General features: G+C 38.2%; 4 protein-coding genes across 4 annotated transcripts in view; 1 reads left to right on the forward strand and 3 right to left on the reverse strand.

Moving 5' to 3' along the window:
- Positions 1-12,823: 12,823 nt before the first annotated feature.
- LOC140236287 (uncharacterized) lies at positions 12,824-23,836 on the reverse strand. Its single transcript, XM_072316242.1, has 9 exons — positions 23,293-23,836; positions 22,659-22,785; positions 21,543-21,707; positions 20,886-21,008; positions 18,247-18,461; positions 16,957-17,518; positions 15,217-15,367; positions 14,528-14,616; positions 12,824-12,857 (listed from the first exon to the last, which is right to left on the reverse strand). Exons 1-9 carry the CDS (start codon positions 23,834-23,836, stop codon positions 12,824-12,826), a joined length of 2,010 nt encoding a protein of 669 aa, XP_072172343.1.
- A 10,392-nt stretch (positions 23,837-34,228) lies between these two features.
- LOC140236288 (BLOC-2 complex member HPS5-like) lies at positions 34,229-46,013 on the reverse strand. Its single transcript, XM_072316243.1, has 11 exons — positions 46,008-46,013; positions 43,301-43,359; positions 39,469-39,652; positions 38,701-38,831; positions 38,130-38,162; positions 37,296-37,386; positions 36,679-36,761; positions 35,519-35,596; positions 35,057-35,148; positions 34,396-34,525; positions 34,229-34,301 (listed from the first exon to the last, which is right to left on the reverse strand). The coding sequence occupies exons 1-11, from the start codon at positions 46,011-46,013 to the stop codon at positions 34,229-34,231; spliced, it is 960 nt and encodes a 319-aa protein (XP_072172344.1).
- An 8,674-nt stretch (positions 46,014-54,687) lies between these two features.
- Positions 54,688-64,015, forward strand: LOC140235609 (small ribosomal subunit protein uS9). Its single transcript, XM_072315616.1, has 6 exons — positions 54,688-54,742; positions 54,884-54,941; positions 57,075-57,176; positions 60,091-60,187; positions 61,682-61,729; positions 63,722-64,015. Exons 2-6 carry the CDS (start codon positions 54,888-54,890, stop codon positions 63,865-63,867), a joined length of 447 nt encoding a protein of 148 aa, XP_072171717.1. The 5' UTR covers positions 54,688-54,742; positions 54,884-54,887; the 3' UTR covers positions 63,868-64,015.
- A 3,957-nt stretch (positions 64,016-67,972) lies between these two features.
- Positions 67,973-72,089, reverse strand: part of LOC140236181 (uncharacterized) — a 9,036-nt gene continuing 4,919 nt past the window's right edge. The window contains exon 6 of the mRNA XM_072316147.1: positions 67,973-68,192. Coding sequence (XP_072172248.1) covers positions 68,104-68,192 — 89 coding nt within the window. The 3' untranslated portion in view covers positions 67,973-68,103. The remainder of the gene's footprint in view (positions 68,193-72,089) is intronic.

Genomic DNA, 72,089 nt, shown 5'->3' on the forward strand with positions numbered 1-72,089 from the left:
ACACAATTTATTTATGCCATAGAAAACCCAGGGAGGTGAGACGAAAAGTTTGTCCCACCTCACTGGAAAGACGAAAATGCGTTTCTTTTCTATGTCCCTCTCTATAAGCATCCCTTTCTATAGGGCAGGTACGTGTCATGGGAACAAGTTTAAATGCAGAGAACAGGGCAGGTGCTATGGGAACAAGTGAAGAGTTTGTTTGCAAAACCCGATAAGTCCATATTTGTCAAATGGAGATATTTGCGATTAAAGTCAAGAAAAATAAAGAGAATAATAAGAAATTTTTTGCTTCTTTTGACCATAACTTCAAAAATGTACCTTTATATGTGGTGACCAATATATCATTTTAAAGGTATTATTTTATATTTTTTGATAGAGACCCTACTTCAAAATCTTCAAAAATGGACTTATCGGTTTTTGCAAACAAGCTCTTCAAGTTTAAAATATAACAGCGTTTCAAATTCTACTTCTGCGAATTTTACTCTCTATATACTTTACTCGTATATAAATAGGTTTTTGAGACTAACAATATTTACACATTATTCATTGAGCGGTTCAAGATTTGTGAGCACTGTACCTTTCAGTCGATAACTGTTTTCCATCATATTTACTTTAAGGTCAACCCTGAAAACTACGCATTTCTTCTCTATCATAGTGCATTTGCACATATTATTATCTTTGATATACTTAATCATTCACTTACACTCAAATACTATTTTGTGTGTGTGTGTGTGTGTGTGTGTGTGTATAACATGGATAAAACAATTGTGATTAGTGAATACATGCTTTGTATGATGTTTTCTTTTTTTACTGGATGGAAATGAATTATGATCAAATTGAATTTAAAAAAAAAACACGAAACAAACTGGTACCGTGATGGTCACATAATGTCCTCTATTTTCACCTGCTTTTCATCATGTTTTTGTTTACATATGTCTGTCTGTCCGTCTGTTTGTATACAAGATAAATCAAGGACCAATAGACGAATTTAAAACAAATGCAGTGTTCTAATGAGGTAACATTGAAACAATCAAATTTTAAGGTCGGGAGGTCATAGGCCAAAGTTCATAGGGGTCATAAAGGACATAAAATGAGCTTAATCTTCTATGACTCAAGAACAGATGACTGGATTTTCACCAAACTTGCAGGGTTTGATTATAATGAAGCTATAGAAAGAAACGATTGAATCTGAGGGCACTGAGGGCAAAGAACAAAGGTCACAAGGGTTTTAAAGGACATAAAATGTAAAAGGATAAATGAAAATGCACATGAAAATCAAGAAACCGTGAGTTACAATGAATTTTTTTAGACCAATTGGTTTGTTCTAAACATTATCATCTAAGTTAGTATGTATAGTTAATAATAATAACAGTAAGGTCTTATAACATTCACCTAGGGTAGCCTCTTCAGTGCTAAAACTGCTCTACTATAAGAGGGCCTTGACATTATTATTAGCCTAGCGTTACCAGGTACCCATTTATACACTTGGGGGAGAGGGACATGGTGGGTGAAAATATATTGTCCAAGGACGTAAGCACTGGGCGGGATTCGAACTTGGGTCCTCCGATCGGGAGTCGGGAGTCTTATAACCCGCATGCCACAGCGCCCCCAAGGCCTTCAAAACACATAGGCCTACATTTGCACTTCATAAATCATCAGTTATACGTTACCTAGAGGAGCACTCTGAGAGAGCAGACCCCCGCAAAGCGGTTACAGCTCGTTATTCCGAAGGTTCGTTATTCCGAAGGCTCTTCAGTCCGACGACTCGTTATTCCGAAGGTTCGTTATTCGGAATTTCATTTTTGGATTAACGAATCTCCGGAATAACGAACCTTCGGAATAATGCCACAAATGTTCGGATTAACGAACCCTTTTTCATTTTCGGATTAATGAACCTCTAGGTATAAGGAATTTGCGTGTTTCGGATTAACGAACCTTCGGAATAGCGAACCTTCGGAATAACGAACAGCACCCCCGCAAAGCAGCTATGATTGAATTATCGTCATTTCGTAGGCAGTATCTTCAAAACAAACATACCCAGAGGTAATAGGAACATCTATACACAATACATTTGTTAAAAAGCTGATCATTCAATGTCGAGTTATTGGGAGATTAAGCTAATTTTGTACTTCATGACCCCTGTGACCTTTGACCTCATGAACCCCCCCCCCCCAAAAAAAAAAAGAAATATATATATATATAAATAAAATTAGTTTCTACTTCATTATGAACACACCCTACGAGTTTGGTGAAAAGTGGATCATCCGTTCTTGATTTCAAAATGTGAACAATTGGTATAACAAAATCCTTTCTAGAATAAATCGTCTCCAGTTATGCGTGGTTACTGAGCAAAACAATGATATATCTACCTTTGTTTCAGGCATTATATAAAACTCATGTTGAGAAATTATATATGTTACAACAAAAGCGTGCGATAAGATTGATTTCTAAGAACAATTCTCGCAGTTCAAGTTTACCAATCTTTGTCAAGATAAAAATTCTACCCATTCATGAACTTGTTCGATTTAATGTATTAGTGTTTATGTTTAATTATCATATAGGTATTTTCCCAATTTTGTTTTATGATATGTTTACATGTAATTTGTGTTTTCATGATTTTTCTATTGGGGAAAGATATTGCCTGAGAATGCCATTAGCCCGTTTAACAGTTAGAACTCATTCAATTCGTTTTACTGGTGTAAATGAATGGAATTCAATTAGTCCAGATCTCAAGTCCAGCACTACACTTTCTCGCTTCAGAACATTATTCAAACAACATACTTTTAAGAAACTGTGACCCCGTTTACAGTGCGGGGCCGAGCCCCGCAATTTTGTCCGTTTACACTGCCGGGCTCGGCCGCGCTTTTAATTCAAACCTTTCAATATTTTGTCGTAGTGGCGCTCTGCTTGTACGCAAACCAGTGCCGTATATTAATATACGGCACTGACACAAACGCAATTTGGTATAGTCTGGTTTGCCAACTGGATTCCGTGGCGACGAATCCGCCGTTCGGGCAAAAGCTTTTGCCGAAGGAAAATCCTTTGCAGGACAAAACCACCTTAAACTGTATAGTTTTCGACGTTGAGGGGGTTAATATCCTGAATAGCGAAATACGAATGTAGTACGGGCAGAGGGTTTGCCGCGCATTTGGCCCAATTTGCGTTTACAATGAGAAAAGGCCAGGCTCGGCCGCGGCTCGGCCGCGACCGAGACCACGTCCAGAGCGTGGCCAAATGCGCGGCCAATTTTGGCCCCGCATTAATTGGCCTTTTGCGCGTTTACACTGAAATGAAGGCGGGCTCGGCCGCGGCCGAGCCGCGGCCGAGCCCCGCATTGTAAACGGGGTCTGTTATCCATGTCTGAGTAGACTGCTTGCGACCAAATTTCTTCTACTCTTCACTTCTTTGATCCCGACATTGCTACTGAATGAGTGTGTTGGGTGTGCGTTGTGTGTGTGATAAGAATGTGGTGTGTGTGCATAGTATAGGTATGATAAGTTTTTTTTTTTGTGTGTATTTTTTTTTTCATTTTCATTTTTGCACAATATGCTATTTAACAACTGTATCTTGTATAATCCTGTTTTGGGCCCCAACAACAAGCACCAGATGCTTTAAAGGGGTCCCGGCATTAATTTCCATATGTGTATCACGGTATGTTTATACACATTGCTTTTGTTTTTATTGTGTACATAATGTACTTTTGATTTATTTTGTGCCGAATAAATTGAATTGAATTGCGAAATGTTTATATGGTCGTAGGTTTGTTTTGTTTTGTTTTTGTTTTTGTTTTTGTTTTTTGTTTTTGCGACACAACCGACCTACGCATATGCATCAACTGTGATAACTCGAACATTTTTCTTTAAGTCACTGCTTCAATGGCAAACAGTACCTTTAAAAGGGATAATCCCTATTTCCACAAGTTCTGATTAAGGTGTTATGTTGTAGCGGCATAAAGGGGCATTCCAGACGATTATCATAATTTGACATCTTGTAGTACATATTAAATCGACAGATCCATGTATAGGTTTGTGTACTTTATTGTGGTCCTTGAGGAGAGAAACCAATACTCCAAGTCTTAAACAAATTACACTGAACAGTGTTAATGACATAGCAGCCTCACATATTTTAGAAATGTAACGTTGTAATTCCATTACAATACTGCTTGCTTAACAAGTTCACCAGTGTAGAGTCTATGCATGCCTTCTCCTTTTGTTCTGCTTCCTTGAGCCCCAACTCATGTATTCTTATGGTGAGGCTGCCATGTCATCATTCTTGTTCATTGCAATTTGTCATAAATTTTGAAAACATTCTTATTCCTCATCCCAATCACTACAAATTCTGAAACTCTGTACTCAAAATCATCCTGAGGTCTCGTTTAACCATCAAATCTTCCTGTGCCACGGGCTTACAAGAGAGTTTGTGCAATGCCTTGGCGTTTTCTATCAATCAGCAGAGTGCAAATGGGCATAATCGGCATTGATTGTTTGTTGTGGATAATCAGTGACTGTATTGATATGAAAGTCTGTTTTTTTTTTTTAAAGATATTTTGGAAAGAAATCTGAAAGAACTGAAGAACTTGAATTTGTGCCATGTTGGTAATCAAATTTCTGTTTATATCCTATCGTGTGTCACAGCGTGTGTTTGTGTGTGTGTGTGTGTGTGTGTGTGTGTGTGCGCGCGCGCGCGTGTGTGTAGGCACATTTGGACTAGCTTGATTAGGTAGATCAAGATAGCTTTTTCTGAGAGTTACGCAGAATTTCATGTCATTTCTCTTATAAATATCGTATAATTTGGAGAAAAACCCCCCAAATATATTGTACTGTATGTTGGAAAAATGATTCAGCAGCACAAGAAAGAAGAATACAGCTACTTTTTTGTTGTTGGTAATATTAATCTTATCGTCAATATGGATTTGATATTGAATGAAACTCAAATAGTAAAGAATATCATAAAACAAAAAAAAAAAATAGTCAGGGGGGGGGAGACAGAGAGAGAGAGAAAGAGAGGGAGGGAGAGAGGTTGAGAATTGTGGATTGAGAGAAAGCAAAATACAATTTGGATAATTTGGATTGAGATATACATACTTGTATGTAGCTCATTTTTCTTACCATTGTATACAGAAATAACACAGATTATCATGTAAAATGTAACTTCGAGAAAAAAGTTGCAAAACACCCCAAACACATCCATTCATCAGGCAAGCCCACATTTAAATCTCCCATTTGCAATGAAAAAAAAAAATCAAACTAAAGCAATATGAAAAGAGAGAGAGAGAGAGGGGAGAGAGAGTTTTCTTTCTATTGGAGATGAATCTGTGTAATGTTTTGTTGGAAGAAAAATGAGAATGAAAATACATGTAAATGAATTGAATTGAATTGAATCTACACACAAATGAGTGGCACATTTCACACATAAGTGTACTTTGGATGTTCCAATTTAATTGCAATGCTATGAAAATAGAATATCTTCTAAATCATACGGTGCATAATGGCCTATTCGTTTTACAGAAATAAGCCTTTTTCGTTAGAATATTACATATTGAAGATCAATTAACCAATCAGAAGGTGCATGTAGTACATCGTAATCCAAAGAAACTCCTTTTTTTTTTAAATTCTTTGAGAATTAAAACTGTCTTTCATAAAATATCATATGAGTGAGGAAGAAAAACAGATCAACTGCTCAATCATCGCCAATTAGCCTATCCAGGAACATTAATAAATCTAAACATTTACATTGATACAAAAAACTTTCGGACATATATATCTTTGACTACGAAAGCAACCTACTAGATAGTTAAACATTCTGATAATCACTGTCAGTTTATTTGTCATTTAAAAGGTAGTTTTCACGTCTAAGATGGATTTCATTTTATCCTTTTTTTTTTTAAAGAATATACTGGCTACTTATCCATAAAATCTCTTAACAAAATACAATCACTAAGTACATCATGTTCTAACAACATTTGCTGTTAGCTAAGCTTTCTGGTCCATGAAAATTAAACTTTAAAATATTTTAACAGATAATGTACTCAACAAAATAGCAAGAGAGACAAAATTATTTTGAAACATTTCAAATGATGGCTCTTACTTTCTCTCTACTTATACTATTGTCCAAGCTGGGATGCAATATGATTTTACATCACACTGAAAAAAATGCACTGAAATGTTATAACTTTGTTGAAACACATATTCTTCATAAATACAACACCTTGCTATAATCAGGAATTCATCATTGATATCTAACTCCAGTAAAAAAGCTAGAATTTAGGCAGAGGGCACTGGCAGTGAATGGAGATATTGCACATTATCTTGTAGCTATGTTTGTGTAATGTACAACAGTTGTCAATCTCTCATCACCTATGACAAATTTCTGTTGAGTTGCTTGTGATTTGCACAGAATGAACACAGTGAAAAACTGAATATTTAGATATGATTCTACTTATAACTAATTAGTATACTACAATGTGTGAGAGTCTATTAATTTCTGTGGAATGTAGCATCAAGTATTAGTGTCATTCATTCATTCCAGCCTATGGCACAATGTGCCTGGTTGATACTCTTTGCTGACTATTGATATAGCCACCTTGGGCAAACCGGGGAGGTGTTTCATAAAGCTGTTCGTAAAGTTATTTACGAGTTACGAGCGACTGGTGATCAGTTCTTGAGCTGAATTATGGAAATTGTGAGAAGTGTAGCACATCAGAACTGATCACCAGTCGTTCGTAAGTTGTTCGTAACTTTACGAACAGCTTTATGAAACACCCCCCGAGCACATAAAGAAGGACTTCAAAGTATCACACATCCGACTTGTTGGGAAATCTAGCTGTTGGCCAAAAAAAAAAAAAAAAAAAAAAAAAATATATATATATATATATATATATATATATATATATATATTAGGGAGCTTTAGATTTGCGGCGCGGACGTTTGAGATGACGAATGCGTTGGACGTAACTCCCTGCGTCGTGTTGAAAAGTAGTAGACGCAACGTACATTGTATAAAAAATAAAATTGCGCCCCTATGTGATCGGTGCATCAAGTAGCTCTCCACGTCATGAATTGAACGGACGTAAAAATAAAAATAGCACAGTAACGCATAGTAAAAACTCAGGCGACACGAGCTATAGATAGATGAACTTTGATAAGTGATTCTGCGCATGACAAGGTTTTTTTTTTCCCCTGAACGTACCCGTTACACAAATCTACAGCTCCTTATTCATTCATGATCACACACAGATTTCATGTCTCAATGCTAAACAATGTACTGAACAACTTGAAATGCTACTGAAAGCATTAAGTTGAATTGCATCACTGAAAGCAATTGAAGCACTGATTTAAATGGCACAAAGTGGTGGCAAAGAAAAAACAACAACTAAACAAAATAAAGACACATTGGGCAGCCTGCTGGGATAGGGACAGTGAGCATGGTCACAATCTACAACAGTACAAGGCTACTTTAGATAAAATTTTTGGGCATTTCAGTACTACATTCCATCACATACTTTTTTTTTCTGATCGTGAACTCTCACATCGTGGTCTCTCATAAGAAGACATTTTAGCAGGCAGAACCTCTTCCATACAGGAACCTGGTGACCTGGCGTATTAAGGCTATGGACATTTCAGAATTCGGTATGGAACGACTTAAGTGACAAAACCTTGGTATAGGTGACTCCCGCTAGAGCAAAGTCCTTGGACCAGCAGTTTTCTGTTGTCCCATCAAAATTTCACTATAGCCATATAGAGATACTGTATATAGACATTAAGTTTGGGATCTGAATACAGTGCACTCCCATTATCACGAACACGGTTAAATAACGAAATTCCGGTTACAATGAAGCAAAGATTTAGGCTCCAACATTACCAGCTCTATGTTCTTTCTTGATTATTTGTTCAGTTATAACAAAATTTCGATACAATGAAAGAAAACTGCCGGTCCCGAGGACTTCGTTGTAACATGAGTCCACTGTGTTAAATTTGTTGTCACAGAATTTCATTGAAACCATGTTTATTATGACAGAAGTGCATCACAGACAGTTTTATTTCCTGGCAATAAAATGAAAGGATGTTTTATCGTTGATCTGGTGGACGCCACTTTATGGAACACTTCCTCCCATACAAACATAAATGTGTGGAACTGTTACAACAATTTTTGAGGATATGCAAGGGACTCATTTTTTTTTAAATAAATTTTTCTTCACAATCAAAAGAAAAATATTTATATGTATATAAATCTACTTGGCACACTCTTTGCATGGTGCAGTTGTCTCTCATTACTCCAAAATTCATAAGGCTAGTTAGTTGTCTGTTGTATCAGATTTTTGCTACATCATGGTTTGCAATGCTTACTAAATAGACATTTTAAACTTTGGGGTGAGAAAAAATCCTTTGTGATAATGGGAGTCTGTTTAATCACTTATTTCTTTTTTAAAATCAAGAGTCTAATGTATATTCTTTCATATTATAATGAAAACCTTATGGCGGTCTCATAAAGCTCACCATCATTAGGGACCAATTAAAACGAAGTCCTCTGGACCAACCGTTTTCTAAACTTGTTTATGGCTGAACAAAAATGTATAAAAACAAATCTAGATAATAAATTTCTGACATGAATATAATTTGTCCCCAAGAAATTTGACCATGTTTGTTATAACAGAAGTGCACTGTATTGACCTTGCAACAAACAAACAAACAAACAAAGCAGGGGGTGAATAAGTTGGGAATTCTTACACAAGAATGCCTCCTGACACCTTCAAAATTATTCCACTTTCACCCCTGCCTAGTACATGAAAACATTGGAAGGCAATATCTGTTGATTCAGTTTTGCATAACTTTGCATTAAAAATGTGCACTGCCACAACTCCTTGCAACCAACACTTTCTAGTATGGTACACTGAACTTGTTTTGTAACTAGGTCAACTTATAAACTGTGACATTTACAGGCATTATTGCAGAGACTCCAACCCAAAGCACCTTCTGATCTGGAAATTCTCCCGCCCGAAACCCCTTGCAAACGGGAGACTCCAAGTTGATGTGTGCGAAGTTCCTAGGATCCTAGATGCTCTCTGGTGCTATCTAAGGCTGATTTTTTCAATATACGACTGCAATAAGTAAGAAATCCTTTCCAACGGCAGACACAGAGCCAGGGCGGGAGAAATTAAATCATAAGTGGGAGAAAGGGAGATTTTGCAAAAATGGGTTTTCGGCGGGAGATCTCCCGTCGAAAACGGGAGAGTTGGAGTCTCTGTTATTGCATACATTATTAATGCCACTGCAGTACTTACAAACAAGACTTCATGAACACAGTTATACACATATATCGATGAATACTTTGAAATACATTCGTACAGATACCCAGATTATAGTCAAACTGATGTGCACTCTATTGCTATATAAAAATATCTTGAATATCTGTCTCTGAGAAATAGAACTATATAATATAACTATGTCTGAGGAATATATATGATTCAATCTATGTACAGCTTAAGAAAATACAATATGATAGGTTTCTTATTATTACTGTTATCTTTTCATCCACTATGGGATAGGTACAAACACATAAAATAATGCCACATATCTTTGCTGAAAAGAAATTTATATCATAACATTACTTTCTATCTCGGTCAGCACACTTTTTGAATCAATGCTTTGAAAAATATTGCATAAGACTTCATCATCAAAATATGCAAAAGAAACACAAGATGTCCCCAAATTAGGGCAACCTATCTGTTTGAGACACTTCTGTCTTTATGTACTAGACAAGTATAGGTACAATGCTGAATGATAAAGCTCTTGACATACTTGGTAATCAAATTTATCAAATTGCTAGTTTATACACACACATGGCAACATTTTCGGATGATGTTAAGTGGGTGAACAAAAAATAACTGAAGACAAAACTAATATGTAAGTACTGGTTACACTTTAGAATCATTTAACTCACAAAATATACAAATGTACAAATATAAATGAACATACACACACAAGATGTCTCTCATATCTCTTTCTGATTATAGTAAAACTATGCACTTTACGATGGAGGTTTGATCATTTGACAAATTTGAGCCATCATTGCACTTCTTCCAACCTGTTAACAAACAATGAATTACATAACATCCTTTTTCAGTCCCTCATGCAAGTTTGTTTGTGTATTAGTATTCTTTCAATATACACAGACAAAAGAATGTCCAAAGATGCTGAAACATCACATTGAAAATGAACAGTCAGATTATAGCTGACCAAAGTTCTACATCGTAAGTACGACCAAGCTGTTAAGCTTATTATCCTCACGACATTCTTTCTCACTCTGGCCATGTAGCAGTGTGTACTTGTCAGTGAAAGAACTTTTTCTTCCTTTCCACTGTGACTAACAATAAGCACACTAGAACAAGATGCATATTGCAGTAATGACTGTAACAAAGAGTCTGACCATGCTTTTACACGTACCATGGGTGTTTAATTTGAATGCTGAATTACAAACACCATTGCGCTTACGATTCAAATCATCATTTGTTCACACAACCGAGGAAGGCTTTACGGATTCTGTGATTTGATTTCAGAGCAAGGAGGGGAGGTTTGGCTTCTTTCCACGTTCCCATCAATCACTCTTGAGCTGACTTTCTGCCGCAGTGGTTGGAAGATCACCATAGTCTCTGCCCCCAGAAAATGACTGGATATTAGTGACATTCACACAATCGTTTTGTTGCTTAATTCTGGTGAAACGTGATTAGGAAACACCTCTGGACTGTCATTTGAAACACAACTGGAATCACATCTTAAGTCACCCTCTGTGATTCCAGTTCGCACTCACACAGCAATGCTTAACTTGAAACACCATTCTAGTATTGCTTCATTATGATCGTGTTTCAAATCAAGCAATCTCGGGAAGGTATGAAAGCAACATGAAGGTTAAACTGACCAATACCTGGACGTGATATTGTGACTTCGGTGGACAGAAGTATTGCTACTCAAGGCTGTGGATAGACATAGGTGGGTTACAGTATAGCAATTCCACGGTGTAGATAAACTTGGGTAGACTGAAGCATTGCTAGTCAAGGCTGTAGATAAACTTGGGTAGACTGAAGCATTGCTTCTCAAGGCCGTTGATAGAAACACTGCATGCAGACTTTCTCTGTCAGGCAGGTAGAGTGGTAGCAATGACCTGGAGATATTCATCACATGACATGAAGGAAACAAAGAGAAAGAGAGAGAAGAGAGATATATAGATATATAGATAGATAGATAGACAGATAGATAGATAGATAGATAGATAGAAAGAGATATAAAGAGAGAGAGAGAGGTATAGAGAGATATACAGAGAGATATGTAGGCAGAGATAGAGAGAGAGATAGAGAGAAATATATTAGAGAGATATATAGAGAGATATACAGAGATGTATAGAGAGATATAGAGAGACATATAGAGAGATATATAGGGAGATATAAGAGAGAAAGGGATATACACAGAGATACAGATAAAGGGACAGACAAACAGACAGAAAGAAAGATATATATAGAGAGATACAGATAGAAATAGATACAGAGAGAGAGAGATACAGAGATAGAGATACAGACAGAAAGATAGAGAGATAGATGGAGAGAGGGAGAGAAAGAGAGGTACAATATGCAGTCACACATGCACAGTCATTCTGCACAGGTAATAAATCTGACCAATAAACACGAAGGCTCTTAATAAAAGGAAATGGGTTTTCAAACAGCATTTTTGCTGGTGGACAAACATCCATATTTTTATATGAGATGTCTGAAGGGTAAACTATATATTTGCATCAAAGATTCTATAACATCCCTTTTTGAAAAAAAAAAATTGGTTCTTCTAGCTTTTGCCTGCTTCATATAAGAACTGGCTCATTTTGGTATTCAATTCTTTGAGAGTATGTGCAGCATTCCATTTTGTAATCCCCATCATCAACCCCTCCCCTAACCTCTTCCCCACACTCTAAAAGAAACCTTCCTATAAATCAGATGGCCATGAGAATCAGAAGGCTGTTATTGTAAATTTTGGCGAGTATTGAATTATTGGTATGACATTGTAGAGCTCAATCTCCTCTACATTATGGCATCAAATTTGTAATAATTTTTAGTACAATGCCAGAAATCAAAACCACAAGGGCACAATTTTATCAGATATTTGGAACACTGCTTATAAATCTACCCACTTATTATGAAATAAACATTATATCTCATGAAAATTGATTCATTGTTTCATTTTCATTTATGGTGAAAATCTTAGAACTTGTTTGCACTCTCCTGCTTCTCAGCCAATGGAATATAAAGCCATAGTAATCAAAGCATATGCGGCATCAGAAGCATGCAAAGATAAATGTGCATTGAACAAACAATGTCATGCAATGCGTTAAGTGTATTCTTGCAATCTCATTGGTCAATTGCACGTTATCATTTTTCACTCACTGCATGCACATTTTTCTTTCAGTATTTTTCTCTAACAATACATCCAGTCACTACCACATGCATGATTTTTCCCTGCATCCCATACACACCATTCAGCACACATTTCAGCCATATTTGGGGGGAATTTTTGACCCATTTCATAAAACAGCTGACTCCCAGTTGTTTGTTTGTTTTTTGGTTACTCAGTTGGAATAATCGTGCCATGTGCAGTACCTCTTACTCACACGAACCCATTCATCTACGCCTCGTGGGTTAAAACAATTCAGAGGTATTTTGTGTCCACAATACTTTACTGACCCACTAAAACCTGTGAATCATTTGCATACTGGTAGGTACTAGAATTGCTCCATAGATTATTGATGTGATATGTAAGGTGTTAAAGTTTCACATGGCTAATGCCTACTGGTAGGTGTACCCCAAGAGGTCAAACTGACTACAGTGTGAATGGGGAAAGCATTTTAATAGACCATCACACAGAGCACCTACACATGGTAAAATGATTTGAGCTTATTTTTGTGCACTCCTTGAATCACAAACAAACTGAGGGTTGTATTCATTGCAAACTGGACAAACATTTGAAAACTTAGATTCGCAAATCAAATACATGCATACACAAGTCATACAATGCATGCAGAAATCTACTGAAAATGGCCCTCATCTGCTATGGGAACAATATATCACATTCTACATAAAGGCAAACTTTCTGCTTTTTGGTTTTATATGCATTTTGACAATAGCAATGCTAGAATATCAAACATGCAAGTCACAGGAATTACACTTTGGCATTCATGGAAGTCAAAGCAATATTTGCTGAGTGGACGGGGAAATACTGACTAGCCAATCAGAAGAGAGTGCTCCTTCTTGCTTGTACGCCTCTTGAGCCTTATTTCAGTCATATACCACAGTACTGTTGCAGAATTATAAAAAAGCATCTAAATCACTAAATCTAGCACTGAAGGTTAAATTGGCAACTCATTTAAGGTTGCAGTTAATGTTTCTGTCTCATATTGCCGATCTATTTCTTGTGCAGATTTGATGAGCTCTATTAAATATTTCTCAAAATACATTATACAGGGCTCCACACTAACCTTTTTTTTTGTGGCCCAATGGGGCCACTAAAATCATCAATTTCAAATTTTTGGTGGCCCGAGAGAAAAATGTGGTGGCGCGAAAAAAACCCAATAAAAAAAATTAACTCACTGCATGCATTTATACATTTCCGGCACAAAAAGTTACAAATTTACTGACATACTTTTAAAAAAAAATTGGTGGCCCGAGGTGGGCTACCAAATTTGCAGTTTTGTGAAATTTGGTGGCCCGACTTTCATGTTTGGTGGCCCTGGGCCACCGAGCCACCGTTAGTGTCGAGCCCTGCATTATATGATGTGCAGTTAAATTTGGTGTTGCCAATTTAGTGAGCAAAGTATGATTATTTGGCAGCCAAATTACCCCAGGACTTAATGGTTTGACTTTGAGTGAGAATGTTGAGAGATGATTGAAGAGACTTACCACAGGAAAAGACCAAACAGCTACACATCTGCATGGAGCTCACCATAGAAAGAGGCTGTCGGCACACTCCACACATCCTGACATGGGAAAAGGGAAATATTCTTTTTGATACTGCGCATACAGTATTGCAATGGGATGGTGACATGACATTTGCTCCTCCGACAGTTGCTCCGGTCTTATTTTCTCCAAGGACTTAGAGTTAGGGTTGTAATACAGTTTTAGTTTTAGTTTGATGTGAGGATTAGGGTAAGGCAACGCTGCACACTGGCATCGGTCTGACGGTCCAGGACCAGTAAAAAACACTGTCGGACCAATAACTTCTTCAGGAATGGACTTAGTATGCAGATATTTAATGGGAACAACTGTCACAGGTGCAAATAATTTAATACATTTCACAGATTCATGCACAATTTAACATGGTTTCAATGTACAGGTTGTATTTTATATTTTTAACAACTTTCATATCACAATTTTTATGTATCAGAAATGGCTGTAAATTGCAAAGGTTATTGCCTTGAATTATATTAGTTTTTGTGATAGCACCACAATTAGGAATGGGATAAAAATGGTTGCTCTTAAATGTGTCTTTCTTACCCAGCGAGGTTGGCACTCGTTCCCCAGTGGGTGTTGGGGTCTTCTATGTAAAGCTGTTTCCCTGACAACCGTCTCTTCAAACTCAGCACCTACAGGTGGGTGGGGGAGGAAGAAACAGACAAACTTAGAATGTTGGAAATTATTTAATGAATTGACAAAGTTTTGTTGCATCACATCACCTGAATGTTTATTTGATAATATTAGGCAAAATATGGAAAGCAATGGTACATGTATTTTACTATATGCATCACTTTATAGGTACTAAACTGAACAGAAGTGTGTCAACATGATGGAGGGTCCTGCTTTGAGGACAGTGAAATAAAGGATCAACAATATTGTGATGTTTACAATCACCATCATGATACTGTGAGTAGGGTTACAATTCAGGTTAGTAATGAGCAATATTACTGCTAAATGGAGACTTTTTCTGACAAGCTCACTTTTTTTGTCCAAGTTTATCGAAACTTTCACTCATTTTACTCGTGTGAAACAGGCTATACAGGGAGTGCAGCTCAAATATGAAATGCTGCCTTTTATAGTCAACACGAGACTAACTTTTTCCGGCACACTGCTGCTTCCTTTCTGTCCAAAGTTTATCTCAAATTTCACTCATTTTACTCATGTGAAACAGACAATGGAGTGGAGCTCTAATATGAAATACTGCCCTCTATAGCCAACATGAGACTAACCCTTTCCGTCACACTGCTGCTTCCTTTCTGGCCATCCCTGATAGACTGGAGCTCAGAGAGGACGGCGTGCTGTAGCCTGGGTCCTAGTAACGGTTGACCTTTGGACCAGAGGTAGGTGGCCGTCCCTTCCAGCATGGCATGGCATAGGAGACTGTGGGATGGAGACAGAACAAAGAAATTCAGGGCATCCTTTCATGAAAGTTATCAGTCCTGACAAGTTGCCAGTTTCTGACAATTTTGGTAAAATCCTCAGTTTTGATTGGCTGGGAAGCTCTGGGGGGCATTTCTGAAGTGTTTTGCCAGGTTTTTTTTTTTTTTCTGACAAACTGCTATAAGCCATTGAGCGGAAAAATTCAATGCATCATTTCATGAAAGTTGCCAGTCTCTGATAATTTCACTAAAATCCTTGGTTATGATTGGCTGAGAAGCTCTGGGGGGCATTTCATGAAGCGTTTTGCTAGTTTTTTTTTTTTTTCCTTCTTTTTTTTTTCTCACAAACTGGTATAAGCTACTGAAACCCTTGCATCTGATTGGCTGAGAGTAAATTTGCCTGACAAACTCGTCTGACGAAATGCTTCCTGAAATGCCCCACTGGTCACTGACTGTTACTATGGCATTTATCAGAAATGGACAACTTGTCATGGCTGACAAATTACATGAAACAATGCCCTGATATATTATAAACCAGTAGAGACTCTGACTCTCCCACTTTCAGAGGAACATCTCTCGCTTCACGACCATTTTCTCAAATCTCTCACTCATCAACTTGATTTTGATATCACTCCACCCCAACCTGTGTGTCTCCTGCTTAAGGTGTATTTTCTACTTCTTAAAAAATCAGCATTTTCCCCACCAAACTTTACTTTCGGCATACATGTCTAAAAATAAGCAATTGATATACCATCAAAACTTCTATACTGGTCACCCAAGGGGGATGAACAGAATGACCTTTATAAACAGGTGGTTCCTTTAGGGAGGTTTGAGTGTATCTCACATGAGATATTAAATCCATGGTAACATGTTAAATCTTGGTGTTATTGTTGACAACAATAATTTGTGCAATCAGCATTCAGTTCACATACTTGCCAACTCTAGAATTCAGGAGATAGGAATGACTCGGAGAAAATAATGCATAAACAGAAATTCTAATCCATCTCTTACACATCACTATTTGCAGATGTTGACAAAAAATAGGGAAAACAAGGTTGAATAAAGTTTCTCCCTTCCTAGGAGAAACTTCTTTCCTGGGAAATAGGAATGTTCCTATTAAATGGGAACAGCTGGCAAGTACATATGCAACTATAGAAATTTGCTTTGCAATTATAAACTCAATACATTATACACTGTCAGGAGAAGATATATCAAAAGAACAAATACAATTATTTAGATAACTTGACAATACTAATTAATCACTCTCACATGCTACACATCACATCTACCAACTCTTTGTGTTTTTTGTGTGCTGAATGGCACAGAACACCTTATAGCACTGTACACACTGTCTAAAGTCCCTGGTACAGAGAGGGTTAAATTAGTATGCAAACTAAAACTCAAATAATGATGCTCAGAAAGAGCACTGGACTATATCTATTTCAATGCAAAATGTAAGATTATGCACACGCTGAATTTTAAGCTGAAAACGAAACACAAAGGTACTCAAAAAAATGAATGCGTTCGAGCAACCATTTCTTGTTCTGTGGTAAGTGCAAAATTTTGTGCATGCATATTCTTTCCACTTACTTCTGCTGTTTTTCCCACAAGCTGGACAGAATGCACATCTGGTGAAACTCCCGCGTCAACGCACTTTCAGGAGGTCTGACGTCACTCAGCAGCTGTACGCCTTTTTTGGCTCCGATGTGTCTGACCAATAGGAAGACTACTCTCTGCCATGTGATCGTTGGTAGCCAGTAGGAGCCCTCGTTGGTCAAATCTGGCAAACTGTGGTCTGGATTCTCCTCCAAGATATTCCCAGAATCCCCTTGCTGTGGATCCGTATGGTTGGGCATCAAATCTATCCCTTGCGCCGATTGGTCGGATTGGTCTGACGTAGCCTGAACTGACCAATCGCATTCCGGTTGACTGGATGGTGAAAACTCTGGCACATCTTCCGTGGGACTACCCTGGGGCTGGGTCTCCCTGGGGGTCCCTCCAGAGTGGATGGAGGGACAGATGGGGACCAGACTCGCCCCACAGTTCAGGCACCTTACTGTCTTGGGAGAGCCGTCTGGGTTTAGGCTGGGCTGATTGGATGCCATCCACTGGAGAAGAGTTGTCCACTCTTCATCACTAGAGGGCAGCAGTCCTTACAAAAGACAACATATTCCATCAATCAATACCCACAAGAACTACCCAATCATTCAGTTAATGCTTCTTCAAAAATATGCAACATTAGAGATTTAACAGAACATTTCATGGGATGGTTAATTTCAAGTTTGATGGAAAAAATGTAAATCTACCAGGCCTGATAACCTAAAAACTTTCTCTGAAACACTGATGCTAGCAAAGATAAGTTACAATTTGTCCAATACATTTGAATTGAGTCTAAGCTCTATTCCTTTTTTAAAATTAATTTGAGAGAGGGGCAAAGCCCTATTCACCTCAAATTTCAGGCAAATGAACAATTTTGTGAATTGTGATTGGTGGTAGTTACAATGTCAACATTTCTTGCTTTTTTGTAGAAATATCAGATATCTTTTTTTATTAAGTGAAATCACCTTTTTGTACTTTACAAAGCTTTAACCTTCTTGAAATATTCAGGGTATAATGGTGAAAGGCAAAAGAATCTGGAAGCCCACCACATTGCCAATCAATCTGAATACAACATTACTGTGAAATTGGTAAAAGGGATCTTTTTCCCTTCAGAATACAATGATACAGTTGTATCTTGTTTATGCATGAACATATAATGAGGAAAGAACTAAATTGGATGCAATCCACTTCGAAAGAGCATTGCATCTGTTGATTCATACAATGTTGCTAAGCTAATGCACAAATTATTATAAACTGAAACCTCACAAACTTGATGCATACCTCTTCCCTGGTCCTGAATGAGGCTGAGATCCCCGAGCTGAACACACAGCCTTAGAGTCGCCATCTTGGATCCGCTCTTTTTCATCACGGCCAGGACGCCCTTCCAGTAGCCTGCCCTCTCTAGTAATGGCAGGACAGTGTCGGGAATGGTGGGGTGGGTCAGCAGGAGGTCGAGTATTTCGTTATGACGCCAATCTATCATGTGACTACCAGGCCTTTTAGTGAAAGAATGTAAAAAGACAGTTTCAAATTTACGTTGCTTGGGTAAGCACAAAAATATTGTTGCTTTTTGTCTCTAAAATGATCACGTCTCAGGGAGAAGATTTAAGGAATGTTACTAATGTGACTGGTTTGGTCATTCCCCCAAAATCGTTGCGAGGCACTTTTTCCTGAAAGGTGACATGGTTGGATTTAGGATTAAAGAGACACCTTGGCCTATTACATTGAATACCATACCATCACATGAATTACAATTACCTGGCATATCTAACAGTTGATTTGTAAAGATCACAAGCCACTTCTATCGATTATCTAATGATTGATTTGCTTTCACTACAGGAAAATTCATAATTCGTTCCAATCAACTCATTCTTCAGTTCTTTATCCCTATTCCCACGGGGGGGGGGGGGGGGGGGGGGGGCATTTTAGCCCCCCCCCCTCGACATTTCGCGTGATTATTCTGCAACGTGCAATGCTCTCGCCGCGACATTTTATGACTTTTTTCTTTCAAGTATCGCGCAACTTTTGAGACCAAATTTGTCGCTCCCGGGCATACCGTTTTGAAGCCACGCCCTATTGAAAAAACATTTGTCCACCCAAAAATTGCTCAACAAAATGATTTTGTTTGCAAATCCAATGTAAATTGTGTTTTTGCAATTGATTCATATAAAAATAAATATTTTTACTTTTAATCAGGCGCGGTGGAGCACCCCAATTATCTCGCAGAAATCCATCGGCAGCCGAGCCTCATTTGCATAAAGTAAACAACATGTACTCGCGTAGTTGAGAAAAAGTAAACAACTTCTGAAGCTAATAACAATTTAAGGAAACCTATTTTCGGATTAAAATAGAGTTAGTTTGAATTTGAAAACATGTCCGAATATGCACATATAACATATTAAAGGATTTGACAATGATAAAATGTGAAATTTTTGCGAAAACCTGGCGAGCAAAATTACCAAAAATATGCCTCGAAAATCATCCTAAAATTCACGACGTGGGATTACGGAACCAAAGCGCCATTCCAACAAGGTACACCGAAATTTATTTATCTGCTTGCATTTTAAATTTCATACCGTAATATTCCCGGCCATGGTTGTGTCGGAAAAAAAACAGAAGGTGATGTCAAAAATGACACGAACGCAAAGCGTACAGGTCGGTCCCATGTATATATAATCGCGTCACTGTAGCCAGGGCGGTGAGTCTCACCTCCCTGCTGTAGCGTTGCATGTCACAGCACACACAACGCATTGCTGCATGCAGCGTGCGCGGCAGCAGCTCAGCAGTCACCGCCGACACTCCGCAAATTGACTGCGTCACATGCAAACCAACAATGAGCACGAAATCCTGAATCTCACGTACCACGTATGCCCAATATTACGGGAAAAGAAATGACGTCATTTTCAATTGTTTCGCTGACTACAATTTTCTATTCCAAACCCTGTAGAAACAAGTTGATTTCTCAAAAAGTACAGGTGGAACCAAGCGAAAACTTTCACCATATATGGATTGAGGCCTGATGAACTTATGTTGACAATTTTGCACACATTGGAGCCCGGCCATAGTCCAGTCGTAAAAAAACAGAGAGCATGTTTTGCGAGAGGTGATTTTCAAAACGCTTTAATATCTCAAGTTCTAGTGCAGCAAATTTCATAATTTTTTTATCAAAAGGAAGGTTTTTAAAAACTTAGATAGTGTTGGAAGTTTGAGTTTACTAGCGGCACGCATAGCGGCACAAGGAGAAGGTAAAGATTTGACTTTTTCACGCACACAGTTTCGGGCAGCCGTGGATGCCCGTTGGAAATTCAAATAGAACGGGGCGATAATGAGATGCAAATTGGGGTGCTCCACCGCGCCTGTAATGGCTGATGATTTAAAAAGATTCTGCGACAAATTTTGATGAATAAAAAAACACAAACAAAAAGAAAAAAACAAGGAAATACATAAGAAATTCAATAAACAATAGAATACATAAGATATAATTATGAAGCAGAATTTTTGCTTCAATATCATTGTTGAGGATATTGAAAAGAATATGTTCACCAAAAATTAGAAGTCTTGGAGCTTTGTTTTTTGATTTATAGGCAAAATATATATATATTTATATTTGTGCATAAATCAGCATAAATTAATATAAAATACATAAATTAAAATTTGAAAAATCTAACTATACAGTCTTGTAGATTACATTGGCCTCTAAATAGTGTAAATGTTCGCGAGGATCGCGCAATCCACGATCGCGATGTGAAGTTTCAAGTCCCTCAAAAAACCTGGTTGGATTAGGGTTAATTTCTTTTTAGTTACTGTGAGATGATCCATGACCTCAATCTAAAAGCACATCTTTGAGCAAAACAAGACACAAATGAAAAACAAACAGAATGATAATGCATGTGTTGCTGTTGTGGGAATTTGTATCTTACCTTGGTAATTTGCCACAAGCACAGAAGAGATCCTCATGGCATGGAGGGTCGAAGGTCAAAGCTGCCTCCATGATGGCAAGGAGAAGGTCTCCCACACTGTGCACCTGCTTCATGAATCCATTCCTGGAGATAAGAGAGAGAAGTATATAAATGAAAACATTTGAAAGCTAACAGTAGAGAAGGTAAAACTAATGTGCTTTTTAACCTTTCTCTGATCACTGCATGTGACCACTAACTTTTCAGTCAGTGTTTCATCTGCAAGAAGTTTGTTTGTTTGTTTGTTTATTCTATTTAATCACGGGGTTAAAAGCCCTCAAACAGCCAAGAGGATGTTTTTAAGAGAGGCCATGAACAAAGCATTTGACATACACAGAACAAATCAAAGATACAGAACAAAACAAAATCAATTCAAACATAGAGGTGATACAAATATCAACACAGAACATAACATAACATAACAAAACAAAGAATAAATGTACCCTAAAATCAGAATAATAAAATAACAACACCATCTGAGGTATTTATCTTCTTTATTAGGTTAAATAAATATTTTAATGTCAACTCTGAGTACATGTATGTTACTATGGGTTTAATAAGAGAAGTAATCAACAGGGAACTCAGGGAAAATGAGGAAAATTCAGCTGATATGAGTCTTACCATTCACTGCGAGGGAACGTAGTCAAGAAGGACTGGATGTAATCCAGGACCAGGGCTTGCTGGCCTGACTGGACCCAGAGGATGTGGTCCACATGCCAGGGTGATATGGAGGGATAGTCTGCTACCATTAGGTCCAAGGCTAGTCCAGGATCTAACGCACACAAGCTTCAGAAATAAATCAACAGAAACACACATCAAAATCAATGTAATTTGAACATTTGAAGATCTCAACAACAACATTTTTTGTTCTGAAGATGATAAAAGACACATAACTTACTTGCATTCTAGTTCTCAATACCCTATAGCATGTAATTTACACCTGTGTCCTTCCTGATATGATACAAACTACATCATTTAAGGATTCTATAACATATCCGAATATCAATCTTAAAATACCTTTTAATACTACGAGGATGGCAACCTTGTCTTACAGCATTGCAGTATTTTGAGGACTGAAAAGGCATATTTTTCTCATGAAAAAAAAATAACCCATAGCATTTTTTATTTTCTTGTATAGTAATATATTATTTTAAATGAAACTTGCAGGATTTTTGGCAAAATCAATACAAATACTTGAAAAAAATTAAAATTGGCTTCTCTGTTAATACAGTTTTAATGTTTATTACATTTCTGATCTACATACATCAAAGTCCTCTGATTGTTTTGCTTGACAAAGGTGAGACAGACTACATTATTCGAGAATTCCTTTGATACCTGAGACTTCTTATGACTAAGCCATAAGGATTTGGATATTCATACATTATATATTAATGTTCATGCATGCAAATCTATGTTATCCATTGAATTATTATTCATTGAGTCATCCATATGCAATGAGCACTCTTTGTTCTCCATCACCATATTGGGTAACCTACCACCTCAATAGTGAAAGGTATCTTTTATAAGATTTGGTCCTTAGGAATGTCCACTGACCACAAAGCTGGCCCAGTGCAGGGTGAATAAACCTTGCCCAGTGCAGGGTGAATAAAGTTATTGTAAAACTGGACCATGTGACTATTTCACACAAGGTATTTCTCTAGTATATCTAAATATCTTCAGAGTTTACTGCTGTCAACAGAAACAGCTAACAATCAACTCCTGCAGGATACTACAAACCTTTTCACATGGCTCATTGACAGAGCTGGATTCCTGGAGCTGAGGTTGGCTCTGAGCAAGAGGTCAAATGTCATTTGAGCATCACCCACATCAAGGGCCTTCGAGATGCTGCTTCCTTTATCTGCATCTATTTGTGCAGTGAAGAGGTAAAATAGAACTGGTTACGCACTGCCACATGCCTAAAAAAACACATTCTTGATCACTGTGTGACAAACATGTTAACTAAGTTATCAGCTTCATCAGGTTACCAGACATATTGGCTCTTTCATCATGATATGAACAGTTAACCTACAATTTATGCAGGCACTCAACTTCTACACATATCTACTACAATACAGGGTTTTCTGTGTATATCAGCACTTCAGGCACACAAACGGTTAAGCATATCGGGGGGGGGGGGGGGGGCTGCCACTTTGTGGAGAACTTGCAGTGGGTCACCAGTAAATCTTGGAAAGGTTGTTATGTGCATACTGTAAAACAAACAAACTTTTCATGCATAGTGTGGACAAAACCTTTCACACGCAGTTTTACTTCTGCTAATCCTGACTCCTTGAGAAATTGGCACGCTAAAATGTCTGATTTACAGTATAATATGACTGAAAAGTGCCATCTAGTGTCACGGCTATTATCTCACCTGCTTCTCTGTCCAGCAGTGCACTGACTGCCTTCAAGTGTCTGCCTGGTTTCTCTCTCAGCATCTCTAACAGTTTGGAGCTGTCTAGAAACTCAAAATGTCTCTCGATGAATGCTGCCCTCTGTTGATCGGAAGTGATCACATCTGATGCACTCTTTGTAGAAAATTCTTTAGAATGATCAGTGATGTTATTTGAATAGCTCTTCTTGTTGTCTTCAGCACCATCAGTGCCTGTCTCACTGCCATGATGATTATCCTCATCATCATAAATGATGTTGTTGTCGTGGTGATGATGGCTGCCATTCTCTTCAGGGAGAGTGTTTTCTTCAGCTTCCTGATCACTTGGTTTCTGCTCTCCTGGTTCTCCTGATTGTTGTGTCTGATCTATGGCATCATCTTCATCTGTACCTTTGTCCTCCTGGTCTTCCTCAGCCCCACCCTTCTCCTCCCCATCCTCATTTGCATAGATGTCCAGACTGAAACATAGCATTGCCAGGCGCTTCACATCTTTCCTGACCGCCTGGGGTAAGGGGAAATCCCTCATCCCAGAAGTGGATTTTCTCCTGATATCACATTGTGTTCTCTCCAAGCAGGAAACCCACGGGATGAGGATGGTTTCCATGGCGTCAAGCTTGTACTGGGTTTGTGGGTCTTCCAAGGAGGAGCTATGGGTGACAAACATTACACAAAACATCCACGTGACTACTGATACTGTAATAAAGGATATTGAGCAGTCACACACTCCATAGCAGACAGAGAGACATAGGGCATAAACATAACATTGCCCAATACACGGTGGCAAGGTAGTAAAAAGTCTGCTATTACCATTAGCTCACCTCAAAACCAATCTGATTGAAAAACAGGGATAATTTGACTAAAAACTAGGAAAGAAAGAGCAGTTACCATAGGAGTGTGCAGTAAAATTATCAAGAAAATGGAAAAAAGGGCTGGGAAGGGTCAAAATTCACATTCTTTCTTCCAAATTAAAAATGGTTAGGTCTGCATTTATATCTAGTGATCTGTCTCTATACAAAGTCAGGGGCATCTGAAAATGGTACTCTGGAAAGGATAAATAGTGCATTTCTCTTTATGGTGACAAGATGAACAAACTTTTAGTAAGCTGTTAGTCAGTTGAGTTGTAGTTTTTGGTTTGGTTTGTGTTCATTACTTTGGGAGTTCATCAGTCATTTTCTTAATGTAGGTATAGTAACTGATATTAGTAACTGGGTAATCAGAACATCATCATAGACTGGGGCAGTCTAGAAAGTGGTACAGAATCAAGTTCCTTGATATCTCTTTTCCATGCTTCAGGAAAGTTTGAGAAAAAGTCTGCTGTATACTAAACTCCTTTTACATCAGAAATGGGTATGATTGCATCTACAATCATTTTATAGACAGTCCTATATAATTGTTGAAAGAAGAGGTTTACTTATGTTCAATGTGAAACAATTTATATTAAGTGTTTCATTTTATTTGCAACAACTGACATTCTCCATTTCTCTATACTCCGTATTTCCATGGCAACATAAATACAAGCTCTCTTTACAGCAGAAGTGATTGAAAAAACAGATTTACTGATGTTCACTGTGAAAGATTTATAAGTGTATTGTTCTTATTGTTTCTTTAGCAACATTCAACATTCTCCATTTCCCTATACTTTGTGTTTCCATAGCAACATAAATGCATAACTTCGCTATGTCCACTTACATTGCAGTGTTTGTGGCTGAAATCAAATCCTTTGTAATTTGGAATGATGCTCTGTCCTCCTCCTTCTGCTCAGTGGACACAAACGTTACTTCATCAAGAGACTTCCCAGGACTGAACACTATACTTGGGGGACTTCCCCCATCCCCAGATTGCCAAGATTTGGGGCGTGGCCCGGTGGACTGGGATCGGGGGATTCCCCCTTGTACCACCAGTGGAGTGGTCCCGGCTGCCTCAGCTCTGGGAGGAGGCTGGCTGCCGCGGTGCAGTGGGCTGCCCCTACTGGGGCTCGGAGGTAGAGAGCTGTGCATGGTGGGGGTGGGGCTGGCTAAAATCTCCCCCTCCCTGGGGGAGAGAGGGTTGCTGTCACCCATGGACTGTAGGAAGGTCTTAGTTTTACTCAGAGTCGAGGTAAGGCTGCAAAATGAGATGTAAAAAGAAAAATTTTTCAAGTTTTCTTCACATTTTTCTTGTGCTACAGTGAACTCCCATTAACCCTTACTGTACTGGGCTATTTGGCTCCATAAAAATACTGGGGGGGGGGGGGGGGGGGGGGCTGGGAGGCCCCCCCCCCCCATTGATCTCGGAAACGCAATGTCCGATGAACTTGAAAATTTGCATGCTGATACAAGCATAATTTACTTTAATCAATTATGCAAATTGTTTGCATAATTAGCTAATAAATTATTCATAATGCGTGTTTTATGCATTTGGGGGATATTTTCATAATTTCAGCCTAAACGAGTACAAATTACATGAAAACTGTGAAATAATGAAGAATAATGTTTCCCAAATGTGAAATAATCAATTATCTATTTTTATAAGTACAGCAGATTTGCATAAACTATTTAATATGCACATTTACTACTTATGAATTTTTGCATATGTATATGTACTTTTGAAATGTATGATGTACTAAAATGAAACTGGAAGTAAAGTTATTCTTTTACAGGACCCATGGGCACTACCATACTTTTTAACTGTATTCTAATGTCTCTGATATTGTAAACTTGAAGTATAATTTATGCAAATTTGTGTAAATTTATGATTTTTAAATAAAAATTAGTATAGAAATGTGAGAAAAATCAAACAAGTTATTTGCCATACTCATAAAACGTTTTTGAAATTAACTTTACAGAATCATGTTTCTTGTCTCAAAAAGTGAAAATATCACTGTTATTCTTTTGTTTTTCCAATGTTTTTATTTCTTTTGTTTTTACTGTTTACATTTGTTATGTATTTTCTTGTTTTCTAAGAGTTCCCAGTAAATCATGTGGAAGGATAAGAGTTATTTGAATCATCTATGTGGAAAAAAAAATCAATTTCCCCTCAGAGAGAGAAAAAAAAAACGAGAAAGAAACAACTTTTTTTTAATGTTTTGTATTGTTTTTATTTCTTATGTTTTCTATTGTTTTATATTCCTTATGTATATCATTGTTTCTAAACTTTGCCCAATTTATTTCAGAACAATATAGAAGCATGAACCAAATGGAAAACCAATTCCTGAGCAAAATTTATAAAGTAATGCAAGCCATGGTCTATTGACTGTATGTAACTGTACACAAATATATATGCAGCGATTAGACGTTTTAACCCGTTGAGGACGGTTTGATTTTGCTACAACACGCATTTCCCATAGACACCTGCCCGAGTATACTCAGGACTCGTCCTCAACGGGTTAATGACATGCGCATACTAATTGGCCCATAACACCCCCTAGGTAGGTCCGATATGGACAAATGTGGTATCAAAATGTGCGCAAGACTTCAGGGGAAAAAGCATGAAGCGAGAATCCGAAATTCTCAGCGGTTGCGATGCAATCGCCAAAAGTATGGAGGGGGAGGGGGCCTCCCAGCCCCCCCCCCCCCCCCAGTGCAGTTAGGGTTAATTATAGGACAAGTTCACCTTTATTAACATAAGGATTGAGAGAATTTAGCAATATTAGTAGAACACATCATTGAAAGTTTGAGGAAAATCGGACAATCCGTTCAAAAGTTATGAATTTTTGAAGTTTTTGTGCAGTCACCGCTGGATGAGAAGACTACTGCAGTGTAAGGAAAATATAAAGAGAATTCCACTAAATTTCATCTTTTGAAGAAAGTACACATTTCCTTGACTCGTTACTGACATATGTTATGGGTAATATTATTCCCATTGCCTTTAGAAAGAGGCAAGTCAAGTGCTCTTTTATTATGCGAAACTAGAAATGTCGCTACGGCGACTGATGCCTCCGCCATAATGCATGATTCTCCCAATAGGCGTATAGTACAATGTCTTCACAATGTGTGATCCATGACAGTTTCACATAACTGGCAAAATATTGAAATGACAGGTTTGTCAGAAATGTCTTGAACTGGGTTTGCTATAATTTTCTAAGAGTGCAGGTACACATATTTGGGGAATTGAGAATTTTTATTTGAATTCTGACAGACCTTTTTATAAGTTTATGCATTGATTAATTTCCAAGGTAAGAAGAAAGAGTGTAATGACGGTACAAAATAGTTTTTTAATATGTATATATATATATATATATATATATATATATAATTTATTTTTTTTTTTTGGGGGGGGGGGCATTGAAACCTGGCCTTTGACCCTTAACCTTTGACCTTTGACATTCTGGCTGGAAATTTCCCAGAGAATCTCCATTAGGTAATGCATGTATTAAGTTTTGAAACTAATAATGCAAGCATTGCATATACTAGTATATGAGGGAAATAGTAAAATTTTGAGGAATTGACCTTGACCTTTGACCCCTGACTATTGACCCATGACCCCTAAATTCCCGAGATAATCCCTGCCAGTCAGTACATGCGTGTGTACCAAGTTCCACGAAGATACATTGAACCATTTGCGAGAAAAGTGATATTGCAACATTTTCACCTAACCTTTGACCTTTTGACCTTTGACCTTATGACATGAAACTCTCTCTGGAGAATCTTTACGCAGTAGTACATGTTCACACCAAGTTTCAAGAAAATACCTTCGGGCATTGCATAGATATGGTGGAAATTGCAACATTTGTAGCATTTGACCTTGACCTTTTGACCTTTGACCTCTTGCCAATGTCACTAAAATCTACTCAACTAATTGCCCCATTATACATCATCCTTGGACCAAGTTTGGTGAAAGCTGCTTCATCCAGTTTTGAGTTATCACGTAAACAGATAAATTTTAGGATTTGACCTTAATCTTTGACCTTTGACCTCTGTCTGATTTCACTGAAAAACTAATCAAGTAATTGTCCCATCATACATCGTCCTCCTACAAAGTTTGGTGAAATTTGCTCCATCCAGTCTTGAGTTATCGCGTAAACGGATACAATTTCATGATTTGACCTTGACCTTTGACCTTCAGCCGATTTCACCCAAAATCTAATCAAATAATTGCCCCATCATACTTCATACTTGGACCAAGTTTGGTAAAATTCCAATACATATTACTCAAGTTATCGCGTAAACGAAAGCGGACGGACGGACGGACGGACGGACGGACGGACAACCCGAAAACATAATGCCTCCGGCACCACTTCGTGGCGGAGGCATAAAAAGTGAAAATATGTTGAATTTTCTTTAAATTTTCTTTATACTGTTGTACTCATATGACATCACAAGCCGTAGTAGTCTCATCCAGCAGTTCCAACACAAAAATTTAAAAAATTCATAACTTTTGCATTGATCGTCCAGTTTCCCTCAAGCTTTCACTGATGTGTTCTACTAATATTGCTACATTCTCTCAATCCTTATGTTTATGAAGGTGAACTTGTCCTAAAACAAAATCCTTGGGACCGGCAGTTTTCCTTCATTATAATGAAATTGTGTTATGGCTGAACAAATAAACAATAAAAATACATAGAGCAGTTAATGTTGTGGCCTGAACTTACTTTGCTGTAAGTGGAATTTCGTTACATCTATGTTCATTATAATGGGAGTGCACTGCATCTAGCTTAATGTGGACATTGTGGTATCTTTTTACTAGGAATGCATGACTACAAATCACACTGAACTCAACAATTTGTTGTCACGAGGCACATGAAATACTTATGACATTATGTTAATGTATGTAACTGAGCAAAAATAGAACATGCTTAACACATCAACCATCCCCATACTTCGTTCAAATCACAAGGACCCTGCTGGCATAAGTAGTACATCTTCGAGTTTTCATGTGTTTGACATACCAACACACATAGGAGCATTGATTGTCTTATCATAACATGTCCAAATTTAAGGTAACATGTAGCCTCTTCACAAGGCATTGTGGCTGAGCCATGTATATGACAATTTGGCATGGCTGAAATGAGACTAATCGCAGGACCATGCGTGCAGTGCGTGATCGAGACTCGCTGTCGCCTCAACCCTAAACTAACCCTAAACCTCAACCAGGGTCTCGTCATATCACCCCATTGACTGCTAATCTTGTCTAAGTTGTTACATGGCATGGAAAATAATCACAGACACAAGGCCTTGTCGATAGACTCAGTTAGATGAAAACATTTAATTAGTACCTGTTTTTAACTGCCTTGAGGTTTATCTGAGATCCAATCTGAGCTGTGGATCCTAGCAACACCCCTGGGTGTGGCAGACCAGTGGAAGCAGCTACCATCAGCTGAGGTGAGGAGGTGGGCTCAGGAAGGGTGTAGGATGAAGGTCTACTCAGCTCCTTCCTTGGAGAGAGGGAAGGGGAGGGGACGGGGGAGGGGGAAGGGGATGGGGGGATGGTAGGTGGGGTCGGGGTTGGACTGGGGAGTGGTGCAGGTTGGTGCAGGGCGGGGCTGGGAGAGAGATTGGGTAGACTGGAAGGCCGGTGCAGTGATGATGGAGATGTCAGAGAGGATATCTTTGCCACGGAAACTGTCGCCGCTGTGGTGGAATATCAAATAAAAGCGTGCATTCAAACATAACAACCTCCACATTAGATATATCAATTCTGACCATAATACGATGCTATTTCAGTCCTCCTTTTTTTTTACAGGAAATGCAAATACATTCTTAATAGTATCCCAAAACAAGGAGGAAGATTATTCATATCAGTAATTCATAACATTTTGGATAACTAGAAACTGGGATACAGTCAAATTCAATCCTGTGCAGCAACTTTTGGTTATCTCTAGCTCTTATGGCTTAACTGTTTCATAAACTAATGCAACACAGAAGAAAATTGATGAGAACTGAATATCAATTATTGGTGGAAAAATGAGCAAGGAAAATGGGGTTCCATTGGGTTGGAATGCCGATGGAGTCCCATTTTCTTTGCTCATTTTTCCACTAATAATTTATGTTTCATAAACTGATACACATTCCTGAAGATTATGATAGATACTGTGCTTCACGTCCATCAATGCTAGTCAGAGATCTGCAGATTAACCCTTTCTGTGCCATGAACTTTGGACACAGTGTTCAACACTATGGGGTTTTCTGTACCAATCATCACTCACTGCACACAAAGGGTCAAATAAGTGTCAGTATATTCTGCCTGCTCTGAAACTGAGCATTTTACAGCTTTGGATACATTGGCATGTTGAGTTCATTGCACTTTTCAAATTATTTTGACTATTGTGGCTGCCCAGAAATATGAAGACTTGAGGTTAATTCATTTGTGACGAAAATTATATCTCTGAATTGTAATGATGACATTATGCATCTATCTTGATTTTGAAGTTTAATAGAAAAATATATTCTGTGATTACAATAAAATGTACTTATCCATCATTGTTTACTGCGAGACCATCTAAGGGTATCATAATTTTCACAAACAAAATGAAAGCACAATCATCGCGAACGGAAGAAGCAATTACTTACTGATGTCAACTATTCTGCTCTTGGTCTTCTTGCGTCTTGTCGTTGTCTCTGTTATGTCTGGTACCTTGGCAGCGGCTGTCCACAGTTGCAAGGTGTCTTCCTCCGGCCACACAGGGCTGAGTTCTCCCTCCCCCGATGAGTACTCTCCCTGGACCACTGAGTCAATCAACTCCCTCTCAGGATCCGTTGATGAGGAGTCTTGGATGCCTTCTGGTAACTCACTCTCCTCTGCCTCCTCCACCACTGTCTGGTCATTCGCCATGGCAACATTCTCCAAGACACGCCCTATGGCATCTTTGGTTCCAAGGCTTGGAGCACTGACTACGTCATTAGCATTATTATCACTCTTGGCTTGAAGAATGAAATCATTAGCTGCAGCAGTGTATTGTGCACCATCTCCAGATAACATCACTTTCTCCTCCTCGCCTGATACCGGTCCTTCTACACCACCATCAAGTGGATCCACATCCTGGTATCCATCCATCCCTTTATCTCTCATCTGAGTTTTATCTGGTAGAGAATTCAATCTAGTCAGTTCAACAGATACATCTGCAACACTGGATGGATGTAGAGTTAGCTTGTTAGGGACAATGGCTCTTTCACTCCAATCATCAACCACTCCTAAGTCTGAACTCCTTTTCTCCCCTCCTCCTCCTGCTTCTCCTCTTCCTCCTGCTCTACCAACAAGAACTTCTGCCTCCACATCTGGTATTGTCTCTTTGATAGACACACTCGGATGATAAACAGTTTCTTCCGGCTCCTTTGAAACTGCATCATTCACTACCATCAAGAGATGTTGAGATGTCTTCGCAGAGTTGTCATCATTTTGAACGTTAGTGATAGACTCACTTCCTTGGGGCTCTTCACTTTTCTCTGAATGTAGTTCTGGACTTGCTTCTTGAATAGTGGATTTTGTCATCGACGAGTTATCAAACTTTCTCTGCAAACTGTTAAATTCTACATCTCTGGGCAGTTCTTCAGATCTTGCTCCTTTATCATCTGTGATTGTATCAATCTCTCCAAATCCGAAACGGCTGATTTTGGAGTTGGCAGGATTACTAAGAAAGCTATTTGCATCTCTCCGTATCGTACTCTCTGTATGTTTGAATTCACTTTGAAATGAGTCTCTCTCCTGGGACGGCTCAATCTCTAAAACATCACAGCCGAATCCAGACGTGTCAATACCAAAGCCTGAGACATCAACCGTGCTTTTCACGTCTTGTTCTCTGAACTCATTTCTCGCACAAATTTTGGAGGTTAAAGTACTTTGACCTGTCTCTTCTATTTTGGTGGACAATGTATCCTCATCACCTGTGTCACATACCCGAGTATTCTCATCATGTGAATGATATTCATTGTTTATTCTCTCCTCTGCCTTTCTATGTTCTTCTGGAAGTTTGCTCAATTCTGCATTGTCCATAGAAGCTTGGATGCATTCATGAGACTCACACTCATCATTCTCCACTGTCTCCTTCCAATGCATTACTTCAGTCCCACTTTTACTGATTGGTGTAAGTATTTTCTCTGGTTGCCCCTGCTGCTCTGTTCTTATTGCACTGCCTGAATTCATTTCACTAATGTCAACAATTCCTACATCACTTGGAGTCTCTTCATCTCTACCTCTGTTCGTCTCCCACGTGGGTTCTGAATCACTCTTGAGTTCAGAAACAGCACCATCACATTCATCCTGCGACCTGGACGCCATCTTGGAAATGATAGTTTCTGGACGAACATGTTTTCCATCAGTCCAATTATCAGATGCCATATCTCCACCTTGAAGAGACCTCCTATGGCTATCACTGACTGTTTCCTGGCTTGCATCATCAACGCTAGGCATTCTCGCAATCTTCACATCTGCTCTTAAGATGCTTTCACTCGACGATTCCCTGCTATGATTATCAATGTTAGGTCCTGAGCTCAATTCAAGGTTTAGTTCTGGAGTTGCATCATGTTGAGTTGATTCGGCGGCAGATGAGTACTTGTTTTCTGAATTTATGGTGCCATCGCTTTCACGATCCCGCACAACCTTACTTTCTTCCATCCGAGACACCTCCTCTGATGAAAGAGTCTGTAGGAGTGTTGCCAACTGAGTTTCCTTGGGGCTGTTACTTCCTGGGAGCTGGTCCTCAGTGGTCTCACCTCCTTCATGGCTTGATGAGAGGTCTTTGTAGGAATCTCCTGCAGTTCCAGGACCAGGTTCAGTGGCATTGATCCCCTTCCCTTGCAGGGAACTCTCATCAGTCCTGGGAGACAAGGTTTCTCCTGAAGAGGAACTCCTCGTTGTATTTGAGGGAGTGTCAGATGAAGCACTGAAAGTTGAGGAAAGATCTTGGGTTGGCTCTCTCGTAGATCCATCAGGTTTAGTGTCAGATGGCAATGTAGCGTCATCCTCGGTGCTTGGGAGGTTGGTGTGGGTGTGGCCTTCTTGGAGGGAGACCTCAACCTGCCTGGAGGGAGACTGGAGCTCCTCAATGGTCTCCTCCTGAGGTCTGTCATTGCTGCTGCTCAAGGCGCGGCTCATGTGAGCATCATACCTGGGGAACATCAAGCGTAGCATATACAAATCTTTAGTTTAGCACTTTCACTTGAAGGCTCTTGCCTTCCTCTTCCTCTCATAGCATTTTATGTTGGGCCTATAGTTAGTGAACTCATTACTCCAGCATAACCAAACTGACAGTTTTCCGCAACACCTGATGATTTTTACTTTGTTAATGTTAAACTATTGTGTCTGGAAATGCTTTATTGGTGCTTCAAAGACATAATGCCATTGAAAAACAATTTGGTAAAATCATTAATATATGCACACACAAGTAATTCAAAGATAAAGCTGAAAACCTCTGGAGAAAGATTTAGAGCTAAATATAGCATTTGAAATGAATGGCTGTGCCAAACATTCCACTCAAACCACCAGAAAACTCATCAAGATGGCAGATTCGTTAAATTTTTTTTCAATTTTATCCCAAGCTCAGGGAAACTTTGAAGTGTTTGATAATGTTAACAGTTTAGCACATGATACACAGTTAAGAGTGTGATTGCAAAATGAGTTAAATCCATTCTTGTTAATTTGAGATAATTGTGCTTAAAGCTTCTAAAAAACATAGACAATAATAAGAAAATCTGAGAAATTTCTAATCATAACTTCAAAAATATTCACTGTTATTTTGCTCTATCTGAAGATGAACTTATTTCAAAATGTTAAAAAATGGTGTTTAACTCATTTTGTAATAAAACTCTTCAAAATTATACAGACTACTAACTGACATCTTAACAGTCCTTGCATGAAAGAACCAAGTCTCACCCCAAGGGAAGGTCATCCACAGATTCTCCACTGTCAAATCTTTTCCTGACGACATAAATTCCTGACTCTAGGCGCATCCCATCGTACGAATCAAAGCTGCTCCGTCGGCTGCTGGCAGCAGACAGTCCCTCCATCATCCTGTTTTCAATAGATGTGGCAAGCTCTTCCACGTCATCCGCAGCGACGGGATCGTCCCCGGCGACCCGCTGGGCAAGGTCGTGGAGGACGTGGGTCGGCAGGTGGTGTCGTGCACGGGAGCGTGTCATCCTCTCCTGGCAGTGTAGGATGAGACGAGCACACTGGAGCAGCTGCCCCTGATGGTAGAGGGAGGCAGCACAGCGGGCCACTGTCTGCAGTGTGTACTTGCGGACGATGTTGTCATGGTACAGACAGTAGAGGGAGCTCTTACTGATGCTGACATCGAGGAGATCTGGATCAAAGATTTTACAATAAATGAGTCATGCGACGGTGTGTCCCAATATGTCACATAAAAAACATTATTTTTATACTACGATCACTCTGTGTAAGCTTTACCAAAATTTTCAACCTCAAAAGGTTTTATCACAATAAAGAAGAATTCAAACTTCATTTCACCCACCTGGTGCGTGAGAGAAAAAAAAAAAAAAAAAAAAAAAATGCTCAAATAATTACTCCTAGAGATATATATCTTGAATCATAATATGAATATTTGCAGTGCCTTGATTGAAGGGTGAAAAAAAGATCCAAAGAATAAACACTTGGACTAAAAAGAGAATTGATTCAGTTTTGCCATAAACAAACAAACAAAAAATTGTCAAACACTGTCAAAAGCAACAAAATTCTCTTCACTTCCTCAATATGATATCTCAAACCATGAAAACTAAAGTGGAATGAGAATAAACATTTTATTGCATATCACTTGCCTCGTACTTACTTCTTTTTATCGTAGCATTACTTTGCATGCTGGGAGGAATCTTCTCACCTTTAATTTCATTGGTCCAGACTACAACATCAACTTGAAGAGGATCAAACACATAGACACCTAGTTCGTTCCATGTCACAAGGAAGTGATGTCTGTAATGAAACAAGGATCATCTCGTGATTAATTTCAGACTTGTACCAACAGCTTTTGGAATGTTGTTATGACAAACTGTTTGACATGTCAATACAGTGGACTCCTGTTGTAATGAAGTCCTTGGGACCGGCAATTTTTTTCGTTATATTGAAATCTAGTTATATCGAACAAATAAACAATACGAAACATAAAGAGTATAATGTTTCAGTCTGAATTTTTATTTCGTCGTAACCTGAATTTTGTTGTACCATGTTTGTTATAATGGGAGTGCACTGTAGATTCAAGATGGGACAAGAAAAGATTTGATGTTTAGATCTAGTTGTCACTCAGGGTCTCTGAAAAATCTGAATCTGAATCTTGAATACTTACCCAAGAGGGTGAAGAACTGGGAAGCTGAGAGACTGAGAAGGATGCTTGCCATCCCTGTCTAGAAAGGTCACCTCTCTCCTAACACGATGGAATTCAATAGCAAGAAAAGACGGTCAGTGCTTTGTTCAAGGTATATCACTAAAAGATGACCGGTATCACACAGTTAGATCATCCACACTCAAAAGAAATTCCCCTTCTTGATATATGTGACCCGCTACAACAAAAGGATCCGAAAGTCGGGGAGGACTATTTTCTGAAAATAGCATGACATTATTCCCTTACTCTTCTACTTTAATTTCATATATAGCACAACTCAAAAAAGTACTCGGTTGCAGAGATATTGATGATTTTATTAATGCATGTCAAGTGGTTGAGGAAATCAGAGTTTCGAGAAAAACGCCTTGAAAGTTTTCTGTCCCACGCTATCATGATCAAGGGGCGGTGAGACAGTTTTCACCGCTTGACAAAAGAAGGTATGCTCCTAGCGACCTCCGCGATGTTCATTCAAGCTTAGCCCCAGCGGTCTACGCACGGTCAATCAGTAATCAGGATGCCACGCACTGACCAATAAGATCACTCCTGATTGTTGCTAGGGGCGGAGTCTAGTTGCGGCGCTAAACCCAAATCTTCGGACATGTTTCTGTTATGTTGAAAGTCGGAAAATCATGGCCCAGAAAAACACTGATTTCTTGCCTCTCCTTAAATCATTTAGCTTCGAAATTTCGGCAGATGATAGATAAAACATTAGACTACAAAATTATGCCAAAAACAGAAATCCGATTGTTTTGACCAGTTTTGATGATGAGACTTCAAACTCGATTTTCCGGGCTCAGCCGTCAGCGACTTTAGGATCCTTTTGTTGTAGCGGGTCACATATGATTCAACATGGATTATGTAATACAACTGATGCTGATGGTATGTCTACATGATGACTTACAACAACAACAACAACAACAACAACAACAACAAAAAGACAAGATTGCAATAAGTACATACATAAACAATTGACATTCAATATTGAGACAGTTTCACAAAAAGATAACACACTAATAAAACTCCTTTATACATTTCAGACAGAATCAACAACATTCCTCAACTCCCTAAACCTTTATTTTTGATAAAAGGGGAACCCCCAAACCACACTCATCCCCACAACTTACCCTTGTCCAACAACAGGCATGGGAGGTGTGGCCAAGAGCTGCTTGAATTGGTGAGTGCTGAGCACCTGACACATTAGGTTGGCCTGTGAAAGAGAAACAAGAATTCCATTTCATCTGCAACACCAAGAATTCCAAAGAATAGAAAACCCATACATTAACAATGACATTTCAAATAATAGAGTACAAGACTTGCTCTGATTAATTAACAATATTTCATAAGAAAGTGCCAACTCACTTGTTTTAAGCATAATAGTGGTGGTCTGGGTAATGGCAAAATCTCAAGATAAAAATAAAGAAGAAAATCATAGGCTTGTCTGAGAGTGCATACATCACACTTGGTTTACAACATGCATAATTCGATAAAGAAACCATGCCGCACTTATCATAAATATTATTGATAACTCTATCAACATCCTCATTATTGTAATCACCATCATTGATAGCATATCTTCATCGTTGTCATCATCATAATTATTATCATTATTATCATCATCATCATCATCATCATCATCATTATTATCATCATGATCATCATCATCGTCGTCATCATCATCATCATCATTTTCATCCATATTTCCATCATAATGATTTGAATGGAGAATGAACAATCAGATTACCTCCCAAATTCTACTGCCAGGTCGTGCACAGAACACAGCCGGCTTCTCACTGGCAGCCTTCTTCAAAAAGCAGCCACCATACGCCCCGTCCCTGATGACAAAAAGCAAGATGTTTATTTGCTCAATGCATCGACAGACCAGGTGAAAAGTTAGCATATATCTACACTCAATTACTAATAGATTCAGTTTCAGATCAAGTTTCAGTTTGCATTTTGTTCAAATCAGCTTCCTTTGCTTACTGAGGTAAGTCTCCAAATAATCTACACTTGTATGTAGTCAGCTGTCCATGAGCATAGAGTAGTGGGATTAAAAAAGATCACCTACAAACAGCTTGTAACTTGTCAACTTGAATTCAAACATAGCCATCGAAACGTATGCATAATGGTTTAAAATCCACTGCTTTGAGGCACAAATTGACTTCTCAGATGTCACAGTACCAGCAGTGCATATACATTCAGAAAAACAGTAACCTCTTTGATTCAGATAACAGTTTCAAGCCTGTATAGATGAGGAAGCCTATTATAACTAAATACAGACAGCTGATCTTCCCTGGACAAAACTCTGTCTTATGCCCGGTTATCATGAAACAAGTAGATGAAAAAAAAAAAATGAATAAATAAAAAAATGGAGAAATATAGCTGAAATGAAGAGACAGTCGAAAATGAGCTGGAATATGGAAAACTGGGATATCTCTTGTAGATTGCATCTCTATTTCTTTCTCTATTGTTTCAAATGAAGCAAATGCACTTTGTGATTTTGATTGGAAGCGCTGAACTCCAAAAGGCTGAATAGCTCAATTAATATTCACGACGCATAACTCTGTGTGATTCTTACCTGGGCTTGGACCCAATGGGGAACACTAGGCGCCTGTTGAAAAGAGACGGGAAAACATTTAGAAACCAATGTGATGGCTTTTTTGTAAAAGATCCAAGAAATGAATATTGCTAATGTCAAGTGGTAACCTTATACACATACAGAACTTGTTGTTTATGACAGGCCAGTCTCTCGGTGGCTTATGTCAACTGAGGACATCATATCCTGAATAAGAACATGCCAAATTATACATTACCAATTATATCCTCTTTGAGTTCTGTGTATTAAAGAATAAATAGTGCATCGTGCATCCCATTAGCACTTTGCTTTATTTTATGACAACATTAAAATAATTCTCTCTTCAAAATGTGTTATGTGCTAACAAATGTCTGTAAGTCATGGTTCATATCTAAAGGTAATAATAATCTTGCTAATAGACATTGAACCAGAACTTAAAATTACTTTTTAAAACCAATGATAATGTTTGACCAGGACTTACATTGTAGAATTGCCTTTTTACACCAATGATAATGTTTGACTTCGACTTACAATTACATTTTTAAACCAATGACAAGGTTTGACCAGAACTTACTTCTTTGGGTCACAAAGGTAGCACCTTGACATGGTAGAAATAAGGAGTCTCTCCTCCATGAAGTCCATCTGGACGACGCTGGAGTCAACGTCCACTACCATCTCAGACTGCATCTTGAAGAGACCTGAGGGCTGCAGGTCAGAGGTCATATATAAAACAGGAGATACAGAACTGAATGAAGATCAAGAACCAAAGATACTGGTCCTTACTAGCAACCCCTTGTAGAGAGGGTGAAAAATGCCCATATCACACAACATAGATTTGAACAGTGACTGCAGTGGTCTATTCACCTCAACACACGACTGTCTAGATTAGGTCATGATCGTAAGCCAGGATGAAAGAAAATGAAACAAAAATGGAAAAAAAAATGGCACAGTAAAACATAAAAATTACAAGAATGTTCTAGCACACTGAAAAGGTCATCAATTTGGATCAAATCTATTTGCATGCTTGCCTAAAGCATCTTAGTTAATTATTGTGCAAGTAAAGCTACTGACCATTTGCCTATGGTAGTATGGACCCTTGCCTGACATTTTGTGCTTTCTTTTCCCATATTTCGTTGTGAGATCTTCAAAAGAAATACCAATTTAAGTAAAATTAGGAATATGTTCAGTCATTTTCTGTAATGCAATTACATCAAATATCATTTAACTATAAGCATTGAATTTTGATACAGAGCTACAGTCTCATATACTACTTGCAGGTTGTGTGAAACACCAGTGTCATGCCTGACAAATTTAACAATCTGAACCTGTAGGCCTCATGTACCTTGGCTGAGTCTGAGTTTGTGATGGTGATTCGGCCTTTGTCGTCCCCCGAGAACAGCCTCAGCCCGACGCTGTCCCAGCACAAACTGGTCACCTGGCGGTTACGATGAGAAACGGAGGACGCCAGCTTCTCTGCCTTCTGTCTCGAAGTCACATTTAGTTTCCAGACGATGACTGTACCAGAACTACAGACATCAAGTAGAAAGAGTGTTTAGTCTAAAATGTCTTGAAGTCATCTTCAGTTTCCAGACGATGACTGTACCAGAACACCAAGCAGAAAGAGTGTTTGGAGTGACGCTGTAATAAACTTGAATTAATTTATTATCATTCTTTTTTGATAGTCTAAAATGTCTTGAAATCACATTTAGTTTCCAGACGAGGACTGTACCAGAACTACAGACATCAAGAAGAAAGAGTGTTTAGTCTAAAATGTCTTGAAGTCATGTTCAGTTTCCAGACGATGACTGTACCAGAACTACAGACACCAAGCAGAAAGAGTGTTTGGAGTGACACTGTAATAAACTTGAATTAAATTATTGTAATTCTTTAGTCTAAAATGTCTTGAAATCACATTTAGTTTCCAGACGATGACTGTACCAGAACTACAGACGCCAAGCAGAAAGAGTGTTTAGAGTGACGCTGTAACAAACTTGAATTAAATTATTGTAATTCTTTAGTCTAAAATGTCTTGAAATCACATTTAGTTTCCAGACGATGACTGTACCAGAACTACAGACATCAAGCAGAAAGTGTTTGCAGTGACACTGTAATAAACTTGAATGAATTGATTATAATTCTTTAGTCTAAAATGTATGTTGTTTACTGTATCAGCATTCATTGTTTCTGTTGTTGTTGTTTGTTTTTTACTAAAATTGTTAAATAAACCGAAACTGAAACTTCAAACTGAAACCTCTTTTTCACACACATGACTGCTACAAAATATTCATTCACAGATGACAATCTCATGACAAAATGACCCTTCCTCTCATTAGAAATTCACATTGAAAAACCTCTGAAAAGCACTAACACCAGTCTTGACAATTCTCGAAATTTCATGGGACAATTACAGTGTTTAACAATGCTTGTCTCTTGGATTAGTATCAAGAAATAAAACTGCAACTTGGATGTTCATTGTTAGGTTTTTCACAAAAAAAAAAAGAAGAAGAATGGTTGGACAAAACAGGAAGTTTAGAGGAGGAACAACCCTAACTTACCTGGGGGGGGCATAATGGCCCCCCCCCCCCTCGACGAATTCCGCGACCATTCCGGCGCGCAAAATTTTTTGACCGCGCCGCTCGCTGACTTTTTACCTTCAAGTCTCGCGCAACTTTTGAGACCAAATTTGTTGCGCCCGGGCGTACCTTTCCGAAGCCACGCCCCTTCAAAAAATTTTTGTCAACCCCAAAATTGCTCAAAAACGTGATTTTGTGTACAAAGTCAATACAAATTGTGTTTTTTCAATTAATTCATATAAAGATTCATATTTTAAATTTTGATGGCTGAAATCAATTCATTTTAGTATAATTATGCTTCAAAAAATGTGTATGACAAATTCTGCTGAAAAAAACAACAAAAACAAATGTTCGAAAAAACAATGAAATACATAAAAAATTGATAAAACAATAAAAAACATAAGAAATTGATTTTGATACTGAATTTTTTTTTTTCGCACAAATGTTCGGAATGTCACTAGGAAAATTTACACCAAAGATGCATTCCATAAGCTGTTATAAGCCAATTACAGACGAAAATTAGTTTTTTTTTTGCATATATTTGCATAATTAATTAATTCAAAATAGAAAATGCAAATTTTTTGAAAATTTAACTTAACAGTCTTGTAGATTACATCCGGCTTTATGTTCATGCAAGATTTTGGGATCTGAAGGGGGGTCATAATGGCCCCCCCCCCCCCCCCCCCAGGAATTCAAGCTCACTAAATAGCCCAGGTAAGTTAGGGATAAAGCTGATACTTCGGACCTCAGTATCTGGATTTTTGCAATTATTATCTGTTAGCTTTAGCCAAAATATCATGGACTGCAGAAATGTACAGTGTAATGAAATGTGTTCATGCACAATAACAGTCAACTACAAAATTCTTCCAAGCAAAACAATAACTAAAACACACCCCACATAAAGACATGATAATGTAGAGGTGTCGTGGCAGAGTGGATAAGAGCACATTTCTCTGAATCACACGAGCATGATTTAGGTTCATGGGTTCAAGCCCCACAAAAAGGACATGTTTGCCCTTCAGCAAGGCACTTTATCAACATTGCTGCTCTCCATCCAGGAGTATAAATGGCTACCCAGTTGGATGAGAATGTTTATGTTGGTTGATCAACATGTGCACGCCTGTAAAATGGCTGCAACTGGCTGGAATGCTCCACAGTGGAGAGTGAGCACTGTCACAGTGCTGGCTGGATATAATGTATCCAGAGATGAGGGTAAAATAGTACGTATAGGCTTTGAGCACTCTACAGAGTGGATTCAGCGCAATATAAATTCATAGTATTATTTCTATTACAAACATGAAATTTCACGTACTAGCTTCCTGTTTCAGGAAAACGTACTATTTCCTGAAACAGAGGTCACCATGGAGGAAGTGTTTCATGTGATTATTATCTAGCAAAGCTGACAGTCTCTCTTTCTGTGGTCAGTTAAAAAATCGTTTGTGGTGGGACAGATACTTGTATGGTATCTCCTTCAGTTTTTTGTTTTCTACCTCTACCAAGGAAGAAGAGGTTAAGTGATCGTCGACGTTGGTTTGTCTGTTTGCAAAATAACTCAAAAAGTTGTGTACGGATTAAAATGAAACTTGCACAAAAAGTCTATATTGACACAAGGAACACCTCATTCAATTTTGGTAGTGATCCATAATTTTTATGGATTTTTGTTTTCATCTTTTGGCATATAAGGTCAATGAACTTGGGGTTCAAGCTGTACGTACTTGAGGTTTACATAATATGTGCACTAAAGCACATGCTCTGCAGTAGATGTTCGGGCAAGGCGCCATGCAATGACGTAAACAAAAGGCTTCTATTTTGGGAAATTGCACGAGTGTGAGGGTGGAAATGAGTTGCTGGCTTGGCTGAGGTCCGTGCTCTCTGAGTGCTTTTCTAGTTTTTATAGTAAACAAGCAGAATTGTACAAAATAGTTACGAAGCAAAGCGACTTTGCTTAGATATACACATACTGGTTATGCATACAAATTTTTTAACTTAAAAGTGTATCTTTGGTCAAAAAATATTTTTTGATATGTGAAAGAGATGTATTTTAGTAATCTGTTGCACCAACAATCAGAATCTTTTAACATATAAATGAAGAAAAAGTATATTTTTACATAGAAAATAAGAACTAAATCAGTGAGTCTGAAAGGAAAGACCATCAACTTTCTTTTGTTCTCAGGAACCAGGAAGGGATTAAGGAACTAGCAAGAGATTAGGCAGCCTGGGAACAATAGCAAAGTTATAGTCTTCTTTTCAGACCCATTGGCTTTAGTGGTATGTTTATAACTTTAAATGTATTTTTCTTTGCTAATATCTTATCGAATATTTTTTTTTCTGATTCTTGGTGTAATAGGTTACTGAAATGTAGCTCTTACACATAACAAAAAAAATATTTTTTTTTGGCCAAAGATACACTTTGAAGTTATCATGCAAAGTATTTTGCACATTTTTTCTATGAACTTTTAAGGTACACTTGTACTTCTGTATAAGTGGAAATAACTATTCATGTCTCCTTCATAAAACAGAGAGAGAGATGGAGAGAGAGAGAGAGAGAGAGAGAGAGAGAGAATAGCCTTCATCTCAGGGTAATGACTGTTTTCATCTAACCTTGTTGCGAGGCCGATCAAATTTTCGTCTGGTGAGAATACTGCTTTGGTGAGTCCTTCCTGTATGCCAAAATATGAGAAGAATGGTGAAATATTTCAGAGAAAGAAGCACAGTGAAACTAGAAAGCATAAAAACAGTGACTGGAATACTGGGTGCAGACTCTCATCGCATTTCTCTCTCACTTCTAAATTTGGCTTGCTCACTATTTCTGACTAGTTGGATTACACACACAAGGTTGAGCTGTAGGCATAGAACAGGAGGCATCATTACAGATAACAGTATGCAGAAAATGTACTCCTATAATAGATAAAGAAATACCGTAGAGGATTAAGATACAGATTAACAGATTATCTACCCCAAAGCCTACTTAAGCCAGGGATTTAGTCACAGTCAAATGCACATGTATACACACTGAAACACCTACTGACAAACCTACAAACACTCACACAAATATCAAAGTTATGATGTAATAGCAAATAAAAGCTCAAAGACAGGCTGAGTTTGCCTGAGAAAAGATAACAATAATTCAATCTGTAATGATTCTACATACTCAATGCACAAAAAAAAAATCAGTTACAAATGTCATGGAAATAATATACGTTTCATGCACTGAATTTAGTAGACACAAGTTGGAATGATCATGCCTTTTTTTTCTTTTTTCTTTTAGCACACACAGTATTTGCAATCTATGTACAAATCTGTAATTTACCATATTAGTATGTAATATAATTCAAAGGATATAGTTTATTATCTTGAAGTCTTGAGTAAATCATTCATTGATCTAAATATATAAATTCAAGGCTTCTTTTCTCAAGATAAATGTACTGGGGTAGGGAAGGTGTATAATAACACAGTGTTTTTTGAGGGACTTGAAACCACCGGGGGGGGGGGGGGGGGGACTTTTTTGCCCCCCCCCCCCCCCCCCCAGATCTCGGTTGTGGATCGCGCAATCCTCGCGAAAATTTGCACTAAGGTAGAGGCCAATGTAATCTACAAAACTGAATAGTTAGATTTTTCAAATTTCAATTTATGTATTTTATATTAATTAATTTATCCTAATTTATGCAAAAATAATTATTTGCCTATAAATATAAAAAATAAAGCTCCAAGACTTCTAATTTTTGGTGAACATATTCTTTTCAATATCCTCAACAATGATATTGAAGCAAAAATTCAGCTTTATAATGATTTCCTATACATGTATTTTATTGGTTATTGAATTTCTTATGTATTTCTTTGGTTTTTTACTTTTTGATTTTGTTATTTTTTGTCAAAATTTGTCACAGGAACTTTTTAAAGCATAATCAGGCTAAAGTAAATCATTACAGCCATTGAAAGGAAAAATATCTATTTTTATATGAATTAATTGCAAAAACACAATTTACATTGGATTTGTACACAAAATCATGTTTTTGAACAATTTTTGGGGTCGACAAATTGTGTTCAGAGGGTCGTGGCTTCAAAACAGTATGCCCGGGAGCAACAAATTTGGTCTCAAAAGTTGCGCGGTACTTGAAAGAAAAAAGTTGTAAAATGTCGTGGCGACCCCCCCCCCCCCCCCCCCCCCCCCCTATATAGGGTTAATCTTGTGCACATTTGGGGAAATTTGAGACATCAGGTGGTGGTATTCAGATCAATATGAAAATATGAAAAGTGCAGTAAAAATAATATGAAATTTGTATTAAAAATACTCCATTTTCTTTGTCTATTATATGAATTTAAAGGACAAGTTCACCATCATTAACATAAGGATTGAGAGAATGCAGCAATATTAGCAGAACACATCAGTGAAAGTTTGAGGAAAATTGGACAATCAATGCAAAAGTTATGAATTTTAAAAACTTTTGTGTTGCAACCGCTGGATGAGGAGACTACTAAGGCTCATGATGTCATATGAGTACAACAGTATTGACCGATTCGGGTTCGTTGAGGGCAGCAGACATTTTATGGCACTGGGCGCAGCCATGAGCTCAAATTGCGGTGTCTCAGCCGACCCCCCCTGCTCTCCCCCACCCCCCCGGGCAACAAGTTTATCGCGCACTTGTAACAAAGGTTCGCGCACTAAGCAAGCATTCGCGCACTCAGTGCGAGACGCCCATTGGCTAAAGCAACCATGCATCAGTTTTTCATTCTGCGTGCGTGCTAATGTAGGGAGAGGGGTGGGGAGTGGGAAGGGGGGGTCGGCTGAGACACCGCGTAATGGCGCTGCCCATGCCAGAAATACACATAGCGCGTCACAGAATCGGTCAATAAAGAAAATGTAAAGAAAATACAACAAAGAATCGGTCAATAAAGAAAATGTAAAGAAAATACAACATATTTTCACTTTTTTCGCATAATAAAAGAGCACTTGACTTGCCTCTTTCTAAAGGCAATGGGAATAATATTACCCATAACATAGGATGTCAGTAACGAGTCAAGGGAATGTGTACTTTTTTTCAAAAGATGAAATTTTGTGAAATTCTCTCTATATTTTCCTTATATTGTTGTACGCATATGACATCATACAATACAGTAGTCTTTTCGTCCAGCGGTGACTGCACAAAAACTTCAAAAATTCATAACTTTTGAACGGATTGTCCGATTTTCCTCAAACTTTCAATGACGTGTTCTACTAATATTGCTACATACTCTCAATCATTATGTTAACGAAGGTGAACTTGTCCTATAAACAAAAGTCAACTACCCCAAACAGGGCATCACTCACAGACATTAGTTTACCTTTCATAAACACATAAAAATGTATAGAGAATGAGATTTTTTCTCAGGGGGTCAAAGGTGAACGGTGATGTGACTGACCTTGTTTCCAACCTGCTGCAGGTGTTTCAGAGAGTCTCGCTGGAAGATATAAAGTCCACCGCTTGAGGAACCAAGAGCTATGTACTGCCTCGAGCAGGATATGCAGGAGTACTGAGGGTGAAAGGTCAAAGGTTATCATAATATTCTACTTTCTATTTTCTTTCACCATCTTGAGGCCAAGATATAAATTGTCAATTTTCAGACACAAACAATATATAATGAATACACAAACAGTGGTAGGGTAAATCATTTGAAAATATGTGAAAGATGCTATGATGTGGAATTACATCTATTCTATGTTTGGATGTAACAATAGGTTTATAGAGCAGGTATACATCACTGTTCCCGTGGTGCTACATACACAACAGCACTTTGTTTCAATTGGTGCTACTTTATTATGTTTATGGTTACATTGCGAGGTTTTTGTGTGTGCTTGCATTGTAACTTTATGGTTACATTGCGAGGTTTTTGTGTGTGCTTGCATTGTAACTTTATGGTTACATTGCGAGGTTTTTGTGTGTGCTTGCATTGTAACTAACACCTGTGTAAATATTGTACAATCATCATATTTTACTCTCAAACCTATGGAAGATATGTTCATCTCCTGCAACACACCAAAAATAGATACTGTTTGTTAGAATGTAACATCTGAATTTTCACCTTTAGTCGCCTGGATCCCCTTACGGGAAACAGTAAGTCATCATGAGATTTTAGCTCGTTGAAGACATGAGACGGGCTACGTCGTCTGCTGCCCTCGTCTGCCTGTCGCTGCACACTTGGGCTGTCCATGCTGCCGACAGAGCAAGGTCCTGTCTCACTGGAAAATTCGATCTGTTTTGGTCACCTTGCTTCCATTATTCTTACATCCCCATGGTGAAATAACCTGCAGCACAAAGAAAAGGAAATAAAACTATAAGAATCTTGGACTATAGCCATCAGCAGCTACTCTAGGGAGTAGGTCATAGGTGAAATTTAAGAATGTGATGTGACATATATAATGTAATAAACTGATATCAAAACAGAAATATAAATAACATGTTCCTTGAAGAATATTCGAAGAAAATCTCAAAAATACACCAGATGATAACTTAGCCAATACATGCTCTTCGCTGGAAATAATATTCCCAACCTTGTTTATTGTTTTACTTTTGGACTTTATAAAGGAAGCCACCCATACTTCAACCATATTAATGCCATCCAAAATTTGACTGCCAGCAGCTACATGTATGATGTAGAACTATAACCATATGCTTTCGCATGTAGTCAACTTTTTGGCATGGGAGGTTTATCTTTGGTGCATGCGGGAAATCTTCTTTTTTTTTTTTTTTAATGAATAGTCTCTTCTATTTCGCTACTAATAATAAACATGTATCAAGCTTGACAGCATCAAATAATCAATTAAGCTATCATGTCACACAGCCTGAGTTCATCCCAGTATTCACAGAGCTGCAACAAGATATTACTGCACGTTTGGATCAAGGTATCAATGTATTATCAACAATGTCAAGAGTGGAGATAATCTTAATACTAATAATAATACTATAGTAAACAAGGAATAGTAGAAATTACGCGGTGCGTAAAATATGTCCCCGCCGGAAGTAGCATTTAGTAGCAAAATGTACAATATCGGTCAGAAATCAAGGTCAAAGGTCAAAGAAGTCAAAGGTCAAAATTCTGTGTAGAAGTTTTGAAGCCCTCACCTAGTGCCATCACAAAAAGCAAACGGAATCAAAATCGGGTTAGAAATGGCAAAGGAGTAGCATTTTGTAGCCAATGTACAATATAGGTAAAAAATCAAGGTCAAAGGTCAAAGAAGTCAAAGGTCAAAATTCTGTGTAGAAGTTTTGAAGCCCTCACCTAGTGCCATCACATAAAGCAAACGGAATCGAAATCGGATTAGAAATGGCGAAGGAGTAGCATTTTGTAGCCAATGTACAATATAGGTCAAAAATCAAGGTCAAAGGTCAAAGAAGTCAAAGGTCAAAATTCTGTGTAGAAGTTTTGAAGCCCTCACCTAGTGCCATCACATAAAGCAAACGAAATCGAAATCGGGTTAGAAATGGCGAAGGAGTAGCATTTTGTAGCCAATGTACAATATAGGTCAAAAATCAAGGTCAAAGGTCACAACTGAAATTCTGTGTAGAAGTTTCAAAGCTCCCATGTAGTGCTATCATATAAAGCAAACAGAATCAAAATTGGCTCATAAATGACAGAGAAGTAGCAAATTGAACATTTTGATCACACACGGACACACAGACGGACGGATGGACAGACACACACACACGTACGGAGCCCGTTTCATAGTCCCCTGCTCGAACTCGTTCGGCGGGGACAATAACTCTTTATACTCTTCTTTTATAGTACTACTATTAATTACAATAACAAAAGCAACAATAAAAAATATGATGATAATGATTGAAGATGATTTTCTGTATACACGTAGATTTTATGTTAATTAAAATTAACAAATTTATTTTGACGTGTCGATTTCAACAATCATAAGACAACATGTTTTAATATGGTATCTAGCTAAAGTTCCAGAGAATTTTCGCTCGAGTCCTCTTCAGTCTACTCTATCTAGGCTCTAGAAACCTAACGTTAGTCTAAATCCACAAAAAAATACACCTTCGGAGGGGTAGCCTTAATTTCGCTCTTAACAATTTAGAGTAGCTAAGGCTGACACGTCCAGGAGGGCAACAAATTTATATGCAGCTGCAGGCATGCATGCAGGAAAGTACCTTTCGCACTCAATAAAGTTAGATTAGTGAGGGGCTGGCCCAGAGATTACATAGAATAAAACGTGTGGGACTGAGAAGGTTCCCCCTCCTCCTTCAACCAGAACAAGATGGAACTCTGCGATAATTAGACATTTAGCAACAATACTTTCAACTTTACAACGCATTTTTCTGAGACGTCATTCTATATAATGACGAGATGTGGAAGATTTAATCTATGATTAATGTCAGCGGTCTACTTACGTGTTAACGGGCGGCAAAGATGATCTCACTTCATTTCTCGCAAGTGGCTACCGGTTGTGATCGTTGTGAACTGGGAGCTCGCGACTCGACTTTCATCAGCAGTACGTCTGTACGTGGTCTACAATGTACTCTTTGGTGGCTGTGTTACGTGTGTAAACAATATCATGTGACTTTGCATGGTGCTCGTCATACACTCGTGGGTGCGTACGGTACTCATGTCTGGAATCGTGTGATGAAAGTTCATTCGTCGAACAGCTCCGGATGTGACGTCTGTTGATTGCTATCACACCATTTGAGTTTTTAAATAGTGAATCAATTTCCGACATGATTTTACTACATAAATGCTGATTCAGTAGGTTTATAAAGTACTGGGTACTCCTCCCCCCCACCCCCCAACCCCCCAACAACAAGAACAACAAAAACACAAAAAACCCCACAAACATATAGATTTTCTGTCTGTCTGTCAATCTGGACGTGTAGTAGAATACTAACTTTACTCTCAGTTCTTTTTTTTTTTTTTGGGGGGGGGGGGGGTTCTCTCTCCTTTTTTTTTAACCATATAAAACAAAATAGTGTGTTTGTGAGATTATGTATATTTATAGGCTTACACTCAAATTTTTCTGAAGCGGCCACCCCACGGGAGACGGAAAACAGGTGACCGTTATAGACAGGTGTCAGTGGCGGATCTACGGGGGGGGGGGGGAGTTAGGGGGTTTAACCCCCCTCTTGGGTTGCCAAGTATTTGAAAAAAAAAAAAAGAACACACAAACAAACAACAAATAATTTATTTCAGTTATTTTAAGACCAAAATTAACAATAAGGCACTTTTCTTGTTTAAAAGATGTCAATTTCAAAACTGAAAATGTAAAATTTTCGCCCCTAACGGAACAAATATAAATTATTGTAATACACTAACAATATATATTATCATATCTATGCACTATAAAAATATTTACTTTGAGTAAATTCAGCGTATAGATGGTAGCCTCGCGTCCTTGAGAGTGCCACGTGGGACCTACCTTTAGTAAACCCTACATTTTTCCTTTTCTTCTATGCTTTCTTGTAATACAAGAATAATTTTTATTGCTCGAACAATGCCGGTGATTTCGTTTTAGCATTTAATGAATACATTTCAGACGAATGGCAAAATGAGAGTGGCTCTCTCGCTCTGTCCATACTTATAGTAAAATGAATAGTTTGTATCAGTTATGATCATAATTAGTCCTTAGCATTGATTTTTTTTTTTTTACGTTTAAAGGGAAGGTGCAGTATTGGTGGAGATGAGAATTGGGCTTTTGACTTTTTGCGAGATACCAAGAAAACACTTATGATACAGTACAGAGCATACCATTTTAAGAGGAATTCAAAGTTTATTTGATGAAAATCGGGTTTGGAATGGCTGAAACATCCAAAAACAAGGTAAATCAAAGTGATTGTAATAAAGTATGGGTCCCACACTTTTGAGAATGTTATCTATTTATTTTTATTTATTCTGTCTTCTTTATACAGGGTAGTCTCTTCAGTTCATAAAACTGCTTTACAATTAAGAGAGCACTGTATTACATAAAAATATTGAAATACAACTTACAATTCGAAACAAATTTGAAACAGTATAATGTTACAATCTATAACAATATATTACATAAAGTACAACACAAAATACGACAAGTTAAAACGGCAATCAAAGTATAAATCTGAGTATGATATAAGTTGAATAAAATGTATAACAATGTAAAATTAAAATACGTCTTACATCTTACATTCAGGATAACAATATACATTTATTATAGCCAGTAAAACATCACCCATGATCAAAAAAAATCAAACAAACAAACAAATACGATCTATCCATTATCCCCTATCCCCTATCCCCACCCCGCACCCCACCCCCCACCCCCCTTTCCGGATAATAGTGTAGTAGCTGCGGCAAGATGTTTTTGGGTAGGAAAAAAAAAAAGGTGAATACGGTCGACAAGAATTTGTTCAGCTAAAATGAAAACAGAAATCAAACTCTCATATTTACATAATTTCTTCAAATATTCAAACTACACATAGATTCGTACATAAATAAATAATCACTGTTTGGTTTGGGTAAAACCTCAGATGGGTAAAATATATAGAAATTAAAAATCAAAAATCAAAACTTAAACGTTTGCACAGTTTCTTAAAATTTTCAAACGACACAGAAGTTTGGACTTGAATAGGTAACATATTGAAATACAATGTGCCTTGATACGAAAATGTTGACCTCTATTCGGGTGCTGTTCGTTAGTCCGAAGGTTCGCTATTCCGAAGGTTCGTTATTCCGAAGGGTCGTTAATCCGAAACACGCAAATTCCCTATACCCAGAGGTTCGTTCATCCGAAAATGAAAAAGGGTTCGTTTATCCGAAAATTTGTGGCGTTATTCCGAAGGTTCGTTATTCCGAAGATTGGTTAATCCGGAAATGAAATTAGGAACAATGAACCTTCGGAATAACGAATCTTAGGAATAAAGAGCCTTTGGAATAACGAACCTTCGGAATAACGAGCTGTAACCATATATTTCTGTACGTGATTTCGGAACAAAAAGAGGATTGTTTGCAGCATATCTTGTATAATAATATATCGGTCTATTGGAAATTAGTTTCTTTAAATACATGGGTGTACGATTATTGATAATTTTAAACATCATTATACAATGATTGAATTTAATCCGTTGTTGCACTGATTGCCAATTAAGCAACCTTAATAAATTATCAGTTGATGTATATCTATCAGCATTTAATATCATTCTAGCATATCTGTTTTGAGCGCGTTGTAATCTTATTATATTACATTTTGTCGTATTCCCCCAGATAATGCTACAGTAATCCAAATGAGGAACAAACATAGTATGATATAAATCAATCAAATTCTTCTGATTCAAATATGTTTTAATTCTACGTATATTTACTGCTACCCATGAAAGTTTACTCACAAGGTTATCAACATGTTTTGTCCATTTCATATGAGAATCAAAAACAACCCCGAGGTATTTCATTTTATCTACAACTTCCAATCTGAAATTATTACATGTGATATCAATGTTACAATTTCTTACTTTTTTAATAGAACCAAATATCATAACCTTTGTTTTGTCAACATTAATATACATTTCATTTCTATCCATCCAATCAACTATCATATCAAACTGAGATTGTAATATAATCTGTAATTCTTCCTTGGTTCTTGCTTTGCAAAAAATTACAGTATCATCAGCATATAATGAGAGTTTAGTCAATGGCATATACTTCATTTCACAGATATCATGAACATACATACTGAAAATCAATGGCCCAAGGGTGGAACCTTGGGCGATTCCTGTTTTCACCAAAAGAGAGTCACTCAAAATACCTTCGACTGAAACACATTGAGATCTGTCTGTAATATATGACTCGAACCATCTATACTCTGTACCCTTTATACCATATAACCACATTTTCTTTAACAGTTTATCATGAGGTATGACATCAAAAGCTTTCTGAAGATCTAAAAATACACCACCTGTTATAAATCCAGAATTCATATTTTGTATATTTTAATATGTTCAGTTATATCAAGAATACAAGAATTTGTAGAGTGTAATGGTCGAATCACTCTTTTTTGGATATCTTAGCCACTGCAAAACTAATTTTCATCAAATAAACGTTGAATTCCTCATAGAATTACATGCTCTTTCATATTTCATAATAGGTTTCTCATTATCTCACCAAAAAAATGTTAGAAACGTGAAATTACGTCTCAACCAAAACTGTACGATAGGAATTTGATTTAAATGCTCTATAAACGCGACATTTTATACTCTGTTTTTACAAAAAAGTCCTTATGCCTGGGAAGGGGTATCCCCCTCCCAGACCCTCCTCCGCTCCGTCACTTCGCTCCCTCGCCGAGGATCTCACACCGTCACATAAAATAATGTTATACCCCGTATATAATCATAGTCCTTCGCAATGATTCTATCTACTTTTTAATTTCCTAGAAATTTGCTTTCAAATGCTCTGTAAACGCGATTTTTTTTTTGTACTCCATTTTTACAAAAAGTCCCTACCGTTGGAGGGGGGTATCCCCAACAACCAAGTGTTCCAGCGCGCATGGGGCGCGGGCGGGGCTGCACCCCCCTCCCCCTCCCTAAGTAAAAATATAAAAGAAAATAAAAAAATAAAAAAATAAAAATAAAATATTTGGGGAAAAAAGATGGAAAAAATAGAGTATGCAAGTACGCTCGCAAGCTGGCAACCCTAAAAATGGAAACCTCCCTACTGAGGGGGATACCCTCCTCCCACACCCTCACCCCCCCCCCCCACTCGCTTTGGTTTGGTCGCTACGCTCCCTTGCAATACCCAGCTCAGCCCCTTAAATCCCCTCCTTGCAAAAAAGCTGGATCCGCCCCTGGGTGTGGGTGAATGTTATTGCTATAGACATAGTCTTTATCATCCTTTTTTTTTTGGGGGGGGGGGGAGGTGGTATGGTATTGGTCATAGGCATATCCTGTGGTAGGTGCATGACTGCTTTATTTGTATGCATTCATGTGTATAATGTAAAGGGTTGACTAAATGTAGGCCTATAATAGTAAAATGCATAGTTTGAGGAAGAGACAAATCTGAAGGACACGGTAGAAAAGTGAAAATTTTCATTCCGACGCTTTGTTGAATGAATGAAAATCGCAAACGGGAAAAATTGATATCATTCTATGCCTAGCTTGAGAAAAGATTAACAATTAACCTGTCAACGTTTCGATGAAATCGAACAAAAGCAAGAAATCATGTTACCGAGTATACGAACTTGACAATCCATGAGATGGCGAGCACGAATGCGACTCCATCGATCACTGATAGGTCTCCAGAATAGGACAACATAATAGGGAAGGTAGCCTATCGTCAATATCACAGTCACATGCATTACATTAGAAATAAAGGCCTCCTCCGTATATGATGCAAAAAAAAAGTTTCTTACTGATATGTTTAAAAACAGACTTTGAAAACACTGATGTTTCTGTGTAGAATGAGAGCATCTTTCAATAAATTCTTCATTTTGAGATGTAGCATGGTTTTGCTAACATAATAAAATGATTGATGTCACTTTTGCTGGTTTGATTCTACTTTTTTTTTCATAAATTTGAATGCAAAAAAAAAAAAGTTGATTAAGACCATAGAGCTGTATTCACAGCTCTATGATTAAGACACACACGGGAAAGATTCGTTCATAGTTAATGAAATATACAAATCATAAAGTATTTTATACTAATCTACACCCAGTCTGTCCATGGGAAAGTTATTCTGGGAAAGTGTATCAAACATAGAGCTGGAGAGCTCTATGGTATCAAACTACAGTACTAGTAGTAGTACTACTACGGTATAGCGTGTAGTCTGCTAGGACCTGAGCATTTGCGACGACAGCACCATTTAATTGATATATTTTGCTTATTTTGCCTAATGAACGGCTACAAACCATGAATACGAGTTACTGTGCTGCCATATTACCCTTAAATGGTTCATTATGACGAAAATGTGCAATAATTGACGAAAATGTATACTAACTAAAATACTAGTATGTGCCACAATCTACGACCATCATAGCAGTGCGTGTGGTGACCTCACTATGTGAAACCCGTTCAACTTCCTTTTCGAGGTCGACCGTAGTGCAAGGTACACGAATATAAGCGAATGTATGCTACATGATGACTAAAATGAGCATGTTAACACATTTTCCTCCATTGAAATTACATTACATGGTGTTGAATGTTTCGATTGTGTACACCTCAATTTGTCATTTTGTTTTTATTTCAGAAAAATGGCAGAAAAAGAGAGAACGCCACTTCAGTCCGTGCAAGTGTTCGGAAGGAAGGTACACATTTCACTTCTTTTAATAGCCCCACGTGTCTGATTTGGTGTAGGCAAGATTGCCCACTATACTATAGTCAACTGGCTCTCAGCGCAGCTCTCTTCACGTATATCACTCGGAGCTCGCTCCACGCTCTCGCAGTTCTCATCGACAAAACAAAGGGCACATGTTTATGGCACTATTGCTGGCTCGCGTTTGCTTAGACCCTGAAGCGCAGCATTACATGTGTAGATATTTACTGTGTCTTGTACATGAAAATTTGATTAAAAATGGAAACAAGTAGAAAAAAAGAAAGCTCATTATTTGACCGTCATTACGTCACTGGTGCATGCATGGTGTCGGTATCAAACTTTCAAAGCCAGGGGATATTGTGTTCGAGAGCAGTGTAAAAATTTAGCAGTGGGTCTTAATAAAATCTGCTTTTTAAAGTTTTTGTAACTTTAACAGGTAATGATGGATTTGTTTTTACAATGATACAATTGAATTGTCAGGGCTGCCAACTCTCACGCATTTTGGTCCTTTCTCATGCTAAAACTTTATTTCATTTGCATGCATTTCTGTTGATCTCACTCATTTTGACTCCTAACCATTCAATAAGTTATAACATTGGCCTATGGGAGTCTCACTTTTAACTAGTTTCCAGTGTTGGCAGCCCTGAATTGTGAACTGAATGGAAAAATTGTTTTTCATATGTTGTCTTGGTTGGTTTGATCGTCTTGTTTGACCATAAGGATTGATAAGGGCATAATAAGGACAATTCGACAACTGAATTGAAGGAGGTAAATTTACTATACTACAGGCGAGGGTACCTCCTTCACCTTGGTTTGATATGACATGATGCTGAAAATAAAGAACAAGAGGCAATTCAGTAGACTCTCGTGATCTCCCACGCCACGTTTAAAACAAAACAAAAATGAAGGAAACCCTGCACGGCCGGTTCCTTTATTTTGCATGTCTCTGGATGTATTGCAGCAGATGTTTCGCTACTTGGGATCGGTTGATATTTTTGAGAGGTACACCATACTTGCCAACATTTTCATTCAAGAAAGCGGTAGAATCCAGGATGCCTAGATTCTATGGGTTATGCGAGCAGGGCTAGCTTGAATGCTACTGAAATCTTTCAAAAGCGGTAGTCTACCGCCAAATGCGGTAGAGTTGGCAAATATGGGTACACACAGTAAAAATGAGTGGCGACACAGTTCAGTTAAGTTTCCATGTGCACTTTATTTGAGAGGCGTTTTGGAGGCGATCCTCTCTCTTCGAGCGTCAGAATCCAAGTCTTCTCTGCATGTTATACAACTTGTAATCCACTTCATACATTCAATCACGAGGATTACACTGTTACACCAGTTACACTGTTCTAGCACACTATGAATGGGTGAATGGGGGTGGATGTGGAGTCTTCATGTTAAAGAGGGGTTTTAATTGGGCAAAACTTTGGTTGTTAAACATGTAGGAACAAAGGCGGGACTAGTTTTATAGAGGAGGTAGTATTCTTGGATTTGGATTTAACAACAATTAAAGTAATCATTGGGGGAAGGGCGGGATGTTTAGGTTTGGCTTAGCCTGGTCATATAGATGGGGCTAGAAGTACTGGAGGGATGATGAAGGTCGATGACTCACTGCATGAGGTGGAGAGTGTTGGTAGGGGTCATTGACTGGCGGAGGTGAACTGGTATATGTGGGAGGGGATAGTGATGACTTTGTGTATCATTACACAACAGTTTGTCTGTATCAAAGCATTCAAAACAATATAGACCTAGCACTGTAGCAGCAAAAAAGAAAGTCTTTCCCAGATAAGTTTGTATTCTCATGCTTGTTGATCATGCCAGGTTTTTCTAGCATATTTTTTTTTTTTTTTTTTTTTAGATAATTGATGAAATTTCAGCAAGTAGATATTAAATGCGTGCATCGCTATATGGACAACTTGTGATGTGCGTGAAAGAACGACACAAACGCTGGCACGGCCCATGAATATAATGTGCCCCTTGTGTGCAATCATGTTCTTCCGGGTGCACCTTCCTTGCATCATGTGCGTTTGCGTTCTTCTTCCAGGCACACACGGACTGTTCTTGGTAAGCAAAACCTGCAGTACCAGCCAGTAGCTGAACTCTTGCATTTGATCTTTTTACACAGAAAACTGCTACTGCTGTGGCTCACTGCAAGCAGGGCAATGGACTTCTCAAGGTCAACGGTCATCCCCTTGACCTGGTGGAGCCTCGAGCACTTCAGTACAAGGTAGGTCAAAGGTTGTCATCAGCATGCGTACTATTATGACACATGTTCTCAAGTCTTGTGTAATTAACAGTACAGTAAGGGCACCGGTTTTCGACACTTTAGCACATTTCCTTGTTTACCATCAATACTGCACCGTTTTACCTCGGAATTTCGATATGAAGTTGAGCTACAAAGGCCAATAATAATATGCCTTAAATGAATTCCCATTTGAATGCACTCGCGTTCAATTTTTCAGCGATTTCCGTCACGCCGTCGCTGGCATCAGATTTCGACACCCAGCATCATTTTTTCAACACAATCACAGCGCGCAACACACAGAAATCACATGCCGCGTACAGTACGCGTACACTGCATTGTGGACGCAAACTAGCAATCATACCGGCGCAAGAACTTGTTGTTTCCTCTATAACGTGTCTTGATATGGGAATGTCGAAATCTGGTGCCACATTCTCAAAGCCAACTCTTTCTACAAGTTTGCTCATTTATCACGAATTCAGCCATGAAATTACTCAGACGATTATGAAATCAAACATCAAGATTTGGCAAACAAACTGATACTAAAGCAAGATAACCGGCACGGGTGAATTTAATTTTACGGCGATGTATACAAAATGCATCATATTGTTTTGAACCCCTAAAAATGGCTGACATTAACATTTCTGCTGACACTGTGTTGCCTTTCTCCTAAATATTCTACCGTCGGATTATGATGACAAAGACAAACGGTGTTTATATAAGACTAGAAATGTGATTGATAACTTGGTTGATTGCTGAAGTCAGACGTTTGTATTGAGTATACAATTTTATAAGAATTATCTGCTGGGTGTCGAAATCTGGGTCCTGTTGAAAACTGGTGCACTAACGGTATCTGTATTCTGTATAAATGTTGATTTCGCGGAAGGGCAATTTGTACGGAAATGTGAAAACAATCCTTAGCTAATCACCTTTTCTCCTGCACCGAGACAAGTTGAATTCCTTTTCCAATTTGGCTGCATTTTTTTTTTATCCGATCTTTGTAAAAAGCTGAAACCTCTTTTCTTAATTCATACTGTAATAGGCATACCAAAGTTGAAGCATACATTTGTAGGTTAGTGATTTGTTGTTTTTCATTGAGTTCTGTACTGTTCTTGCAAAGGTTCTTTCTTCAAAAGCTGGGCTTAATCAAAATTACATCAATATTCAGGTGAATTTTTTTCTCTTTTTAGCTCACCTGAGCCAAAGGCTCAAGTGAGCTATTGCGATCGCCCTTCGTCCGGCGTCCGTCGTGCGTCGTGCGTAAACTTTTTACATTTTCATCTTCTTCTTGAAAACCCCAGGACCTATTTTCATCAAACTTGGCAGGTAGCATCCCTAGGGGGTTAGAAACTCAATTTGTTAAAATGGGCACCATGCCCCACCCAGGGGGCCCCCAGGGGGGCCCAAACCCCCCAAAATTAAGGAATCTGTAAAGATCTTCTTCTCTAGAACCAGAAGTGATAGAGCTATGTTAATACTATGAGTTAGTACATTGATGACTGTAGTTTCAAGTTTGTTCATGGCAGGATCAGGGGTGCCCCCCTTGGGACCCAGGGGAGGGGGTGGGGAGGGGTTCTAATGGGGCCTAAATTGTACATTTTCATCTTCTTCTTGAAAACCCCAGGACCTATTTTCATCAAACTTGGCAGGTAGCATCCCTAGGGGGTTAGAAACTCAATTTGTTAAAATGGGCACCATGCCCCACCCAGGGGGCCCCCAGGGGGGCCCAAACCCCCCAAAATTAAGGAATCTGTAAAAATCTTCTTCTCTAGAACCAGAAGTGATAGAGCTAAGTTAATACCATGAGTTAGTACATTGATGACTGTAGTTTCAAGTTTGTTCATGGCAGGATCAGGGGTGCCCCCCTTGGGACCCAGGGGAGGGGGGGGGGGTGAGGAGGGGTCCTAATGGGGCCTAAATTGTACATTTTTATCTTCTTCTTTAGAACCCCATGACCCATTTTCACCAAACTTGGCAGGTAGCATCCCTAAGGGGTTAGGATCTCAATTTGTTAAAATGGGCACCATGCCCCACCCAGGGGGCCCCCAGGGGGCCCCCAGGGGGGCCCAAACCCCCAAAATGAAGGAATCTTTAAAGATCTTCTCTAGAATCAGAAGTTATAGAGCTAAGATAATACTATGAGTGAGTACATTAATGACTGTAGTTTTGAGTTTGTTCATAGGAGATCCAGGGGTGCCCCTCTTGGGGGCAGGGGTGGGGGGGGGGGGATGGTTGGGAAGGTCCAAATGGGGGCGTGAATTGCACATTTTCATCTTCTTCCTGAAAACCTCATGATGGATTTTCGTCAAACTTGGCAGGTGGCATCCCTAGGGGGTCAGGATCTAAATTTATCAAAATGGGCACCATGCCCCACCGACAGGGCCCCAGGGGGCCCCAATCCCCAATAATTAAGGAATCTTAAAAATTTGGGCCCTTATTGTACATTTTCATCTTTTACTTGAGAATGCCTGGTCAAATTTTGGTAGAGCTGTGAATAATTTAGATTTTATAGTGACTGCGTGAAAGGTGAACTTGCGATACTCGGATGAGCGCTAGACCCGCGGGTCTCTTGTTTGTTTTTTGTTTTTCATAGTCTCAATTTGACAGATTTTTGAACTGCTTCAACAAAGAGTGCAACCTCAACTGGATGACTCTACCCTTCATAGATGGTTGGCCCTAAAGAAAGGACTTAAAATAAGCACACTGTCAAATTGAGTATATAAATAGAATTAAATTCTTTTGTGTTACAAGTTTCAAAGTGAGAAATATGTATTTGATCGTAAATGTTGTATGTCAGTATTTACTACATTAAATCATACTAAAAATCATTCTCCTAAAATGAATTATGCATGAATTGATTGATAATTATGAATTATACCTTGATGGCTTTTCTGTGTAGCTGATGGAACCAGTGCTGCTCCTTGGCAAGGAACGTTTTGCAGGAGTCGACATCCGTGTGCGAGTCAAGGGAGGAGGACGTGTTGCTCAGATCTATGGTGAGTGGAGCGGCCTTGTTTTCTGACCTAGCCTCTACTAGAAATGAGTAATGTTCGCGTGCATTTTAATTTCACAAATTTTGCAAGACCCCAGATTTGGAAAATTAAATTTTAAGAAATTAAAATTCTAACATGCTCTGTAGGTGTTGGAGCTGATTGGTTGTTGTACTACTGCTTCTATTGAAGCAGCTATTATTCTTGGTTGCAAATTTTGCATTATTGTCATCAGATAGTCACATTTTACATCAGTCTTACTAGTTTGCATGTGACAGCAATCATCTTTGCAGCTGAAAACCTGAACCAAGGGACTATTGACATCACACTACATGTAGTTGTGATACAGTGGATTCCCATTATAACGAAGTCCTTTGGATCGGCAGTTTCTTTCGTTATTTCGAAATTTCATTTTAATGGAACAAATCACAAAGCGGATAACATTGCAGCCTGAATTTTTACTTTGTTGTAACCGGAATTTCATTATAACCGTGTTCGTTATAACAGGAGTACAATGTATTTGCACATGAAAGTGCAAAAGACTTTCACAGTAACCCATGGTTGTCCCTGTATGATCAGAGTTGTGTATCTTTGTTCTGAATTATCATAATGAAGAAAAAAATATAAGTAGAGTTTTGGAACAACAGAATGAGCTTTTCAGAAGGGTCATATATTAGACATGCTATTCTGCAGATTTAAATCTGATTTTTTTTTTTTTTTTTTTACGCTTCTCAAGTTTTGATATATCTTGCTATATATATCAAATAACCTGAAAATATTGATTTCCTAATACGTACTTTAAAAAAAATTAGATCCAAACCTGTCACTATTATCCTTGTCTACTGTGAAAAGGTGTTTACTGCGATGTACAATGTAAATACAGCATACAGGGTTCAAGTTGGGCCAATATTGGCTCCAAACAAATATGTTCGGTGTGAATATACAGCTACATCTACCAACATTGTCAGCACATTATGCAGCAGTGATAACTAGAGTGGGAGCTCCCAATGTCATTTCAAAAAGATTTTATCTTAGTATATTATTATTATTCTTTTTTGCCACCCTAGGAGTGATTTGTTGTGATCAGACTAACGGTATGCTATATATTTAGCGAGTTTAATTTTTTGGAAATCAAGACTATCCGAGGATTTCACAAGTGGTTGAATTTGTGATTGTGGAGTACTGTGCTAAACAGGAAACGTATACGTTTGGTTCACATTCATATCAGGATCATAGTCGTTATTTTTGTGTGTCTTTAATTTCACGAAAAGCACCCGACTCACAAAATTCATGGAAATAAAGACCTAGTGCTAGAAATATTCAGTGTTTACAGTATCTGTCAATATGTATGACAATTTGTGATAAAATAATTGGTGTTTTTACCCCTTTGTATGCTTTAGTGTTGATGAGCACAGGGAATCCCATAGCATTGTACACATTGTCTAAAGTCCCTGGTACAGAAAGGGTTAATCTTGATTTTTCTCTTCCTTCCTGTTTCAGCCATCAGGCAAGCCATCTCCAAGTCTCTTGTGGCATACTACCAGAAATGTGAGTAAATTGCAACTTCTCAGATTTACAATGTACTCTCTGTTTATTTGACATTAGTTTGATTACGCCTCATGGGAGGCAGGAGTTCCGATATTCTGATGACTGCACTGAAATTGGAATTTTTCTGAACTGTGGATGTTGAGTAGTAGCTACACTGACAGTATTATTCTGCTTTGTTAAGATGTTGTTTTTAGCGTGGAATTTGTGAAAAAATACATGTATAAAAGAAATCAAAAATTCTTTTGAGATTTTTAAATCTTTGTCCGTAGTGCAAATGAGAAAAGAAAGATGTGAGAAAGACAGCATGTTCGTGCAGTACATTGATAATTGCAGGAATTTTTTACAAATTGTCATAGTGCATATATTTATACCCCCGCCAAACGAAGTTTGAAGGGGGTATATAGGAATCAGCGGACGGTCGGGCGGTCGGTCCGTTGCAAATCTTGCGTCACGAACTACTTCCTCAGTTTTCAACCGATTCCCATAAAACTAGGCAACTTGGCACAGATGTGTGCCTTGGGTTGTAGATGTGCAAGACATATTTTTTGACAGTACCCAAAAGTACGTTGCCATGGTAACGGCATATTATGGGCAAAAATGGGTACAAATCTTGCGTCGCGAACTCCTCCCACAGTTTTTGATCAAATTTTATGAAATTAGGTACAGATGTTCATCTGAATGTGTTAATGTGCAAGACACATATTTCCGCAGTGGCAAAAAGTGCGTTGCCATGGTAACGGCATGTTATTGGTAAAATAAAGGGCAAAATGCTTCATGGCAAAACTGCTTCATCAGTGTTCTTCCAATTCTCATGGAATTCATATTGAATCTTTGTCTTAGGATATAGGTCAGCATGACACATTTCTTGACAGTTACAAAAAGTATGTTGCCATGGTAACACGCTCACATATTATGAGCCAAAATGATGGAAAATTTTGTGTTGCAAACTACTTCCTCAGTTTTTGCCCAATTTCCATGAAACTTGGTACAGATGTGTGCCTTTGGTTGTAGATGTGCAAGACGCATTTTTCGACAGTACCTGAAAGTACGTTGCCATGGTAACGGCATATTAATGGCAGAAGATCAAGGAAAGATCTTGCGGATTTAACTACTTCCTCAGTTTTTTGACCAAAGCTTATGAAATGTTGTTTTGACCAAAGCTTATGAAATGTTGTTTGGCGGGGGTATAACCAGTCGCTGTAGCGACATTTCTAGTTGTGTTTGCAAGTCACAGAATAGTTTCCTTTATGCTATTATTGATGCAGTTGTACATGGAGAAGGATAAGATTTTACAACTTCAGAGTTGTAGCATTTTCCTCCCTTAGTTTCGATCATTGCTTTGTGAAATAGAACATCTTTATGGACGAATAGTTTACTTTCTGATAACTTCCCTTCGTTTGAGGACATGATCACATCACTGACAGTATTGCATGTTGTTTGAGCAATGCAAAACTACCCATGGTTTTTGTCTCTGGCATGCATGCTCCATATGGCCAAAAACAGAGTGCCCTGTGGAATATCAAATATGCAAAAGCACAACAGTTAGGAAAAAAAAAGAAGAATTAATTAATTAAAAAAAAAAATATATGTGTCGTGTGAGTCGACAACATGAAATTGATTTAATCAAGAGACAAACTTCTTGAAGAGTCATCCATGCCTGGTCACACTACACAAAACTATGCATAGTCTTGCAGGAAGTGAGGGAACTTCCCAAGTGCATGCATGAAGTTTCGCTGGAAGTTTTGGTGGTAAGTTTTTGAGAAATTTGCGGTCTGACTGTCCAAACTACTCAAAGCAAAATATCAGGAAGTGGAACTACGCATTGTTTTGCAGTGAATTCTGTCTTGAGGTGTTCAATGACACTTTTTTAGCAAATGTGCCAGCATTATGGGACTTGCTTTATTTCTTCTACATAGATGATGGGGAAAGGGAAATTTAATCACTATCTTTTTTTATCACTAATTGCTACCATTGCTGTTGTCTTCCATTCAGACGTTGACGAGGCTTCAAAGAAAGAGATCAAGGACATCCTCATCCAGTACGACCGATCTCTCCTGGTCGCCGACCCCAGGCGCTGCGAGCCCAAGAAATTCGGTGGTCCAGGACCCCGTGCTCGCTACCAGAAGTCCTACCGTTAGGTCTGGATGGACGGGAGTTTGGGAGTGTCGTGTCTTCATTGGATCATCTGGTCGGGGGGCATTGCATCTCATTTTTCCTGTGGACTGCGAAGGTTTTGGTCGCCCAGTGACATTGTAATTATGGAATAAACATGCCATGAAAACACAATGCCTTCATGAGTGGTATTTCTTTTGTACAGAGTCAGTGATGGGGGGGGGGGGGATGTTTGTGGGTCTACAAAGAGTGAGGGTGTGATTTGAGATTTGAGTGGTAAGTATTACTCACTTCATGAAAAGCTATATTCAGATATCAGGGCTCGACATTAGCGGTGGTCCGGGGCCACTCAGAATTGATGTTGGGCCACCATATCTCCAAAAAGGCTATATTTTGATGGCCCGATAGGGCACTTAAGATTCAAAGTGGCTTCTTATATTTTCTTTTATTTCAGGCCACTACACTTTTGGACCACCAAAATTTCAGATTTAAAGATTTTAGTGGCTCGAATGGGCCACCAGAGAAAAAAAAAGGTTAGTGTCGAGCCCTGGATATCCTATCATAAACCAACATGACTGGAGTGAGAGGAAATGTGACAACTTGACTGAATCGCGTCTTACTCTTTTTTTTCCTAGGTATATTGTACTTTCATGCAATGGAATTTTTTCTTCCGTTTGGACTGTAAGGTGTTGATAAATGCTTGGTGAAGGAAGGTGTGGACTGGATGTTGATGTTGTGATCCCATGTGCCCGTCAGTCTTTGAAATTTGTCTTCTGCCCTTCATGTGAGGAGCCTTGTGAGAAAATTAGAGAACTGCAGTCAGGGGTGTTTCACAAAGAATCTTATGTCAATCTTTGAAGTTCAGATCAACTTAAAATCATGGCATGCTTTGTGCGTCTTCAGTGGTACTCTACTCATAATCTTGTTAATAAAAGATAATTTTTTTAGACTTTCATGCAAAGTAAAATGCACTGTTAAGTGACAAAGGAATTTTTCTATAAATTTTGGTACAGTGGACTCCCGTTATAACGAAGTCCTCGGGACCGGCAGTTTTCTTTCGTTATATCGGAATTTCGTTATAACCGAACAAATAAACAATAGAAATACATAGAGTGGATGACATTGCAGCCAAAATTTTTACTTCGTTATAACCGTGTTCGTTATAACGGGAGTGCACTGTAATAATTTGAAGTGGATTCTGATTGGCTGATAAAACTTAACAGGAAACCAGTGGCATACCATACTTAAATTAATCTTAACTTCTATGATCGACTTCAATTCTTTGTGAAACTCCCCCAGGTCTGCTGCTAGGCACTCCAATGTTCTTACAGACCACCTGTACATAACTCAGTTTGGGCATAGTCTCCTGTACTGAACTACAGTGCACTCCCGTTACAACGATCATGGTTATAACAAAATTTCGTTACAACGAAGTAAAACTTCTGGTCCCAAAATTAACAACGATGCAAAATTCGCTTATAACGAACACGGTTATAGCGAAATCTTCATCATAACGAAGTCTTCTCCGAGCGCCGCTGACAAAGAAAAACAAAAGAAATGTGCCCCATTATAACGAAATGCAAATTGCTTCCCAAAATACACGGCGGAACAAGCATTTATAGCGTCTCTGCATCATGGGCGAACGCTGCACATCACTGTGTGTTCACTCCTTGTGTCACGCACAGGTTCTGAGGGGAACTTGCGTTTAATATTGTAATACAATAATCCCATCCCATTTCACATATCTTTCCAGTGTATGAGTATTCAGCAAATGGAATAATACATGTATTGTATATGTTCGGTTATAATGAAATTTCGTTATAATGAAAGAAAACTGCCGGTCCCGAGCATATCGTTATAACGGGAGTGCACTGTAGTACAGTGTACGAAAATAATATTTTAGGGAAATATCAAAATACATGTACACTGTATGTACAGAGACCTATTCATCTCCAAAATATAACAAGCAAAATCACCAATATTGACTCAGTGTGGGAAAAAAAGAAGGAAATCATCCTGCTTTTCACTTTTTTTGCAGTTAGCTTTGTCATTACCCTTTCCAAGCATCGATGCAAGTTCAACTATCTCCAACAAATTGATCAACAAGCAATATGTATACAAGGACACTGCTACAGGATTGTTGAGTAGGACACAATGACAACTACACTACACTACTTGCAATTGCAGTTTTGTGTGAGGACTATTATTTCCTAAAATGGGACTCGTTAATCACATTGACAGATTTCATACAAGTATTTACTTTGAAATGTTGGATTGATTACAGAATTGAAAAGGAAAAACAAGGAAAAAAGATTTTGCCTCTGTATTTGTCATGTAATTGGATAAAATTGCACATGACTCTGATGATGCGTTTAAGAGTAATGAGAGTGTTATTGTTTGATACTGGAGCAAGTTCTTTTTTTTTTTTTTTGGGGGGGGGGGTGTACAGTAATATTTATACGATGACCAGAGAATACAGCACTACATGTATAATGAAATGAAGATCCCATGGCTAAAATGACTTGATATGTGCCTTTTGTTTTCATACATTGTATTACAATGGTACATCTTTCCTGACATTCAAGTTCAGCTTTCGTGAACATCAACTAGCTGAAATATTTTTTTTTTTCAAACTGCCTCTCTCTTTTTTTTTTTCTCCCCTCGGTCTTTCAAACATTCATTTTCCCAACAATCATCTGCCCATACTGTTAATGCCATTAAATACATGTAGAGTAAAATACACTTGTACAGTGCACTCCCATTATAATGTACACGGTTATAGCAAAATTCCGGTTACAACGATATAAAAAATCAGGCCGCAACATTATCCGCTCTATGTATTTCTACGGTTTATTTGGTCAGTATAACGAAATTTTTATCTTGCGGAAGAAAACTGCCGGTCCCAAGCACTTCGTTGTAAAGGGAGTCCACTGTATGGAGAGTAAAATACCTTGTTTGCGGCAGGCTTTATACAGGGTGCCTATTTGCAGCAGGAGCCATTTCATTCATTGATAAAAAAGCCAAATCTGCTGTCACTTCCCATAAGACTTGTGAGTAGCTCCTGATTTTGTTCTGAAGTGGAACTAAGCACACATGACGTTTATTAGCTGTTTTATTGATGAATGAAAGTGCCCCGCCAGAAATAGGCACCCAACCACAAACTGGGTTGATTACTCTTATTGTGAAGTAAGGGAAACATCCAAATGAGAAATGAGAATAATCAGTCAAACATAATTCATGAAAACCTGATTTGAAGCACATTTTATTCAAATTGAAGAGTGCATTTTTTTTTTTATTCTGAACACATGGCTTTCAAAGTATATTAGTCCTCAGCTTACAATGAAAAAATAAATGTTCTGCTATAAAACATTTAGTACTGCTCTCATAAAGACTTACAAATCGTATACATATCTACACACTCACCTGACACAGTGAAATGGAAATACCCTGGCATGTGTACTAGAACTCCAACATCATGGAAAATTAGTCGACATCTATGCATGCATTTTCAGAGCTAATGTTTAATTCCTGGCAAACATTTCTAAATAGACAAGATAACAAAAGCTGGAACAAGTCTTAGTGGACTTGTAGACTTGGGAGCATTTTAGTGCTTGCCACACAGATTCAATAAATCATAGCTACAGTGTACACCACAATGTAAGCTAAAAGGTCTTGATTAAAGTAACCAGAACCACTAATGCATCATCTCATTTAATTTCTTTCCCCAAATCTATTTCTAGTTTGGCAAATAAAAAAAGAAGAAGAAATTAACACATTGCAAACACAATCTAATAAGGTTCTCAAAGTTTAAAATGTAAAGATGATAGCATCACACTGGATATTTCAATTTCGTCATAAAACACCATTTGCTAACAATCAGACTAACATCCATGAGTTGCTGGAAGGTGCTTACAGTGTTCACAAAAATAAACACTGCAGAAAGTAATTTTTTACCACTAAACCGACAGGTAGTTTGAAGAAAATACAATGAAACACTTTGAACATTATCCTGGAATATGTTGGTACATGTACCTGCAAAAGGATGGCTACCAAACTAAACTCTACACTCCCCTCACCACCACCCCTCCCCCCCCCCAAAAAAAAAAAACTAACCAAAAACAAAAACACACACACAACACAAAAAACAAAACATACACTGTAAGACAACAGATACAACAACTGCAACAATTGGACAAGGTATAACAAAGAAGAATATTGTTGTGAAGTCTTGGATTGGCAGAGATGAAGCAGTGGTTGTATTCTCATTCATAGAAAGTTCCCAAGCAGGAGATGCTGATCTCATCGCCGAGGGGAACGGACACCAAGCTCCAGTACTCTGAGCTGTAGAACACTGGTCAACAGAGGGCAGCAGAGAAAGAGACAGAGAGAGAGAGAGAGAGAGAGAGAGAGAGAGAACTAGATATATCGCTACGGCTACTGATATGCCTCCGCCATAATGCATGGTTCTCCTAGTAGGTCTATAGTACAATGTCTTGACAATGTGTGATGACAGTTTCACACAAGTGTCAAAATATTAAAATGACAGGTGCTAGTACCTCCTTGGTTTGACACAAATGTGCTGAATGTTCACTTTCCTAGAACTGGGTTCAATTGGATGAATGATTAAAATGTCAGAGTGCAGGTATTTGGGGAACTGATGATTTTTACTTGACTTTTGACCCTTTTATAAGTTTATGCATTGAGTAATTTTCAAGGTATTGAGAAAAAGCATAATTTCAGTATCAAATGGGAAAATAGCATTATCTAAACCTGGCCTTTGACCTTTGACCTCACAGTTCCAAAGAGAATCACTGTTAGGTTGAACATGCATAAATATGTAAGTTTCATGATGATACCTTGAGTTACTTTCGAGATATGGAGGAAAAAGTGCAATTTAGCACTTTAACTTGACCTTTTACCTTTTGACCTTTGACCTTTCAGCAAGAAACTTCCCCAAAAATATATATTGGGTAATACATGCCATACATCAAGTTAAAAAAAAAACAAAAACCTTCAGGCATATTGCATTTTAAGGAAAGAACTGATATTTTGAGGAGTTGACCTTGACCTTGACCCCCCTGACCTTTGACCCATGACCCCCAACTTCCCTAGATAATCATTGCCCATCGGTACAAGCATATATACTAAGTTCCATGAAGATACCTTGAACCATTTGTGAGATATGGAGAAAAACATGAAATTTCACATTTTTTTTCACAAAATAACCTGTGACCTTTGACCTTTGACCCAGTGACCCTAAAATCCACACAAAGTATTATCCCCAAGGATATACCCTCATATCAAGTTTGATGTAAAACCACCACACGGTTCTTGAGATATCGACAAAAACAAAACGGGACGGACGGACGGACGGACGGACGGACGACCCGAAAACATAATGCCTCCGGCCACTTCGTTGCGTAGGCATAAAAAGTGATATTCTTTTTTTTCTTTCTTCTGCCGTGAGGACATCTAAACAATTTATTTCTTTCATAGCTTACAATGCAAATCGGTGCAAAGTCCATGTTCAGCTTAATGAATAAAATGAAAACAAACAGAATACAGCAGTGGAAGGTTCATCAAATTCAACATAGATAGTCAAGGCGCTAATTCCTGTAAGAGGCTTAATTAAGGAGTTCGTTCAACCCACCCCGCAGAAAAGGTTTGACCAGACAAGGTGGTAGATGGGACCTCTATGAACATCCCCAGGTAGTATGTGGTTCCAAATTGTGGTGTCAGTAGAATTTTACTGGCCACTTTTCATCATGATTTGTTGGAACAAAAGTAAAAGAGTCTGCGCACGCCAAGACTATTACACGCACCACTAGCGCTGCTACAGGCGCCAGTGCCAGTGCTGCGTGTAGTAGTCTTAGCGCGCATATACTTTTTCTTCGATAAACAAGGGTTTTGCCTGCAAACTAACTTTTCACGCCAAGCTGGGTTCGGTGTAGTGTAGTTTCTAGCCGTTTTTATTTCGTCTTTATTTCAAGAGTTCAAGCAAGCCGAGTGAGAGCGCATACCCGGTGATTGTGACGACCGAATCGCAATCACTGGGTGTGTGCTCTCACTCCACTTAGCGCAATATATACAGCGGGCTTCTGCATAATGCACAAGCTGCAACTCAGAGAAATAAAGACGAAAAAACGGCTGGAAATTAAGACTAGGGTCGGTAAACGCTTGTCGCTATTTGGGGCACTGAAAACGACAAACTCACACAGTTTTTGCATTTATTTCATGAAGAATTCATCAAAACTGCATAAAACTACATATGTACATGTTGCGAGAGATGTCATCCATACAGTGGGATTCATTGTAAGTTATAATATTGTGCATGGTCACCATGGTAACCGGATGCCTAAAGGTGACTGGTAACCCCAAAAATGCCTCCTGCTGCTGCAAACATTGTTGTTGTTTTTTTTTTTATCTTATAGATGCAATAAAAACACACACACACTTTTTTTTTATTGATTTTCATTAAAAAAGTTTTCCCTGTTGCCATGGCAACCAGTATTACCCAATCAGAATTTAGTTGTCAATAACTCAAAAACTAAAGCCCATAATTTCAAAAAGCTCAATATGCATGTCCTTCCTTCTGCATAAAGTGTACGACATATATGTGAAGAATATTTTGAAGCATTCTCAAGTTACAGCAAAATTTGTAAGCAAAGGCATAATAAACGGCCATTGAAAGAAAAATATCATTTTCGAATAGTAAAATTCATGAAAAAGTTGCACCCGTCGTCCTTTCAACACAAATTTGACTTCAAAGCATAGGCAAATGTATATAGTTTTTAATAATGTATGGACACAAATTTCCCTTAAAAATAAGATGAATACAGAAAGCAAAGCCAACATTCTATAGTAGCTCTTTCGAGTATTTACAGAGCGATGGTTATTCAAAACAATCCTGGAAAAGAGCAGAGGAAAGCAATTAATTGTTTATGTTCTTAAAGGAAGTTTATTCAAGAATACCCGGCGATAAATTCCTTTCTAAAGAAGGAATATACACGTGAGCTGGATTATCCATCAAAGAATTAAGCGTACTTTTGTGTTTGTTAGCTATTGTTAAATATATATATATATATATATATATATATATATATATATATATATATATATATATATATATAATAATAATAAAATGAAATATCATGATATGTAAATTTTATTCAAAACGTGCAGTAATGAATTAATGCTGAGGAGAGAATGAGGGAAAAATCTTGGGCGTCTTTTCCCTTTTTATCCAGACTAATTTTACAGTGTAGAGCTCATCTTCAATGAGTGATGTGCACGAAAGGCAAAAGAAACAAACCTGTCTAATTTCCAGATATTTTTGGGAGTTACCAATCACCTGTAGGCATCCGGTTACCATGGTAACCATGCACAATATTATACCTTACAATGTATCCCATTGTATTGCTGACATCTCTAGCAACATGCCCATATATAGTTTTAAGGCGTTTCGATGAATCCTTCGTGAAATAAATGCAAAAACTGTGATAATTTTGTCATTTTCAGTGCCCCAATAGCGACAAGAGTTACCGACCCTAGTCTTAATTTCTAGCTGTTTTTATTTCCCCTTTATTTCTCTGAGTTACAGCTTGTGTATTGTGCAGAAGCCTGCTGTATTGCGCTAAGCCGAGTGAGGGTGCATGCTCAATGATTGCCACAAAAAAACAGTTCGGGCGTCACAATCGCTGGGTATGCACTCTCACTTGGCTTGCTTCAACTCGGAGAAATAAAGACGAAATAAAAACGTCTGGAAACTACACTACACCGACCCCAGCGGCGTGAAGAGTTAGTTTGCAGGCAAAAACCGATGTTTGTCGCGGAAAAAGTCTTTGTACGCTAAGACTATAACACGCACCACTGGCATTTGCGCCTGTAGCAGCGCTAGTGGTACGTGTAGTAGTCTTAGTTTGCGCAGACGCTTTCTCGAAGAATATGGTCATGTCGCAACTAAAATGGCCTGTAAAATTTCATTGATACCACAATTTCATATCACATACTACCTAGGGGTGTTCCAGAGGGTCCAACCCACCACCCCATGCAGTCAAACCTTTTCTGCGGGGTGGGTTGAACGAAGTCATTTTTTCTGGGTCGCTGCGCCTGGACTAAGAAGAATTCAACTGAACTTCAGTAATAAATATTTTGATTATGTGCTTCTGACACATATCAGAAACACAATGAAACTTCACATTTATATTTACATAACATTCACAACTGGATATAAGACGAGATGCTTAAG

The sequence above is a fragment of the Diadema setosum genome, chromosome 12 (genome assembly GCF_964275005.1).
Source record: "Diadema setosum chromosome 12, eeDiaSeto1, whole genome shotgun sequence".
Classification (NCBI taxonomy): Eukaryota; Metazoa; Echinodermata; class Echinoidea; order Diadematoida; family Diadematidae; genus Diadema; species Diadema setosum.

Excerpts from the sequence above, each read along its gene's own strand:
- LOC140235609 (XM_072315616.1), top strand. The coding sequence starts at position 54,888 with ATGGCAGAAAAAGAGAGAACGCCACTTCAGTCCGTGCAAGTGTTCGGA. Across the intron at positions 54,942-57,074 it reads TGCAAGTGTTCGGAAGGAAG|AAAACTGCTACTGCTGTGGC; the intron begins GTACACATTTCA and ends CTTTTTACACAG. Across the intron at positions 57,177-60,090 it reads CTCGAGCACTTCAGTACAAG|CTGATGGAACCAGTGCTGCT; the intron begins GTAGGTCAAAGG and ends TTTTCTGTGTAG.
- LOC140236287 (XM_072316242.1), bottom strand. The coding sequence starts at position 23,836 with ATGAGGGATTTCCCCTTACCCCAGGCGGTCAGGAAAGATGTGAAGCGC. Across the intron at positions 21,708-22,658 it reads TCAATGAGCCATGTGAAAAG|CTTGTGTGCGTTAGATCCTG; the intron begins GTTTGTAGTATC and ends TTATTTCTGAAG. Across the intron at positions 18,462-20,885 it reads GCTTGTGGCAAATTACCAAG|GCCTGGTAGTCACATGATAG; the intron begins GTAAGATACAAA and ends TTTCACTAAAAG.
- LOC140236288 (XM_072316243.1), bottom strand. Across the intron at positions 37,387-38,129 it reads CCCATTGGGTCCAAGCCCAG|GGACGGGGCGTATGGTGGCT; the intron begins GTAAGAATCACA and ends TTTTGTCATCAG. Across the intron at positions 35,597-36,678 it reads ATGCCTGTTGTTGGACAAGG|GAGAGAGGTGACCTTTCTAG; the intron begins GTAAGTTGTGGG and ends CCATCGTGTTAG.